Raw genomic sequence first — 72,089 nt, 5'->3', positions numbered from 1 at the left:
AAGGGAAAGGGTAAACCTGATTAAAACCAACCTGCTCCCTTTGCTGATCTATCTGCTCAGTGTGTGCATCTTGCCGGAGCCTCTCTGGACTCAGGTCTACAGTTTGTTCTTCCAACTGTTATGGGGGAATAGACTGAACCTGGTCAAGAGGGAGGTTACTTACCGTACGAGGAGACTAGGAGGGTTCGGTATGGTCAACCCTGTGGTATTCCTTGTGAATACCTTCATTAAGATCAATATTGCAAACCTCTGGAAAGAGAGGGCTCCTCTGTGGGTATTCTCCTGTAGGGGATGGTTTCAGCCTTTCTTCCAGGAATGGGAGACAGGAGGGCAAGTGAAGGATCTATGAACACCGCATGGACATCTCCCGGCTTACGCTACCGTGGTTCTGAAGGTAATTCGCCGGTGGGGTCTGGGAATGTGGGAGGTCAGGACTCTGCCAAGGAAGCTCTCCTTGACAAAAGGGTTCTGTTCACCCATTTTCAGAGGCCTCTGGCGCTCAGGGATTGCCCAAGTCGGGATCTTGGGGTGGGTCTGCATCTTTTGAAATCTATCAGGATCCCGTCGAAGTTTTGGGACTTGGCTTGGCGCTGCTTCCATGGGAAACTGTGTGTGAGGAACAATCTGAAGTGTAGGAGCTCTGAGGACAGGAACTGTCCTCGGGAGCATTGTGGTACCATGCTTGAAAGCATGGACCACTTCCTGCTTCGTTGTCCCTTTAACACAGAGGTGTACAACAGGGTGGGCGCCTCCATTGACTGGCCCTCTTATGCGGAATGGGCCTATGGAGCATTCGGAGACCTGGGTGGTCGGGGCCGCTGCACCTTATTTCTAGTTAGCACAGTGGTTAGGTATCACACGTGGAACGCACGGTGCTTAGTATAGACGCAACGAAAAATCCTCCCAATGGACGATGTGTTTAGGACCATACTCGGTGACCTGGTGAAGGTGAGTTCTCTGGAGTATGAGAGACTGGGCACACGTAGGGCCACTCTCCTCTTGAGGGGCTTTTCTTTTAATGTGCCCTAGTCTGGTCATCTCCTCTCCTGGTGGTGGGCTGCTGCTGACACCATAGATTTTTGTTTTGTTTTGATCAGTAGACAGTGATGTAGGGCTGCAGGCGCCGAACTTGGGCTTTGTCAGTTGTGGTTATTGTATTGTTTGTTATTGTATTGTTTGCTTCTGTATATATTGTATATAAGGATACGGATTTGGGTGTAGGTGTTAGGTTGGGTGGTGGGAAAAGGGGGGAGGTGGGTTCATCTTGTGGGACAATGATTATTTGGGTGAGAAACTGGCACTGCCTGATCTGGCCTATGGACGTTGGACATGGACTGAGGCATGAGACGCAGGACCAGCTCTCAGGTCAGTGCCGGGGTTGGGACTGGTCGGCTCGAGTGTGGGATGTTTTGTTTTGTCTTGTATAGTTAGTATTTATTTTATATTTTTTAAAAAAAAAGTGTATATATATATATATTAGTTTGTATATATATATATATTAGTTTGTATATAATTTTGTCGGCTATTGTTTATTTTACTTACTATATTGTTATTTGTTTGGTAACCGGACCAGATGTCATAGTGTAAGTAGTTGTTTATTCTGTATATATGTATAATATGTGTGTGAGGAGAGAGGGAGGGGCTGGACCAGTTCATTACATTGTTTATTTTGTGGTTATTAATTTTGTTATGTTTCTGTTATTATTATTGTTATGTTTTTCATTTTTATGATAAAAAGATCTACAGGATGTAACTCAGGATCAGTACAGGACCAGTAATATAATGTATGCACACAGTGACTGCACCAGCAGAATAGTGAGTGCAGCTCTGGAGTATAATGCAGGATGTAACTCAGGATCAGTAATGTAATGTATGTACACAGTGACTACACCAGCAGAATAGTGAGTGCAGCTCTGGAGTATAATACAGGATGTAACTCAGGATCAGTAATGTAATGTATGTACACAGTGACTACACCAGCAGAATAGTGAGTGCAGCTCTGGAGTATAATGCAGGATGTAACTCAGGATCAGTAATGTAATGTATGTACACAGTGACTACACCAGCAGAATAGTGAGTGCAGCTCTGGAGTATAATACAGGATGTAACTCAGGATCAGTAATGTAATGTATGTACACAGTGACTGCACCAGCAGAATAGTGAGTGCAGCTCTGGAGTATAATGCAGGATGTAACTCAGGATCAGTAATGTAATGTATGTACACAGTGACTACACCAGCAGAATAGTGAGTGCAGCTCTGGAGTATAATACAGGATGTAACTCAGGATCAGAAATGTAATGTATGTACACAGTGACTGCACCAGCAGAATAGTGAGTGCAGCTCTGGAGTATAATACAGGATGTAACTCAGGATCAGTACAGGATCAGTAATGTAATGTATGTACACAGTGACTGCACCAGAAGAATAGTGAGTGCAGCTCTGGAGTATAATACAGGATGTAACTCAGGATCAGAAATGTAATGTATGTACACAGTGACTGCACCAGCAGAATAGTGAGTGCAGCTCTGGAGTATAATACAGGATGTAACTCAGGATCAGTACAGGATCAGTAATGTAATGTATGTACACAGTGACTGCACCAGCAGAATAGTGAGTGCAGCTCTGGAGTATAATACAGGATGTAACTCATGATCAGTAATGTAATGTATGTACACAGTGACTGCACCAGCAGAATAGTGAGTGCAGCTCTGGAGTATAATACAGGATGTAACTCATGATCAGTAATGTAATGTATGTACACAGTGACTGCACCAGAAGAATAGTGAGTGCAGCTCTGGAGTATAATACAGGATGTAACTCATGATCAGTAATGTAATGTATGTACACAGTGACTGCACCAGCAGAATAGTGAGTGCAGCTCTGGAGTATAATACAGGATGTAACTCAGGATCAGTACCGTATCAGTAATGTAATGTATGTACACAGTGACTGCACCAGCAGAATAGTGAGTGCAGCTCTGGAGTATAATACAGGATGTAACTCATGATCAGTAATGTAATGTATGTACACAGTGACTGCACCAGCAGAATAGTGAGTGCAGCTCTGGAGTATAATACAGGATGTAACTCAGGATCAGTACCGTATCAGTAATGTAATGTATGTACACAGTGACTGCACCAGCAGAATAGTGAGTGCAGCTCAACAGCCTGACTCGCGGAAAACGAAAATTTTGGCCGATCGCCTCGAAAATCGGTACGCCGGGCCCCGTGACAAGGCCCGCGAGGGCAGCATCTCCGCATTTGCGGTGTCTTTTTTTCCCTCGCCGTGGCGTTTCTTTGGGCCGCCGCGGCCGTTCCGTCGCCCCGGCGGTCGCGAGGACTTTGCCTGCCCGACCGCCTAGGCAGGCCGAACGATATGCCGCCTCTCCCGCGCCTCTAGGACCACGCCCACTTTTCATGGAAAAGATGACCCCAAAATCAGTTTAACCGTATTAGCATGACCCAAAATTCAAGAAATGCACACCTTAACCGGATTAGCATATGCGGTCTACCGACCACAGGCAGATGGCGCAGGAGACCACGGAACCCTCAAACACCATTATCTGGGTTAGGAGAAGCAATGCAGCGAACGAGCAGCAGATGGTGCTGCTGTCCATGGACAGTTTTGCCTTTAGTTAGGCCAATGGGGTGGAAAAAAAAGTGCGCTCAAAAATAGAGAAAGTTTACGTTTTTTTGCTGTAATTCGTCCGATGAGCGTGATAACGGACGCTGCGCTGAACGGAGGCGCGGAGGAACGGGCGACGAAATAAGCGCGCCAAAAAAACGATAAAGTTCACGGTTTTTGGCGTAATTCAGCGTGATAACGGATGCTGCGCTGAACGGAGGCGCGGAGGAACGGGCGACGAAATAAGCGCGCCAAAAAAACGATAAAGTTCACGGTTTTTGGCGTAATTCAGCGTGATAACGGACGCTGCGCTGAACGGAGGCGCGTCCGCACGTACGCTTATTTTTATTTTGCGAATTTCATGTGAAAAACGGGGTCAGTGACTTTTTTCCTGCAGATTGAGTTTTAAGTGCGTGTGGTATCATCAGCCCCTCCCCCGGATGATGGCCGCCGCAATAAAAGTACTTAAAAAGACCCTCAAATCGCGTAAAACGGGGATGTTGCACGGCGGGGGCGGGGTCCGGGTGTTTGACTCGGAGCCGGCTGGCTTGTCACTCATGGTGCCATGTACAATATGTGAACGGCCGGTAGGGGACGCGCACGGGCTGCGGGCTCGATGTGGTGGGCCGTGTACAGTGTGAACTGCTTGTGACCCCGTCCGGAGCACAATGTAGAATGGCCGTGGGCGAGGGGGGGCGCCAGCTCTATGTTCCAGCCTGCACTGTTATCTCCTTTCCCCGTCGCTGTGTGAATGGCTGGGGGCGGGAGGACGTGACGCTACTGGGAAGCCAGCTGCCTGGCTGAGGCCGCGGCCGCACAGCATGTTGGGAGATGTAGTCCACGCCCAGGCCAGAAGAGTCAGTGACAGTGCCTGGAGAACTACAGCTCCCAAGAGCCTCCGCGGGAGAACGGAACTCTCCCTTCCTGCCTTCCCGGATTGGCTGAGACTGAACAAAATGGCAGCCGCGGATACCCGCCGGCTGCTGTCATCCTTAACTTAGGTACACTCAACGATCCTATGTCCCAACAGGACTGGGGCAAAGGACCACAACAGGGGGGACACAGGGCCACACAGGACAGGACAGGGCCAGAGGACGAGGCTAGAGGGACGCAGAGGCTCACAGGACAGGAGCAGAGGACGGGGGGTGGTGCCTGCAGCAGAGCCACAGGGGGACACGGGGGACAGCCAGAGACAGGGGGATACGGGGGACAGCCAGAGACAGGGGGACAGCCAGAGACAGGGGGACAGCCAGAGACAGGGGGACAGCCAGAGACAGGGGGACACGGGGGACAGCCAGAGACAGGGGGACACGGGGGACAGCCAGAGACAGGGGGACACGGGGGACAGCCAGAGACACAGGGGGACACGGGGGACAGCCAGAGACACAGGGGGACACGGGGGACAGCCAGAGACAGGGGGACACGGGGGACAGCCAGAGACAGGGGGACAGCCAGAGACAGGGGGACACGGGGGACAGCCAGAGACACAGGGGGACACGGGGGACAGCCAGAGACACAGGGGGACACGGGGGACAGCCAGAGACAGGGGGACACGGGGGACAGCCAGAGACAGGGGGACACGGGGGACAGCCAGAGACAGGGGGACACGGGGGACAGCCAGAGACAGGGAGACACGGGGGACAGCCAGAGACAGGGGGACACGGGGGACAGCCAGAGACACAGGGGGACACGGGGGACAGCCAGAGATACAGGGGGACAGCCAGAGACACAGGGGGACACGGGGGACAGCCAGAGCCACAGGGGGACACGGGGGACAGCCAGAGCCACAGGGGGACACGGGGGACAGCCAGAGCCACAGGGGGACACGGGGGACAGCCAGAGACAGGGGGACACGGGGGACACCCAGAGCCACAGGGGGACACGGGGGACAGCCAGAGACAGGGGGACACGGGGGACAGCCAGAGACACAGGGGGACATGGGGGACAGCCAGAGATACAGGGGGACACGGGGGACAGCCAGAGACATGGGGGACACCCAGAGCCACAGGGGGACATGGGGGACAGCCAGAGATGCAGGGGGACATGGGGGACAGCCAGAGATAGGGGGACACGGGGGACAGCCAGAGACAGGGGGACACGGGGGACAGCCAGAGACACAGGGGGACATGGGGGACAGCCTGAGACACAGGGGGACATGGGGGACAGCCTGAGACACAGGGGGACATGGGGGACAGCCAGAGACACAGGGGGACACGGGGGACAGCCAGAGATACAGGGGGACAGCCAGAGACACAGGGGGACACGGGGGACAGCCAGAGACACAGGGGGACACGGGGGACAGCCAGAGACACAGGGGGACACGGGGGACAGCCAGAGATACAGGGGGACACGGGGGACAGCCAGAGACACGGGGGACAGCCAGAGCCACAGGGGGACATGGGGGACAGCCAGAGATACAGGGGGACATGGGGGACAGCCAGAGACAGGGGGACATGGGGGACAGCCAGAGACACAGGGGGACACTTGGGATAGCCAGAGACACAGGGGGACATGGGGGACAGCCAGAGATAGGGGGACACGGGGGACAGCCAGAGACAGGGGGCACGGGGGACAGCCAGAGACAGGGGGACACGGGGGACAGCCAGAGACACAGGGGGACATGGGGGACAGCCAGAGACAGGGGGACACGGGGGACAGCCAGAGACACATGGGGACATGGGGGACAGCCAGAGACACAGGGGGACATGGGGGACAGCCAGAGATACAGGGGGACAGCCAGAGACAGGGGGACACGGGGGACAGCCAGAGACACAGGGGGACACGGGGGACAGCCAGAGACACAGGGGGACACGGGGGACAGCCAGAGATACAGGGGGACAGCCAGAGACACAGGGGGACACGGGGGACAGCCAGAGACACAGGGGGACACGGGGGACAGCCAGAGACACAGGGGGACACGGGGGACAGCCAGAGATACAGGGGGACAGCCAGAGACACGGGGGACAGCCAGAGACACAGGGGGACACTGGGGACAGCCAGAGATACAGGGGGACATGGGGGACAGCCAGAGATACAGGGGGACATGGGGGACAGCCAGAGATACAGGGGGACATGGGGGACAGCCAGACACAGGGGGACATGGGGGACAGCCAGAGACACAGGGGGACACTGGGGACAGCCAGAGACACAGGGGGACATGGGGGACAGCCAGAGATACAGGGGGACAGCCAGAGACAGGGGGACAGCCAGAGACACAGGGGGACACGGGGGACAGCCAGAGACACAGGGGGACATGGGGGACAGTCAGAGACACAGGGGGACACGGGGGACAGCCAGAGACACAGGGGGACATGGGGGACAGTCAGAGACACAGGGGGACACGGGGGACAGCCAGAGACAGGGGGACATGGGGGACAGACAGGGGGACATGAGGGACAGCCAGAGCCACAGGGGGACACGGGGGACAGCCAGAGACAGGGGGACATGGGGGACAGACAGGGGGACATGAGGGACAGCCAGAGCCACAGGGGGACACTGGGGACAGCCAGAGACACAGGGGGACATGGGGGACAGCCAGAGATACAGGGGGACACGGGGGACAGCCAGAGACAGGGGGACATGGGGGACAGACAGGGGGACATGAGGGACAGCCAGAGCCACAGGGGGACACTGGGGACAGCCAGAGACACAGGGGGACATGGGGGACAGCCAGAGATACAGGGGGACACGGGGGACAGCCAGAGACACAGGGGGACAGTCAGAGACACAGGGGGACACGGGGGACAGCCAGAGACAGGGGGACATGGGGGACAGACAGGGGGACATGAGGGACAGCCAGAGCCACAGGGGGACACTGGGGACAGCCAGAGACACAGGGGGACATGGGGGACAGCCAGAGATACAGGGGGACACTGGGGACAGCCAGAGAGACAGGGGGACACGGGGGACAGCCAGAGACACAGTGGGGCACGGGGGACAGCCAGAGACACAGGGGGACACGGGGGACAGCCAGAGACACAGGGGGACACGGGGGACAGCCAGAGACACAGGGGGACACGGGGGACAGCCAGAGACACAGGGGGACACGGGGGACAGCCAGAGACACAGGGGGACACGGGGGACAGCCAGAGACACAGGGGGACACGGGGGACAGCCAGAGACACAGGGGGACACGGGGGACAGCCAGAGACACAGGGGGACATGGGGGACAGCCAGGGACACGGGGGACAGCCAGAGACACAGGGGGACACGGGGGACAGCCAGAGACAGGGGGACACGGGGGACAGCCAGAGACACAGGGGGACACGGGGGATAGCCAGAGACAGGGGGACATGGGGGACAGCCAGAGACTGGGGGACAGCCAGAGATACAGGGGGACATGGGGGACAGCCAGAGACAGGGGGACATGGGGGACAGCCAGAGACACAGGGGGACATGGGGGACAGCCAGAGACACGGGGACATGGGGGACAGCCAGAGATACAGGGGGACAGCCAGAGACAGGGGGACATGGGGGACAGACAGGGGGACATGGGGGACAGACAGGGGGACGTGGGGGACAGCCAGAGCCACAGGGGGACAATGGGGACAGCCAGAGATACAGGGGGACATGGGGGACAGCCAGAGATACAGGGGGACAGCCAGAGACACAGGGGGACACGGGGGACAGCCAGAGACACAGGGGGACACGGGGGACAGCCAGAGATACAGGGGGACACGGGGGACAGCCAGAGACACAGGGGGACATGGGGGACAGCCAGAGACACAGGGGGACATGGGGGACAGCCAGAGACACAGGGGGACACGGGGGACAGCCAGAGACAGGGGGACACGGGGGACAGCCAGAGACACAGGGGGACATGGGAGACAGCCAGAGACACAGGGGGACATGGAGGACAGCCAGAGACACAGGGGGACATGAGGGACAGCCAGAGACACAGGGGGACATGGGGGACAGCCAGAGACACAGGGGGACATGGGGGACAGCCAGAGACACAGGGGGACATGGGGGACAGCCAGAGACACAGGGGGACATGAGGGACAGCCAGAGACACAGGGGGACATGAGGGACAGCCAGAGACTCAGGGGGACATGGGGGACAGCCAGAGACACAGGGGGACACGGGGGACAGCCAGAGACACAGGGGGACACGGGGGACAGCCAGAGATACAGGGGGACACGGGGGACAGCCAGAGACACGGGGGACAGCCAGAGCCACAGGGGGACATGGGGGACAGCCAGAGATACAGGGGGACATGGGGGACAGCCAGAGACAGGGGGACATGGGGGACAGCCAGAGACACAGGGGGACACTTGGGATAGCCAGAGACACAGGGGGACATGGGGGACAGCCAGAGATAGGGGGACACGGGGGACAGCCAGAGACAGGGGGCACGGGGGACAGCCAGAGACAGGGGGACACGGGGGACAGCCAGAGACACAGGGGGACATGGGGGACAGCCAGAGACAGGGGGACACGGGGGACAGCCAGAGACACATGGGGACATGGGGGACAGCCAGAGACACAGGGGGACATGGGGGACAGCCAGAGATACAGGGGGACAGCCAGAGACAGGGGGACACGGGGGACAGCCAGAGACACAGGGGGACACGGGGGACAGCCAGAGACACAGGGGGACACGGGGGACAGCCAGAGATACAGGGGGACAGCCAGAGACACAGGGGGACACGGGGGACAGCCAGAGACACAGGGGGACACGGGGGACAGCCAGAGACACAGGGGGACACGGGGGACAGCCAGAGATACAGGGGGACAGCCAGAGACACGGGGGACAGCCAGAGACACAGGGGGACACTGGGGACAGCCAGAGATACAGGGGGACATGGGGGACAGCCAGAGATACAGGGGGACATGGGGGACAGCCAGAGATACAGGGGGACATGGGGGACAGCCAGACACAGGGGGACATGGGGGACAGCCAGAGACACAGGGGGACATGGGGGACAGCCAGAGACACAGGGGGACATGGGGGACAGCCAGAGACACAGGGGGACACTGGGGACAGCCAGAGACACAGGGGGACATGGGGGACAGCCAGAGATACAGGGGGACAGCCAGAGACAGGGGGACAGCCAGAGACACAGGGGGACACGGGGGACAGCCAGAGACACAGGGGGACATGGGGGACAGTCAGAGACACAGGGGGACACGGGGGACAGCCAGAGACACAGGGGGACATGGGGGACAGTCAGAGACACAGGGGGACACGGGGGACAGCCAGAGACAGGGGGACATGGGGGACAGACAGGGGGACATGAGGGACAGCCAGAGCCACAGGGGGACACGGGGGACAGCCAGAGACAGGGGGACATGGGGGACAGACAGGGGGACATGAGGGACAGCCAGAGCCACAGGGGGACACTGGGGACAGCCAGAGACACAGGGGGACATGGGGGACAGCCAGAGATACAGGGGGACACGGGGGACAGCCAGAGACACAGGGGGACAGTCAGAGACACAGGGGGACACGGGGGACAGCCAGAGACAGGGGGACATGGGGGACAGACAGGGGGACATGAGGGACAGCCAGAGCCACAGGGGGACACTGGGGACAGCCAGAGACACAGGGGGACATGGGGGACAGCCAGAGATACAGGGGGACACTGGGGACAGCCAGAGAGACAGGGGGACACGGGGGACAGCCAGAGACACAGTGGGGCACGGGGGACAGCCAGAGACACAGGGGGACACGGGGGACAGCCAGAGACACAGGGGGACACGGGGGACAGCCAGAGACACAGGGGGACACGGGGGACAGCCAGAGACACAGGGGGACACGGGGGACAGCCAGAGACACAGGGGGACACGGGGGACAGCCAGAGACACAGGGGGACACGGGGGACAGCCAGAGACACAGGGGGACACGGGGGACAGCCAGAGACACAGGGGGACATGGGGGACAGCCAGAGACACAGGGGGACACGGGGGACAGCCAGAGACACAGGGGGACACGGGGGACAGCCAGAGACAGGGGGACACGGGGGACAGCCAGAGACACAGGGGGACACGGGGGATAGCCAGAGACAGGGGGACATGGGGGACAGCCAGAGACTGGGGGACAGCCAGAGATACAGGGGGACATGGGGGACAGCCAGAGACAGGGGGACATGGGGGACAGCCAGAGACACAGGGGGACATGGGGGACAGCCAGAGACACGGGGACATGGGGGACAGCCAGAGATACAGGGGGACAGCCAGAGACAGGGGGACATGGGGGACAGACAGGGGGACATGGGGGACAGACAGGGGGACGTGGGGGACAGCCAGAGCCACAGGGGGACAATGGGGACAGCCAGAGATACAGGGGGACATGGGGGACAGCCAGAGATACAGGGGGACAGCCAGAGACACAGGGGGACACGGGGGACAGCCAGAGACACAGGGGGACACGGGGGACAGCCAGAGATACAGGGGGACACGGGGGACAGCCAGAGACACAGGGGGACATGGGGGACAGCCAGAGACACAGGGGGACATGGGGGACAGCCAGAGACACAGGGGGACACGGGGGACAGCCAGAGACAGGGGGACACGGGGGACAGCCAGAGACACAGGGGGACATGGGAGACAGCCAGAGACACAGGGGGACATGGAGGACAGCCAGAGACACAGGGGGACATGAGGGACAGCCAGAGACACAGGGGGACATGGGGGACAGCCAGAGACACAGGGGGACATGGGGGACAGCCAGAGACACAGGGGGACATGGGGGACAGCCAGAGACACAGGGGGACATGAGGGACAGCCAGAGACACAGGGGGACATGAGGGACAGCCAGAGACTCAGGGGGACATGGGGGACAGCCATAGCCACATGGGGACAGCCATAGCCACAGGGGGACACGGGGGACAGCCAGAGACAGGGGGACACGGGGGACAGCCAGAGACAGGGGGACACGGGGGACAGCCAGAGACAGGGGGACAGCCAGAGACAGGGGGACAGCCAGAGACAGGGGGACACGGGAGACAGGGGGACACTGGGGACAGCCAGAGACAGGGGGACACTGGGGACAGCCAGAGACACAGGGGGACACTGGGGACAGCCAGAGACACAGGGGGACATGGGGGACAGCCAGAGACACAGGGGGACATGGGGGACAGCCAGAGACACAGGGGGACATGAGGCACAGCCAGAGACACAGGGGGACATGGGGGACAGCCATAGCCACAGGGGGACATGGGGGACAGCCATAGCCACAGGGGGACATGGGGGACAGTCATAGCCACAGAGGGACACGGGGGAAGCCAGAGACAGGGGGACACGGGGGACTGCCAGAGACAGGGGGACAGCCAGAGACAGGGGGACACGGGGGACAGCCAGAGACAGGGGGACAGCCAGAGACAGGGGGACATGGGGGACAGCCATAGCCACAGGGGGACAGGCAGACACTGGGGGACAGCCAGAGACAGGGGGACACGGGGGACAACCAGAGACAGGGGGACACGGGGGACAGCCAGAGACAGGGGGACACGGGGGACAGCCAGAGACGGGGGCACAGGGCCACACAGGACAGGGCCAGAGGACGAGGCTAGAGGGACACAGAGGCACACAGGACAGGAGCAGAGGATGGGGGGTGGTGCCTGCAGCAGAGCCACAGGGGGACATGGGGGACAGCCAGAGACAGGGGGACAGCCAGAGACAGGGGGACAGCCAGAGACAGGGGGACACGGGGGACAGCCAGAGACACAGGGGGACACGGGGGACAGCCAGAGACAGGGGGACAGCCAGAGACAGGGGGACAGCCAGAGACAGGGGGACATGGGGACAACCAGAGACACAGGGGGACATGGGGACAGCCAGAGACACAGGGGGACACGGGAGACAGTCAGAGACACAGGGGGACACGGGGGACAGCCATAGCCACAGGGGGACACGGGGGACAGCCAGAGACTGGGGGACAGCCAGAGACAGAGGGACACGGGGGACAGCCAGAGACAGGGGGACACGGGGGACAGCCAGAGACAGGGGGACACGGGGGACAGCCAGAGACAGGGGGATATGGGCCACAGCCAGAGACAGGGGGACACGGGGGACAGCCAGAGACAGGGGGATATGGGCCACAGCCAGAGACAGGGGGACACGGGGGACAGTCAGAGACAGGGGGACATGGGGGACAGCCAGAGACAGGGGGATATAGGCCACAGGCAGAGACAGGGGGACAGCCAGAGACAGGGGGATATGGGCCACAGGCAGAGACAGGGGGACACGGGGGAGAGCCAGAGACAGGGGGACATGGGGAGCAGGTACAGACAGACACCGCACACGGGGGAAACAGCAGGCACAGGGGGACACAGCTACAGAGGGACACAGCTACAGGAGTACAAAGCCACAGGGTGACAGACACAACCACACCACCGCTCACACACACCACTGCACACCTACACCGCCGCAAGCAGACACCGCCGCACGCCCGCATGTATTGCATTATTCTTAAATCTTCATAAATAAACTACATACATATTCTAGAATACCCGATGCGTTTGAATCGGGCAACCATCTAAGATATATATATATATATATGTGTGCTGTCTTCCTCCTGTGTGCGTTACTCCATATGTATGTGTGTTTCTTTGTGTATGTCCCAACTGGCCAGCTGGGACGCGGCTGCTGGTGGTGGTGTCGTCCCCCCTGGCCAGCTGGGACGCGGCTGCTGGTGGTGGTGTCGTCCCCCCTGGCCAGCTGGGACGCGGCTGCTGGTGGTGGTGTCGTCCCCCCTGGCCAGCTGGGACGCGGCTGCTGGTGGTGGTGTCGTCCCCCCTGGCCAGCTGGGACGCGGCTGCTGGTGGTGGTGTCGTCCCCCCTGGCCAGCTGGGACGCGGCTGCTGGTGGTCTTATATGTATTTATTGTATCATTATATATTTATATTATGGCAAATTAATTTCCCTTTTTTTTTTCTTCAGTTAGATAACGAAGCATTGTGGAGACGCGGCTCACCAGCCTCCATGATAACGCAACCCGGCTATCCTCTTCTTCCTTGGTTTGAGTATATATTTATATGTGTGTATGTGTATGGCGTGAGCCAGCAGAGGCCGTCCTCCTGGCCAGCTGGGACGCGGCTGCTGGTGGTGGTGTCATCCCCCCTGGCCAGCTGAGACGCGGCTGCTGGTGGTGGTGTCGTCCCCCCTGGCCCGCTGAGATGCGGCTGCTGGTGGTGGTGTCGTCCCCCCTGGCCAGCTGGGACGCGGCTGCTGGTGGTGGTGTCTCCCCCCCCTGGCCAGCTGGGACGCGGCTGCTGGTGGTGGTGTCATCCCCCCTGGCCAGCTGGGACGCGGCTGCTGGTGGTGGTGTCGTTCCCCCTGGCCCGCTGGGACGCGGCTGCTGGTGGTGGTGTCCCCCCTGGCCAGCCCCTGGCCAGCTGGGACTTGACTGGTGGTGGTGGTGTCGTCCCCCCTGGCCAGCTGGGACTTGGCTGGTGGTGGTGGTGTCGTCCCCCCTGTCCAGCTGGGACTTGGCTGCTGGTGGTGGTGTCGTCCCCCCTGGTCAGCTGGGACGCGGCTGCTGGTGGTGGTATCCCCCCCCCCCCCCTCCCGGCCAGCTGGGACGCGGCTGCTGGTGGTGGTATCCCACCCCCCCCTCCCGGCCAGCTGGGACGCGGCTGCTAGTGGTGGTGTCCTCCCTGGCCAGCTGGGACGCGGCTGCTGGTGGTGGTGTCGCCCCCCCTGGTCAGCTGGGACAGACATCTGAATGCCCGCACCTCTGACAGTGGGAGTGACCCAGGGTCTAAAAAATGACAAAGTCCCTTCATTTTGAGTAATTCTGGTTAAGTAGTATAACGCAACCCGGCTACCCTCTTCTTCCTTGGTTTGAGTATATATGTATATGTGTGTATGTGTATGGCGTGAGCCAGCAGAGACGGTCTCCCCCCTGGCCGGCTGGGACGCGGCTGCTGGTGGTGGTGTCGTCCCGCCTTGCCAGCTGGGACGCGGCTGCTGGTGGTGGTGTCGCCGCCCCTGGCCAGCTGGGACTTGGCTGCTGGTGGTGGTGTCGCACCCACTGGCCAGCTGGGACGTGGCTGCTAGTGGTGGTGTCGTCCCGCCTGGCCACCTGGGACGCGGCTGCTGGTGGTGGTGTCCCGCCTGGCCAGCTGGGACGCGGCTGCTGGTGGTGGTGTCGTCCCCCCTGGCCAGCTGGGACTTGGCTGCTGGTGGTGGTGTCGCACACACTGGCCAGCTGGGACGTGGCTGCTAGTGGTGGTGTCGTCCCGCCTGGCCACCTGGGACGCGGCTGCTGGTGGTGGTGTCGTCCCGCCTGGCCAGCTGGGACGCGGCTGCTGGTGGTGGTGTCGTCCCGCTGGGACGCGGCTGCTGGTGGTGGTGTCGTCCCCCCTGGCCCGCTGGGACGCTGCTGCTGGTTGTGGTGTCCTCCCCCGTGGCCCGCTGGGACGCGGCTGCTGGTGGTGGTGTCGTCCCCCCTGGCCCGCTGGGACGCGGCTGCTGGTGGTGGTGTCGTCCCCTCTGGCCAGCTGGGACGCGGCTGCTGGTGGTGGTGTCGTCCCGTCTGGCCAGCTGGGACGCTTCTGCTGGTGGTGGTGTCGTCACCTCTGGCCTGCTGGGATGCGGCTGCTGGTGGTGGTGTCGTCCCCCCTGGCCAGCTGAGACGCGACTGCTGGTGGTGGTGTCGCCCCCCCCTGGCCCGCTGGGACGCGGCTGCTGGTGGTGGTGTCGTCCCCCCTGGCCCGCTGGGACGCGGCTGCTGGTGGTGGTGTTGTCCCCCCTGGCCCGCTGGGACGCGGCTGCTGGTGGTGGTGTCGTCCCCGCTGGGACGCGGCTGCTGGTGGTGGTGTCGTCCCCGCTGGGACGCGGCTGCTGGTGGTGGTGTCGTCCCCGCTGGGACGCGGCTGCTGGTGGTGGTGTCGTCCCCCCTGGCCCGCTGGGACGCGGCTGCTGGTGGTGGTGTCGTCCCCCCTGGCCCGCTGGGACGCGGCTGCTGGTTGTGGTGTCCTCCCCCCTGGCCCGCTGGGACGCGGCTGCTGGTGGTGGTGTCGTCCCCCCTGGCCCGCTGGGACGCGGCTGCTGGTGGTGGTGTCGTCCCCTCTGGCCAGCTGGGACGCGGCTGCTGGTGGTGGTGTCGTCCCATCTGGCCAGCTGGGACGCTTCTGCTGGTGGTGGTGTCGTCACCTCTGGCCTGCTGGGACGCGGCTGCTGGTGGTGGTGTCGTCCCCCCTGGCCAGCTGGGACGCGACTGCTGGTGGTGGTGTTGTCCCCCCTGGCCCGCTGGGACGCGGCTGCTGCTGGTGGTGTTGTCCCCCCTGGCCCGCTGGGACGCGGCTGCTGCTGGTGGTGTTGTCCCCGCTGGGACGCGGCTGCTGGTGGTGGTGTCGTCCCCGCTGGGACGCGGCTGCTGGTGGTGGTGTCGTCCCCGCTGGGACGCGGCTGCTGGTGGTGGTGTCGTCCCCGCTGGGACGCGGCTACTGGTGGTGGTGTCGTCCCCGCTGGGACGCGGCTGCTGGTGGTGGTGTCGTCCCCCCTGGCCCGCTGGGACGCGGCTGCTGGTGGTGGTGTCGTCCTCCCTGGGACGCTGCTGCTGGTGGTGGTGTCGTCCCCCCTGGCCCGCTGGGACGCTGCTGCTGGTGGTGGTGTCGTGCCTCCTGGCCCGCTGGGACGCTGCTGCTGGTGGTGGTGTCGTGCCTCCTGGCCCGCTGGGACGCGGCTGCTGGTGGTGGTGTCGTCCCTTCTGGCCCGCTGGGACGCGGCTGCTGGTGGTGGTGTCGTCCCCCCTGGCCAGCTGGGACGCGGCTGCTGGTGGTGGTGTCGTCCCCCCTGGCCAGCTGGGACGCGGCTGCTGGTGGTGGTGTCCCCCTTGGCCAGCTGGGACGCGGCTGCTGGTGGTGGTGTCCCCCCTGGCCAGCTGGGACGCGGCTGCTGGTGGTGGTGTCCCCCCTGGCCAGCTGGGACGCGGCTGCTGGTGGTGTCGTCCCGCCTGGCCAGCTGGGACGCGGCTGCTGGTGGTGGTGTGGCCCCCCCTGACCACCGGGGACAGACACCTGAATGCCCGCACCTCTGACAGTGGGAGTGACCCAGGGTCTAAAAAATGGCAAAGTCCCTTCATTTTGAGTAAATCCGGTTACTTAGCAGAACATGGTGCAGATGTTAACCGGATGTACCCAAAGTTTATTGACCCTAATCCCGTTACTTAGCAGAACATGGTGCAGATGTTAACCGGATGTACCCAAAGTTTATTGACCCTAATCCCGTTACTTAGCAGAACATGGTACAGATGTTAAACGGATGTACCCAAAGTTTATTCACCCTAATCCCTTTACTTAGCAGAACATGGTGCAGATGTTAACCGGATGTACCCAAAGTTTATTGACCCCACTCCGGACACCTGGATGCCCGCACCCCCTATTCCGGACACCTGGATGCCCGCACCTCTGACAGTGGGAGTGACCCAGGGTCTAAAAAACGACAAAGTCCCTTCATTTTGAGTAATTCTGGTTAAGTAGTATAACGCAACCCGGCTACCCTCTTCTTCCTTGGTTTGAGTATATATGTATATGTGTGTATGTGTATGGTGTGAGCCAGCAGAGACCGTCTTCCCCCTGGCCGGCTGGGACGCGGCTGCTGGTGGTGGTGTCGTCCCCCCTGGCCCGCTGGGACGCGGCTGTTGGTGGTGGTGTCGTCCCCCCTGGCCAGCTGGGACGCGGCTGTTGGTGGAGGTGTCCCTCCCCCCCACTCCCTCCCCTGGCCAGCTGGGACACGACTGCTGGGGGTGGTGTCCCCCCCCCCCCCCTCCCTGGCCAGCTGGGACGCGGCTGCTGATGGTGGTGTCGTCCCCCCTGGCCCGCTGGGACGCGGCTGCTGGTGGTGGTGTCGTCCCCCCTGGCCAGCTGGGACGCGGGTGGTGGTGTCGTCCCCTCTGGCCAGCTGGGACGCGGCTGCTGGTGGTGGTGTCTTCCCCCCTGGCCAGCTGGGACGCGGCTGCTGGTGGTGGTGTCTTCCCCCCTGGCCAGCTGGGACGCGGCTGCTGGTGGTGGTGTCGTCCCCCCTGGCCAGCTGGGACTTGGCTGCTGGTGGTGGTGAGAGCAAGCATGTGGGATGTAGGTCAAAAAGCGAACACTGTGGGGACAGATCCAGCACAGGGGGGCAGTGACCCAGTGTCTAAAAAATGACAAACTCCCTTAATTTTGAGTAAATGCGGTTAAGTAGTATCATATAGTGCAGATGTTCACCGGATTGGGGAAGAATGGACTTCGGTTACCGCCTGCGCTATATGCTACAAATTAACTGGATTTACCCAGTTTAGGGAAAATGGACTTTGGGTAAATCCGGTTAACTATGGCCTGTGATTGGCTGAGGCAGTCACATTTTCTGGTCAGTACACCCCAGCAGCAGCCTCTATATACAGCCCAGCAGCAGCAGCCTCTATATACAGCCCAGCAGCAGCCTCTATATACAGCCCAGCAGCAGCCTCTATATACAGCCCAGAAGCAGCCTCTATATACAGCCCAGCAGCAGCAGCCTCTATATACAGCCCAGCAGCAGCAGCCTCTATATACAGCCCAGCAGCAGCAGCCTCTATATACAGCCCAGCAGCAGCAGCCTCTATATACAGCCCAGCAGCAGCAGCCTCTATATACAGCCCAGCAGCAGCAGCCTCTATATACAGCCCAGCAGCAGCAGCCTCTATATACAGCCCAGCAGCAGCAGCCTCTATATACAGCCCAGCAGCAGCAGCCTCTATATACAGCCCAGCAGCAGCAGCCTCTATATACAGCCCAGCAGCAGCCTCTATATACAGCCCAGCAGCAGCAGCCTCTATATACAGCCCAGCAGCAGCAGCCTCTATATACAGCCCAGCAGCAGCAGCCTCTATATACAGCCCAGCAGCAGCAGCCTCTATATACAGCCCAGCAGCAGCAGCCTCTATATACAGCCCAGCAGCAGCAGCCTCTATATACAGCCCAGCAGCAGCCTCTATATACACCCCAGCAGCAGCCTCTATATACACCCCAGCAGCAGCCTCTATATACACCCCAGCAGCAGCCTCTATATACACCCCAGCAGCAGCCTCTATATACACCCCAGCAGCAGCCTCTATATACACCCCAGCAGCAGCCTCTATATACACCCCAGCAGCAGCCTCTATATACAGCCCAGCAGCAGCCTCTATATACAGCCCAGCAGCAGCCTCTATAAACAGCCCAGCAGCAGCCTCTATAAACAGCCCAGCAGCTGCCTCTATATACACCCCAGCAGCAGCTTCTATATACACCCCAGCAGCTTCTATATACACCCCAGCAGCTTCTATATACACCCCAGCAGCCTCTATATACACCCCAGCAGCAGCCTCTATATACACCCCAGCAGCAGCCTCTATATACACCCCAGCAGCTTCTATATACAAGCCCAGCAGCCTCTATATACAGCCCAGCAGCCTTTATATACAGCCCAGCAGCTTCTATATACACCCCAGCAACCTCTATATACAGCCCAGCAGCCTCTATAGACAGCCCAGCAGCAGCCTCTATATACAGCCCAGCAGCTTCTATATACACCCCAGCAGCCTCTATATACAGCCCAGCAGCAGCCTCTATATACAGCCCAGCAGCAGGAGCCTCTATATATACCCCAGCAGCCTCTATATACAGCCCAGCAGCCTCTATATACAGCCCAGCAGCCTCTATATACACACCAGCAGCTTCTATATACAGCCCAGCAACCTCTATATACAGCCCAGCAGCAGGAGCCTCTATATATACCCCAGCAGCCTCTATATACAGCCCAGCAGCCTCTATATACACACCAGCAGCTTCTATATACAGCCCAGCAGCAGGAGCCTCTATATATACAGCCCAGCAGCCTCTATATACACCCCAGCAGCTTCTATATATAGCCCAGCAGCCTCTATATACAGCCCAGCAGCCTCTATATACTGCCCAGCAGCCTCTATATACACTCCAGCAGCCTCTATATACACTCCAGCAGCCTCTATATACACTCCAGCAGCAGCCTCTATATACAGCCCAGCAGCCTCTATATACACCCCAGCAGCCTCTATATACAGCCCAGCAGCAGCCTCTATATACAGCCCAGCAGCAGCTTCTATATACAGCCCAGCAGCTTCTATATACAGCCCAGCAGCCTCTATATACAGCCCAGCAGCCTCTATAGACAGCCCAGCAGCAGCCTCTATAGACAGCCCAGCAGCAGCCTCTATAGACAGCCCAGCAGCAGCCTCTATAGACAGCCCAGCAGCAGCCTCTATAGACAGCCCAGCAGCAGCCTCTATAGACAGCCCAGCAGCAGCCTCTATAGACAGCCCAGCAGCAGCCTCTATAGACAGCCCAGCAGCAGCCTCTATAGACAGCCCAGCAGCAGCCTCTATAGACAGCCCAGCAGCAGCCTCTATAGACAGCCCAGCAGCAGCCTCTATAGACAGCCCAGCAGCAGCCTCTATAGACAGCCCAGCAGCAGCCTCTATAGACAGCCCAGCAGCAGCCTCTATAGACAGCCCAGCAGCCTCTATAGACAGCCCAGCAGCCTCTATAGACAGCCCAGCAGCCTCTATAGACACCCCAGCAGCCTCTATATACACCCCAGCAGCAGCCTCTATATACAGCCCAGCAGCAGCCTCTATATACAGCCCAGCAGCAGCCTCTATATACAGCCCAGCAGCAGGAGCCTCTATATATACCCCAGCAGCCTCTATATACAGCCCAGCAGCCTCTATATACACACCAGCAGCTTCTATATACAGCCCAGCAACCTCTATATACAGCCCAGCAGCAGGAGCCTCTATATATACCCCAGCAGCCTCTATATACAGCCCAGCAGCCTCTATATACACACCAGCAGCTTCTATATACAGCCCAGCAGCAGGAGCCTCTATATATACAGCCCAGCAGCCTCTATATACACCCCAGCAGCTTCTATATATAGCCCAGCAGCCTCTATATACAGCCCAGCAGCCTCTATATACAGCCCAGCAGCCTCTATATACAGCCCAGCAGCCTCTATATACAGCCCAGCAGCTTCTATATATAGCCCAGCAGCCTCTATATACAGCCCAGCAGCAGCCTCTGTATACACCCCAGCAGCAGCCTCTGTATACACCCCAGCAGCAGCCTCTATATACAGCCCAGCAGCCTCTATATACTGCCCAGCAGCCTCTATATACACTCCAGCAGCCTCTATATACACTCCAGCAGCAGCCTCTATATACAGCCCAGCAGCCTCTATATACAGCCCAGCAGCAGCCTCTATATACAGCCCAGCAGCAGCCTCTATATACAGCCCAGCAGCTTCTATATACAGCCCAGCAGCTTCTATATACAGCCCAGCAGCTTCTATATATACAGTCCAGCAGCCTCTATATACAGCCCAGCAGCTTCTATATACAGCCCAGCAGCCTCTATATACACTCCAGCAGCCTCTATATACACTCCAGCAGCAGCCTCTATATACAGCCCAGCAGCCTCTATATACAGCCCAGCAGCAGCCTCTATATACAGCCCAGCAGCAGCCTCTATATACAGCCCAGCAGCTTCTATATATACAGTCCAGCAGCCTCTATATACAGCCCAGCAGCTTCTATATACATCCCAGCAGCCTCTATATACACTCCAGCAGCCTCTATATACACTCCAGCAGCAGCCTCTATATACAGCCCAGCAGCCTCTATATACAGCCCAGCAGCAGCCTCTATATACAGCCCAGCAGCAGCCTCTATATACAGCCCAGCAGCAGCCTCTATATACAGCCCAGCAGCAGCCTCTATATACAGCCCAGCAGCTTCTATATACAGCCCAGCAGCTTCTATATACAGCCCAGCAGCTTCTATATATACAGTCCAGCAGCCTCTATATACAGCCCAGCAGCTTCTATATACAGCCCAGCAGCAGGAGCCTCTATATACACCCCAGAAGCTTCTATATACAGCCCAGCAGCCTCTATATACACCCCAGCAGCCTCTATATACACCCCAGCAGCCTCTATATACACCCCAGCAGCCTCTATATACAGCCCAGCAGCCTCTATATACAGCCCAGCAGCTTCTATATACAGCCCAGCAGCCTCTATATACAGCCCAGCAGCAGCAGCCTCTATATATACTCCAGCAGCCTCTATATATACTCCAGCAGCCTCTATATATACTCCAGCAGCCTCTATATACACCCCAGCAGCTTCTATATACAGCCCAGCAGCCTCTATATACACCCCAGCAGCAGACTCTATATATACTCCAGCAGCCTCTATATATACTCCAGCAGCCTCTATATACACCCCAGCAGCAGACTCTATATACAGCCCAGCAGCCTCTATATATACTCCAGCAGCAGCCTCTATATAGACCCCAGCAGCAGCCTCTATATACAGCCCAGCAACCTCTATATATACTCCAGCAGCCTCTATATATACTCCAGCAGCAGCCTCTATATACAGCCCAGCAGCCTCTATATACAGCCCAGCAGCCTCTATATACAGCCCAGCAGCCTCTATATACAGCCCAGCAGCTTCTATATACACCCCAGCAGCCTCTATATACACCCCAGCAGCCTCTATATACAGCCCAGCAGCCTCTATATACACCCCAGCAGCCTCTATATACACCCCAGCAGCTTCTATATACACCCCAGCAGCTTCTATATACACCCCAGCAGCTTCTATATACACCCCAGCAGCTTCTATATACACCCCAGCAGCCTCTATATACACCCCAGCAGCCTCTATATACACCCCAGCAGCCTCTATATACACCCCAGCAGCCTCTATATATACTGCAGCAGCCTCTATATGCACCCCAGCAGCCTCTATATGCACCCCAGCAGCCTCTATATGCACCCCAGCAGCCTCTATATGCACCCCAGCAGCCTCTATATGCACCCCAGCAGCCTCTATATACAGCCCAGCAGCCTCTATATACAGCCCAGCAGCCTCTATATACAGCCCAGCAGCAGCCTCTATATACACCCCAGCAGCTTCTATATACAAGCCCATCAGCCTCTATATACAGCCCAGCAGCTTCTATATACAGCCCAGCAGCCTCTGTATACAGCCCAGCAGCAGCCTCTATATACACCCCAGCAGCCTCTATATACACCCCAGCAGCCTCTATATACACCCCAGCAGCCTCTATATACACCCCAGCAGCCTCTATATACAGCCCAGCAGCTTCTATATACAGCCCAGCAGCCTCTATATACAGCCCAGCAGCAGCAGCCTCTATATATACTCCAGCAGCCTCTATATATACTCCAGCAGCCTCTATATACACCCCAGCAGCTTCTATATACAGCCCAGCAGCCTCTATATACACCCCAGCAGCAGCCTCTATATATACTCCAGCAGCCTCTATATACACCCCAGCAGCAGACTCTATATACAGCCCAGCAGCCTCTATATATACTCCAGCAGCAGCCTCTATATAGACCCCAGCAGCAGCCTCTATATATACTCCAGCAGCCTCTATATAGACCCCAGCAGCAGCCTCTATATACAGCCCAGCAGCCTCTATATACAGCCCAGCAGCCTCTATATACAGCCCAGCAGCCTCTATATACAGCCCAGCAGCTTCTATATACACCCCAGCAGCTTCTATATACACCCCAGCAGCCTCTATATACAGCCCAGCAGCCTCTATATACAGCCCAGCAGCCTCTATATACAGCCCAGCAGCTTCTATATACAGCCCAGCAGCTTCTATATACACCCCAGCAGCTTCTATATACACCCCAGCAGCTTCTATATACACCCCAGCAGCTTCTATATACACCCCAGCAGCCTCTATATACACCCCAGCAGCCTCTATATACACCCCAGCAGCCTCTATATACACCCCAGCAGCCTCTATATATACTGCAGCAGCCTCTATATATACTGCAGCAGCCTCTATATACACCCCAGCAGCCTCTATATACACCCCAGCAGCCTCTATATACAGCCCAGCAGCAGCCTCTATATACAGCCCAGCAGCAGCCTCTATATACAGCCCAGCAGCAGCCTCTATATACAGCCCAGCAGCAGCCTCTATATACAGCCCAGCAGCAGCCTCTATATACAGCCCAGCAGCAGCCTCTATATACAGCCCAGCAGCAGCCTCTATATACAGCCCAGCAGCAGCCTCTATATACAGCCCAGCAGCAGCCTCTATATACAGCCCAGCAGCAGCCTCTATATACAGCCCAGCAGCAGCCTCTATATACAGCCCAGCAGCTTCTATATACAAGCCCATCAGCCTCTATATACAGCCCAGCAGCTTCTATATACAGCCCAGCAGCCTCTGTATACAGCCCAGCAGCTTCTATATACAGCCCAGCAGCCTCTATATACAGCCCAGCAGCCTCTATATACAGCCCAGCAGCCTCTATATACAGCCCAGCAGCCTCTATATACAGCCCAGCAGCTTCTATATACAGCCCAGCAGCCTCTGTATACAGCCCAGCAGCAGCCTCTATATACACCCCAGCAGCTTCTATATACAGCCCAGCAGCCTCTGTATACAGCCCAGCAGCAGCCTCTATATACACCCCAGCAGCCTCTATATACACCCCAGCAGCCTCTATATATACACTCCAGCAGCCTCTATATATACTCCAGCAGCCTCTATATAGACCCCAGCAGCAGCCTCTATATACAGCCCAGCAGCCTCTATATACACCCCAGCAGCCTCTATATACACCCCAGCAGCCTCTATATACAGCCCAGCAGCCTCTATATACAGCCCAGCAGCCTCTATATACAGCCCAGCAGCCTCTATATACAGCCCAGCAGCCTCTATATACACCCCAGCAGCCTCTATATACAGCCCAGCAGCCTCTATATACAGCCCAGCAGCCTCTATATACAGCCCAGCAGCCTCTATATATACAGCCCAGCAGCCTCTATATACAGCCCAGCAGCCTCTATATACAGCCCAGCAGCAGCCTCTATATACAGCCCAGCAGCCTCTATATATACACCCCAGCAGCCTCTATATACACCCCAGCAGCCTCTATATACACCCCAGCAACCTCTATATACACCCCAGCAGCCTCTATGTACAGCCCAGCAGCCTCTATGTATACACCCCAGCAACCTCTATATACAGCTCAGCAGCCTCTATATACAGCCCAGCAGCCTCTATATACAGCCCAGCAGCTTCTATATACAGCGCAGCAGCTTCTATATACAGCCCAGTAGCCTCTATATACAGCCCAGCAGCCTCTATATACAGCCCAGCAGCCTCTATATATATACCCCAGCAGCCTCTATATACAGCCCAGCAGCCTCTATATACAGCCCAGCAGCCTCTATATACACCCCAGCAGCCTCTATATACAGCCCAGCAGCCTCTATATATACCCCAGCAGCCTCTATATACAGCTCAGCAGCCTCTATATACAGCCCAGCAGCTTCTATATACAGCCCAGCAGCCTCTATATATACACCCCAGCAACCTCTATATACACCCCAGCAGCCTCTATATACAGCTCAGCAGCCTCTATATACACCCCAGCAGCCTCTATATACACCCCAGCAGCCTCTATATACACCCCAGCAGCCTCTATATACAGCCCAGCAGCCTCTATATACAGCCCAGCAGCCTCTATATACAGCTCAGCAGCCTCTATATACAGCTCAGCAGCCTCTATATACAGCTCAGCAGCCTCTATATACAGCCCAGCAGCCTCTATATATACCCCAGCAGCCTCTATATACAGCTCAGCAGCCTCTATATACAGCCCAGCAGCTTCTATGTACAGCCCAGCAGCCTCTATGTACAGCCCAGCAGCCTCTATATACAGCCCAGCAGCTTCTATATACACCCCAGCAGCCTCTATATACAGCCCAGCAGCCTCTATATATACACCCCAGCAACCTCTATATACACCCCAGCAGCCTCTATATACAGCTCAGCAGCCTCTATATACACCCCAACAGCCTCTATATACACCCCAGCAGCCTCTATATACACCCCAGCAGCCTCTATATACACCCCAGCAGCCTCTATATACAGCTCAGCAGCCTCTATATACAGCTCAGCAGCCTCTATATACAGCCCAGCAGCCTGTATATACAGCCCAGCAGCTTCTATATACAGCCCAGCAGCCTCTATATACAGCCCAGCAGCCTCTATATATATACCCCAGCAACCTCTATATACAACTCAGCAGCCTCTATATATACACCCCAGCAGCCTCTATATACAGCTCAGCAGCCTCTATATACACCCCAGCAGCCTACATACATATTCTAGAATACCCGATGCGTTAGAAGCGGGCCACCATCTAATATATATTTATTATATTATTTATTTTTTTCTATTTAGGTAACCAAGCGTTGGAGACTTCAATAACTCCTTTAGATGTTTCTTGGCAAATAAAGGGGATTGAGATTTCCAAATGTGGATGTCCTGTCTGGATGGCATTTGTGCTGGATTGACAGAGTTATGAATAAATGACAAGGCTCATTCATGCAGAATTTCTTTCCTTTGTTTTTACAAAAGTACATATATGAATTTATTTCTTTTTGGTACTAAATGTTTTTGCCCTCTGCCTCATTACTTTTTCCAGTAAATAAAATGTTTTAAATAAAAGTTTGAGATGGTTTTGTTTGCTTCTCTGGTATAGTGGTGGGGTAGTGTTAATAGAAAATATTTCTCCATATTCAGCATCTGAATATATCTATTCCTACTGATAATGCATCTTGGAGGCTGCTGCAACATGCATTATTGTTAGGAAGATGCACGATCCTGGATACCGATGCTGCAATTTGGCATCTAGGATACTGCGTGAAATTCTGGGAAAGGCGCCCACAACTGCAGCAGCGCCACTTGCCTGGCCGTCTCCAGGGCTGTGGAGTCGGTAAGCCAAAGCACTGACTCCGACTCCATGACTCTGACTCCTTCCTACATTGCTGATGTTTAGGTGATACATTTATTCTAGCATCATGTGAACATAAGCCTTTTAATCATTATTGTAACAATCAAGATATGTAGAACATAATAATTTGAAAATATTGCATTGAACTACCGTACCCAATTTATTATATATTTTTGGAGTCTGAGTCGGTCCTTTTTATACCGACTCCACCAAAATTGACTCCGACTTTGACTCCACAGCTCTGGTCTCCGATGCACCATCACTGACACAGATGCAAAGATGACGACATAACCCAGCGAGCATACGCACTTGCGCTGCTGCCATGTTTTTACACTACGGAGGAGAGTGTGGCCACAGAGACAATCAAGAACACTAAGCAATGGGAGGCTATCTACTTACATAATTGGCAATTCGCGCGGTGCACGAATCCCATAAGGCACCGCGGCCATGCCCGGCAGGAAGCACATGAGTGCCCCAAGATGGCACAGGACACCCTGGCTGCACCCGCCACTTCAAACGCTGCTGCAAGCACAGCCAGACACACCGCCAGAGACGCCACCGCTGCCAGAGCCGCCCCTGGGGTCGCCGCTGGATCCACCACCAAATAACCCCATGCCAATGGCAGACCCGCCAGAACACACACACTCATCGGTGCTCTGTGGCTCCGCGCTGGATTCCGCCCGACCGCCGGTCTCTCTCCGCTGCTGTACCCTACATGCAGCGTCCCGTACATTACGGTAAGCTCCGCCCAATCACAGGAAGCAGCCGCCAGCCAATCACAGACCAGCAGGTAACGTCGGCACATGATGTTACAGCCGTCCCTCTGATTGGGTGCCGGATACTCCCTCTGATTGAGCGCCGGATGCTTCCTTTCATTGGTCTGAGCTTACCATAACGTACACGTATGATACGGTAGGTACATGTACGCTACGTCAGCCCAGACCGTCAGCCGCCCAGAATACAGCGACGACCGTGGAGGACCTGGGAGTGTGTGTGAGAGAGCAGACGGGGGGAGAGCACATGAGGCACACAGCTCAAAACACCGAGCACAGGACACCAAAACACAGCACACAGGGAGGCAGAGGGGGAGAAGGAGCAGAGACGGGGGAGACGTCACAGGGCAATTTCACCGCCCTCCCGACGCAATAGCATCTGGCCCATTTCAAGTTCACATACACTGTCCAGCTCATATAAAGGCAGGCCACACGCTACTTAGCAATGACAGCAAAAAATATATATATATATATGAACATGCAGTATAGGTGCATGTTTACCAAGGCCTCAAAAGAGCAAAACCAAAGGGAGAAAAAAGAAAAAAAAATGAGCAAGTAGCTTTAAAAAAGGAAACAATACATGGCACAGAGCATGGAAATAAAGATAGGGTACTTGGTAACATTATGTTGATCGAAATAAATGTGAAAGCCATCCCACTGCGTCAAGGTGACCCATTCGGCTTGGTCCTAAGCTAGTGTCAAATATTAAAACATTACCAGTTGCCGAGTGTCGTATCTATGATAAGGACTTAGCAGGTCCCGGGGACCAATGGTGAACACTAATCAATCTGAGGCTAATCACATATAATGTCCAGCACTGTCAGGGGGGGGGTAATGGGTCATAACCCCTGGAGGTCATTTTGGGCATCAGACACCTGGATGCCCGCACCTCTGACAGTGGAAGTGACCCAGGGTCTAAAAAACGGCAAAGTCCCTTCATTTTGAGTAAATCCGGGTAATTAGCAGAACATGGTACAGATGTTAACCGGATGTACCCAAAGTTTATTCACCCTAATCCGGTTACTGAGCAGCATATGGTGCAGATGTTAACCGGATTTACCCAAAGTTTATTCACCCCCCCATTCTGGACAAATAAAATAAAAATAAATGAAAAGCAAAAACTGAACTGAATGTCCAGCACTGTCAGGGGGGGTAATGGGCCATAACCCCTGGAGGTCATTTCGGGCATCAGACACCTGGATGCCCGCACCTCTGATAGTGGAAGTGACCCAAGCTCTAAAATACAGCAAAGTCCCTTCATTTTGAGTAAATCCGGTTATTTAGCAGCACATGGTGCAGATGTTAACTGGATATAGCCTCATTACAAATTTCCATTGACCGTGCTCCACCTGGTGACGGAAATTTGTTAGTGCATGCATAACCCTAATCCGGTAAAGTAGTAGCATATAATGCAGTCTTAACCGGATGTAACCTCATTACAAATTTATAGTGACCGTGCTCCACCTGGTGACGGAAATTTGTTAGTGCATGCCATTGGTTAAAATATAGCATATAGTCCACTCTTTAACCGGATTTACCCCCTGTTACAAATTGACAGTGTTAGAGCTCCATCTAGTGACGGATGTCCAGTGGTGCAGTCCAAGTGCTAATCTGATTAAGATCATACATTTTCAATGGTCAATTAACAGTTTTTGGGCGAAAAATGTTACGCCATTTTTTTACGCAAAGGCGCATTTTGTCCGCATAAATCTGTTCTAGAACGTTATTTCAGGTCCTAGAGCGAACGGGAGCCTTGTCGCAACGTACGGTCCCCAAGAAAGTAGCGCCAAATCGTCCGCACGACCGCGCAATTGTCCGTTTTATGTCGCAACGCGCCCAAAGGGTCGCCTAACGGGCCCCGCAGCGAACGGGAGCGCATCCCCACCCACAGGTATGGAGAAGAGACCTGAAAACCACGCTTAGCGCCGCGATGCGCGTCCGCCGCAACCCCATTATAAGTATAGGGAAAATAATTATCACTGCACTGTAACGGTTTATAATGGAAGCCTATGGAAATGAGATAATCCGGTTAACAGCCGGGACAGAATTTCGTCCTCGAGACCAGACTCTGTCCACAAAAACCTTAACCAAGCTACTTAGTAGCGCGAGGACCCAGAAATCTGGTCTGTGAGAGCAGCAGCGTCCCAGAGGACCCTGAATCTTGGCATTTGGCTTCGTACCGGAATCCTGTCCCCTATGGCAGCTAACATAGCAGGTCAACCTCCGGAGTATAATACTGGATGTAACTCAGGATCAGAAATGTAATGTATGTACACAGTGACTGCACCAGCAGAATAGTGAGTGCAGCTCTGGAGTATAATACTGGATGTAACTCAGGATCAGTAATGTAATGTATGTACACAGTGACTGCACCAGAAGAATAGTGAGTACAGCTCCGGAGTATAATACTGGATGTAACTCAGGATCAGTAATGTAATGTATGTACACAGCGACTGCACCAGAAGAATAGTGAGTGCAGCTCTGGAGTATAATACAGGATGTAACTCAGGATCAGTAATGTAATGTATGTACACAGCGACTGCACCAGAAGAATAGTGAGTGCAGCTCTGGAGTATAATACAGGATGTAACTCAGGATCAGTACAGGATCAGAAATGTAATGTATGTACACAGTGACTGCACCAGCAGAATAGTGAGTGCAGCTCTGGGTATAATACAGGATGTAACTCAGGATCAGTAATGTAATGTATGTGCACAGTGACTGCACCAGCAGAATAGTGAGTGCAGCTCTGGGTATAATACAGGATGTAACTCAGGATCAGGAATGTAATGTATGTACACAGTGACTGCACCAGCAGAATAGTGAGTGCAGCTCTGGAGTATAATACAAGATGTAACTCAGGATCAGGACAGGATCAGAAATGTAATGTATGTGCACAGTGACTGCACCAGCAGAATAGTGAGTGCAGCTCTGGGTATAATACAGGATGTAACTCAGGATCAGTAATGTAATATATGTACACAGTGACTGCACCAGCAGAATAGTGAGTGCAGCTCTGGAGTATAATACAGGATGTAACTCAGGATCAGTACAGGATCAGTAATGTAATGTATGTACACAGTGACTGCACCAGAAGAATAGTGAGTGCAGCTCTGGAGTATAATACAGGATGTAACTCAGGATCAGTACAGGATCAGTAATGTAATGCATGTACACAGTGACTGCTCCAGCAGAATAGTGAGTGCAGCTCTGGAGTATAATACAGCATGTAACTCAGGATCAGTACAGGATCAGTAATGTAATGCATGTACACAGTGACTGCACCAGCAGAATAGTGAGTGCAGCTCTGGAGTATAATACAGGATGTAACTCAGGGTCAGTAATGTAATATATGTACACAGTGACTGCACCAGCAGAATAGTGAGTGCAGCTCTGGAGTATAATACAGGATGTAACTCAGGATCAGAAATGTAATGTATGTACACAGTGACTGCACCAGAAGAATAGTGAGTGCAGCTCTGGAGTATAATACAGGATGTAACTCAGGATCAGTAATGTAATGTATGTACACAGTGACTGCACCAGAAGAATAGTGAGTGCAGCTCTGGAGTATAATACAGGATGTAACTCAGGATCAGTAATGTAATGTATGTACACAGTGACTGCACCAGAAGAATAGTGAGTGCAGCTCTGGAGTATAATACAGGATGTAACTCAGGATCAGTACAGGATCAGTAATGTAATGTATGTACACAGTGACTGACCAGCAGAATAGTGAGTGCAGCTCTGGAGTATAATACAGGATGTAACTCAGGATCAGTAATGTAATGTATGTACACAGTGACTGCACCAGAAGAATAGTGAGTGCAGCTCTGGAGTATAATACAGGATGTAACTCAGGATCAGTAATGTAATGTATGTACACAGTGACTGCACCAGAAGAATAGTGAGTGCAGCTCTGGAGTATAATACAGGATGTAACTCAGGATCAGTACAGGATCAGTAATGTAATGTATGTACACAGTGACTGACCAGCAGAATAGTGAGTGCAGCTCTGGAGTATAATACAGGATGTAACTCAGGATCAGTAATGTAATGTATGTACACAGTGACTGCACTAGCAGAATAGTGAGTGCAGCTCTGGAGTATAATACAGGATGTAACTCAGGATCAGAAATGTAATGTATGTACACAGTGACTGCACCAGAAGAATAGTGAGTGCAGCTGTGGAGTATAATACAGGATGTAACTCAGGATCAGTAATGTAATGTATGTACACAGTGACTGCACCAGCAGAATAGTGAGTGCAGCTCTGGAGTATAATACAGGATGTAACTCAGGATCAGTAATGTAATGTATGTACACAGTGACTGCACCAGAAGAATAGTGAGTGCAGCTCTGGAGTATAATACAGGATGTAACTCAGGATCAGTAATGTAATGTATGTACACAGTGACTGCACCAGCAGAATAGTGAGTGCAGCTCTGGAGTATAATAGAGGGTGTAACTCAGGATCAGAAATGTAATGTATGTACACAGTGACTGCACCAGAAGAATAGTGAGTGCAGCTCTGGAGTATAATACTGGATGTAACTCAGGATCAGAAATGTAATGTATGTACACAGTGACTGCACCAGAAGAATAGTGAGTGCAGCTCTGGAGTATAATACAGGATATAACTCAGGATCAGTAATGTAATGTATGTACACAGTGACTGCACCAGAAGAATAGTGAGTGCAGCTCTGGAGTATAATACAGGATATAACTCAGGATCAGTAATGTAATGTATGTACACAGTGACTGCACCAGCAGAATAGTGAGTGCAGCTCTGGAGTATAATACTGGATGTAACTCAGGATCAGAAATGTAATGTATGTACACAGTGACTGCACCAGAAGAATAGTGAGTGCAGCTCTGGAGTATAATACAGGATGTAACTCAGGATCAGAAATGTAATGTATGTACACAGTGACTGCACCAGAAGAATAGTGAGTGCAGCTCTGGAGTATAATACTGGATGTAACTCAGGATCAGAAATGTAATGTATGTACACAGTGACTGCACCAGCAGAATAGTGAGTGCAGCTCTGGAGTATAATACAGGATGTAACTCAGGATCAGTAATGTAATGTATGTACACAGTGACTGCACCAGAAGAATAGTGAGTGCAGCTCTGGAGTATAATACAGGATGTAATTCAGGATCAGTAATGTAATGTATGTACACAGTGACTGCACCAGAAGAATAGTGAGTGCAGCTCTGGAGTATAATACAGGATGTAACTCAGGATCAGTAATGTAATGTATGTACACAGTGACTGCACCAGAAGAATAGTGAGTGCAGCTCTGGAGTATAATACAGGATGTAACTCAGGATCAGTACAGAATCAGTAATGTAATGTATGTACACAGTGACTGACCAGCAGAATAGTGAGTGCAGCTCTGGAGTATAATACAGGATGTAACTCAGGATCAGTAATGTAATGTATGTACACAGTGACTGCACCAGCAGAATAGTGAGTGCAGCTCTGGAGTATAATACAGGATGTAACTCAGGATCAGTAATGTAATGTATGTACACAGTGACTGCACCAGAAGAATAGTGAGTGCAGCTCTGGAGTATAATACAGGATGTAACTCAAGATCAGTACAGAATCAGTAATGTAATGTATGTACACAGTGACTGACCAGCAGAATAGTGAGTGCAGCTCTGGAGTATAATACAGGATGTAACTCAGGATCAGTAATGTAATGTATGTACACAGTGACTGCACCAGCAGAATAGTGAGTGCAGCTCTGGAGTATAATACAGGATGTAACTCAGGATCAGTACAGGATCAGTAATGTAATGTATGTACACAGTGACTGCACCAGCAGAATAGTGAGTGCAGCTCTGGGGTATAATACAGGATGTAACTCAGGATCAGTACAGGATCAGTAATGTAATGTATGTACACAGTGACTGCACCAGCAGAATAGTGAGTGCAGCTCTGGAGTATAATACAGGATGTAACTCAGGATCAGTACAGGATCAGTAATGTAATGTATGTTCACAGTGACTGCACCAGCAGAATAGTGAGTGCAGCTCTGGAGTATAATACAGGATGTAACTCAGGATCAGTACAGGATCAGTAATGTAATGTATGTACACAGCGACTGCACCAGCAGAATAGTGAGTGCAGCTCTGGAGTATAATACAGGATGTTACTCAGGATCAGTAATGTAATGTATGTACACAGTGACTGCACCAGCAGAATAGTGAGTGCAGCTCTGGGGTATAATACAGGATGTTACTCAGGATCAGTAATGTAATGTATGTACACAGTGACTGCACCAGCAGAATAGTGAGTGCAGCTCTGGAGTATAATACAGGATGTAACTCATGATCAGTACCGGATCAGTAATGTAATGTATGTACACAGTGACTTCACCAGCAGAATAGTGAGTGCAGCTCTGGAGTATAATACTGGATGTAACTCAGGATCAGAAATGTAATGTATGTACACAGTGACTGCACCAGAAGAATAGTGAGTGCAGCTCTGGAGTATAATACAGGATGTTACTCATGATCAGTACCGGATCAGTAATGTAATGTATGTACACAGTGACTGCACCAGAAGAATAGTGAGTGCAGCTCTGGAGTATAATACTGGATGTAACTCAGGATCAGAAATGTAATGTATGTACACAGTGACTGCACCAGAAGAATAGTGAGTGCAGCTCTGGAGTATAATACAGGATGTTACTCAGGATCAGTAATGTAATGTATGTGCACAGTGACTGCACCAGCAGAATAGTGAGTGCAGCTCTGGAGTATAATACAGGATGTAACTCAGGATCAGTAATGTAATGTATGTACACAGTGACTGCACCAGAAGAATAGTGAGTGCAGCTCTGGAGTATAATACAGGATGTAACTCAGGATCAGAAATGTAATGTATGTACACAGTGACTGCACCAGAAGAATAGTGAGTGCAGCTCTGGAGTATAATACAGGATGTAACTCAGGATCAGTACAGGATCAGAAATGTAATGTATGTGCACAGTGACTGCACCAGCAGAATAGTGAGTGCAGCTCTGGGTATAATACAGGATGTAACTCAGGATCAGTAATGTAATGTATGTACACAGTGACTGCACCAGCAGAATAGTGAGTGCAGCTCTGGAGTATAATACAGGATGTAACTCAGGATCAGTACAGGATCAGTAATGTAATGCATGTACACAGTGACTGCACCAGAAGAATAGTGAGTGCAGCTCTGGAGTATAATACAGGATGTAACTCAGGATCAGAAATGTATGTACACAGTGACTGCACCAGAAGAATAGTGAGTGCAGCTCTGGAGTATAATACAGTATGTAACTCAGGATCAGAAATGTAATGTATGTACACAGCGACTGCACCAGCAGAATAGTGAGTGCAGCTCTGGAGTGTAATACAGGATGTAACTCAGGATCAGTAATGAATGTACACAGTGACTGCACCAGAAGAATAGTGAGTGCAGCTCTGGAGTATAATACTGGATGTAACTCAGGATCAGAAATGTAATGTATGTACACAGTGACTGCACCAGAAGAATAGTGAGTGCAGCTCTGGAGTATAATACAGGATGTAACTCAGGATCAGTAATGTAATGTATGTACACAGTGACTGCACCAGAAGAATAGTGAGTGCAGCTCTGGAGTATAATACAGGATGTAACTCAGGATCAGAAATGTAATGTATGTACACAGTGACTGCACCAGCAGAATAGTGAGTGCAGCTCTGGAGTATAATACAGGATGTAACTCAGGATCAGTACAGGATCAGTAATGTAATGTATGTACACAGTGACTGACCAGCAGAATAGTGAGTGCAGCTCTGAAGTATAATACAGGATGTAACTCAGGATCAGCAATGTAATGTATGTACACAGTGACTGCACCAGCAGAATAGTGAGTGCAGCTCTGGAGTATAATACAGGATGTAACTCAGGATCAGTACAGAATCAGTAATGTAATGTATGTACACAGTGACTGACCAGCAGAATAGTGAGTGCAGCTCTGGAGTATAATACAGGATGTAACTCAGGATCAGTAATGTAATGTATGTACACAGTGACTGCACCAGCAGAATAGTGAGTGCAGCTCTGGAGTATAATACAGGATGTAACTCAGGATCAGTAATGTAATGTATGTACACAGTGACTGCACCAGAAGAATAGTGAGTGCAGCTCTGGAGTATAATACAGGATGTAACTCAAGATCAGTACAGAATCAGTAATGTAATGTATGTACACAGTGACTGACCAGCAGAATAGTGAGTGCAGCTCTGGAGTATAATACAGGATGTAACTCAGGATCAGTAATGTAATGTATGTACACAGTGACTGCACCAGCAGAATAGTGAGTGCAGCTCTGGAGTATAATACAGGATGTAACTCAGGATCAGTACAGGATCAGTAATGTAATGTATGTACACAGTGACTGCACCAGCAGAATAGTGAGTGCAGCTCTGGGGTATAATACAGGATGTAACTCAGGATCAGTACAGGATCAGTAATGTAATGTATGTACACAGTGACTGCACCAGCAGAATAGTGAGTGCAGCTCTGGAGTATAATACAGGATGTAACTCAGGATCAGTACAGGATCAGTAATGTAATGTATGTTCACAGTGACTGCACCAGCAGAATAGTGAGTGCAGCTCTGGAGTATAATACAGGATGTAACTCAGGATCAGTACAGGATCAGTAATGTAATGTATGTACACAGCGACTGCACCAGCAGAATAGTGAGTGCAGCTCTGGAGTATAATACAGGATGTTACTCAGGATCAGTAATGTAATGTATGTACACAGTGACTGCACCAGCAGAATAGTGAGTGCAGCTCTGGGGTATAATACAGGATGTTACTCAGGATCAGTAATGTAATGTATGTACACAGTGACTGCACCAGCAGAATAGTGAGTGCAGCTCTGGAGTATAATACAGGATGTAACTCATGATCAGTACCGGATCAGTAATGTAATGTATGTACACAGTGACTTCACCAGCAGAATAGTGAGTGCAGCTCTGGAGTATAATACTGGATGTAACTCAGGATCAGAAATGTAATGTATGTACACAGTGACTGCACCAGAAGAATAGTGAGTGCAGCTCTGGAGTATAATACAGGATGTTACTCATGATCAGTACCGGATCAGTAATGTAATGTATGTACACAGTGACTGCACCAGAAGAATAGTGAGTGCAGCTCTGGAGTATAATACTGGATGTAACTCAGGATCAGAAATGTAATGTATGTACACAGTGACTGCACCAGAAGAATAGTGAGTGCAGCTCTGGAGTATAATACAGGATGTTACTCAGGATCAGTAATGTAATGTATGTGCACAGTGACTGCACCAGCAGAATAGTGAGTGCAGCTCTGGAGTATAATACAGGATGTAACTCAGGATCAGTAATGTAATGTATGTACACAGTGACTGCACCAGAAGAATAGTGAGTGCAGCTCTGGAGTATAATACAGGATGTAACTCAGGATCAGAAATGTAATGTATGTACACAGTGACTGCACCAGAAGAATAGTGAGTGCAGCTCTGGAGTATAATACAGGATGTAACTCAGGATCAGTACAGGATCAGAAATGTAATGTATGTGCACAGTGACTGCACCAGCAGAATAGTGAGTGCAGCTCTGGGTATAATACAGGATGTAACTCAGGATCAGTAATGTAATGTATGTACACAGTGACTGCACCAGCAGAATAGTGAGTGCAGCTCTGGAGTATAATACAGGATGTAACTCAGGATCAGTACAGGATCAGTAATGTAATGCATGTACACAGTGACTGCACCAGAAGAATAGTGAGTGCAGCTCTGGAGTATAATACAGGATGTAACTCAGGATCAGAAATGTATGTACACAGTGACTGCACCAGAAGAATAGTGAGTGCAGCTCTGGAGTATAATACAGTATGTAACTCAGGATCAGAAATGTAATGTATGTACACAGCGACTGCACCAGCAGAATAGTGAGTGCAGCTCTGGAGTGTAATACAGGATGTAACTCAGGATCAGTAATGAATGTACACAGTGACTGCACCAGAAGAATAGTGAGTGCAGCTCTGGAGTATAATACTGGATGTAACTCAGGATCAGAAATGTAATGTATGTACACAGTGACTGCACCAGAAGAATAGTGAGTGCAGCTCTGGAGTATAATACAGGATGTAACTCAGGATCAGTAATGTAATGTATGTACACAGTGACTGCACCAGAAGAATAGTGAGTGCAGCTCTGGAGTATAATACAGGATGTAACTCAGGATCAGAAATGTAATGTATGTACACAGTGACTGCACCAGCAGAATAGTGAGTGCAGCTCTGGAGTATAATACAGGATGTAACTCAGGATCAGTACAGGATCAGTAATGTAATGTATGTACACAGTGACTGACCAGCAGAATAGTGAGTGCAGCTCTGAAGTATAATACAGGATGTAACTCAGGATCAGCAATGTAATGTATGTACACAGTGACTGCACCAGCAGAATAGTGAGTGCAGCTCTGGAGTATAATACAGGATGTAACTCAGGATCAGTACAGGATCAGTAATGTAATGTATGTACACAGCGACTGCACCAGCAGAATAGTGAGTGCAGCTCTGGAGTATAATACAGGATGTAACTCAGGATCAGTACAGGATCAGTAATGTAATGTATGTACACAGTGACTGCACCAGCAGAATAGTGAGTGCAGCTCTGGAGTATAATACAGGATGTAACTCAGGATCAGTACAGGATCAGTAATGTAATGTATGTACACAGCGACTGCACCAGCAGAATAGTGAGTGCAGCTCTGGAGCATAATACAGGATGTAACTCAGGATCAGTAATGTAATGTATGTACACAGTGACTGCACCAGCAGAATAGTGAGTGCAGCTCTGGAGTATAATACAGGATGTAACTCAGGATCAGTACAGGATCAGTAATGTAATGCATGTACACAGTGACTGCACCAGCAGAATAGTGAGTGCAGCTCTGGAGTATAATACAGGATGTAACTCAGCATCAGTACAGGATCAGTAATGTAATGTATGTACACAGTGACTGCACCAGCAGAATAGTGAGTGCAGCTCTGGGGTATAATACAGGATGTAACTTAGGATCAGTACAGGATCAGTAATGTAATGTATGTACACAGTGAATGCACCAGCAGAATAGTGAGTGCAGCCCTGGAGTATAATACAGGATGTAACTCAGGATCAGTACAGGATCAGTAATGTAATGTATGTACACAGTGACTGCACCACCAGAATAGTGAGTGCAGCTCTGGAGTATAATACAGGATGTAACTCAGGATCAGTACAGGATCAGTAATGTAATGCATGTACACAGTGACTGCACCAGCAGAATAGTGAGTGCAGCTCTGGAGTATAATACAGGATGTAACTCAGGATCAGTACAGGATCAGTAATGTAATGTATGTACACAGTGACTGCACCAGCAGAATAGTGAGTGCAGCTCTGGAGCATAATACAGGATGTAACTCAGGATCAGTAATGTAATGTATGTACACAGTGACTACACCAGCAGAATAGTGAGTGCAGCTCTGGAGTATAATACAGGATGTAACTCAGGATCAGTACCGGATCAGTAATGTAATGTATGTACACAGTGACTGCACCAGCAGAATAGTGAGTGCAGCTCTGGAGTATAATACAGGATGTAACTCAGGATCAGTACAGGATCAGAAATGTAATGTATGTGCACAGTGACTGCACCAGCAGAATAGTGAGTGCAGCTCTGGGTATAATACAGGATGTAACTCAGGATCAGTAATGTAATGTATGTACACAGTGACTGCACCAGCAGAATAGTGAGTGCAGCTCTGGAGTATAATACAGGATGTAACTCAGGATCAGTACAGGATCAGAAATGTAATGTATGTGCACAGTGACTGCACCAGCAGAATAGTGAGTGCAGCTCTGGAGTATAATACAGGATGTAACTCAGGATCAGTAATGTAATGTATGTACACAGTGACTGCACCAGAAGAATAGTGAGTGCAGCTCTGGAGTATAATACAGGATGTAACTCAGGATCAGTACAGGATCAGTAATGTAATGCATGTACACAGTGACTGCTCCAGCAGAATAGTGAGTGCAGCTCTGGAGTATAATACAGGATGTAACTCAGGATCAGTACAGGATCAGTAATGTTATGCATGTACACAGTGACTGCACCAGCAGAATAGTGAGTGCAGCTCTGGAGTATAATACAGGATGTAACTCAGGGTCAGTAATGTAATATATGTACACAGTGACTGCACCAGCAGAATAGTGAGTGCAGCTCTGGAGTATAATAGAGGATGTAACTCAGGATCAGTACAGGATCAGTAATGTAATGTATGTAAACTGTGACTGAACCAGCAGAATAGTGAGTGCAGCTCTGGAGTATAATACAGGATGTAACTCAGGATCAGTACAGGATCAGTAATGTAATGCATGTACACAGTGACTGCACCAGCAGAATAGTGAGTGCAGCTCTGGAGTATAATACAGGATGTATCTCAGGATCAGTAATGTAAAGTATGTACACAGTGACTGCACCAGCAGAATAGTGAGTGCAGCTCTGGAGTATAATACAGGATGTAACTCAGGATCAGTACAGGATCAGTAATGTAATGTATGTACACAGTGACTGCACCAGAAGAATAGTGAGTGCAGCTCTGGAGTATAATACAGGATGTAACTCAGGATCAGTACAGGATCAGTAATGTAATGCATGTACACCGTGACTGCACCAGCAGAATAGTGAGTGCAGCTCTGGAGTATAATACAGGATGTAACTCATGATCAGTAATGTAATGTATGTACACAGTGACTGCACCAGCAGAATAGTGAGTGCAGCTCTGGAGTATAATACAGGATGTAACTCAGGATCAGTAATGTAATGTATGTTCACAGTGACTACACCAGCAGAATAGTGAGTGCAGCTCTGGAGTATAATACAGGATGTAACTCAGGATCAGTACAGGATCAGAAATGTAATGTATGTGCACAGTGACTGCACCAGCAGAATAGTGAGTGCAGCTCTGGAGTATAATACAGGATGTAACTCAGGATCAGTACAGGATCAGTAATGTAATGTATGTACACAGTGACTGCACCAGCAGAATAGTGAGTGCAGCTCTGGGGTATAATACAGGATGTAACTCAGGATCAGTACAGGATCAGTAATGTAATGTATGTACACAGTGACTGCACCAGCAGAATAGTGAGTGCAGCTCTGGAGCATAATACAGGATGTAACTCAGGATCAGTAATGTAATGTATGTACACAGTGACTACACCAGCAGAATAGTGAGTGCAGCTCTGGAGTATAATACAGGATGTAACTCAGGATCAGTACCGGATCAGTAATGTAATGTATGGACACAGTGACTGCACCAGCAGAATAGTGAGTGCAGCTCTGGAGTATAATACAGGATGTAACTCAGGATCAGAAATGTATGTACACAGTGACTGCACCAGAAGAATAGTGAGTGCAGCTCTGGAGTATAATACAGTATGTAACTCAGGATCAGAAATGTAATGTATGTACACAGCGACTGCACCAGCAGAATAGTGAGTGCAGCTCTGGAGTGTAATACAGGATGTAACTCAGGATCAGTAATGAATGTACACAGTGACTGCACCAGAAGAATAGTGAGTGCAGCTCTGGAGTATAATACTGGATGTAACTCAGGATCAGAAATGTAATGTATGTACACAGTGACTGCACCAGAAGAATAGTGAGTGCAGCTCTGGAGTATAATACAGGATGTAACTCAGGATCAGTAATGTAATGTATGTACACAGTGACTGCACCAGAAGAATAGTGAGTGCAGCTCTGGAGTATAATACAGGATGTAACTCAGGATCAGAAATGTAATGTATGTACACAGTGACTGCACCAGCAGAATAGTGAGTGCAGCTCTGGAGTATAATACAGGATGTAACTCAGGATCAGTACAGGATCAGTAATGTAATGTATGTACACAGTGACTGACCAGCAGAATAGTGAGTGCAGCTCTGAAGTATAATACAGGATGTAACTCAGGATCAGCAATGTAATGTATGTACACAGTGACTGCACCAGCAGAATAGTGAGTGCAGCTCTGGAGTATAATACAGGATGTAACTCAGGATCAGTACAGGATCAGTAATGTAATGTATGTACACAGCGACTGCACCAGCAGAATAGTGAGTGCAGCTCTGGAGTATAATACAGGATGTAACTCAGGATCAGTACAGGATCAGTAATGTAATGTATGTACACAGTGACTGCACCAGCAGAATAGTGAGTGCAGCTCTGGAGTATAATACAGGATGTAACTCAGGATCAGTACAGGATCAGTAATGTAATGTATGTACACAGTGACTGCACCAGAAGAATAGTGAGTGCAGCTCTGGAGTATAATACAGGATGTAACTCAGGATCAGTACAGGATCAGTAATGTAATGCATGTACACCGTGACTGCACCAGCAGAATAGTGAGTGCAGCTCTGGAGTATAATACAGGATGTAACTCATGATCAGTAATGTAATGTATGTACACAGTGACTGCACCAGCAGAATAGTGAGTGCAGCTCTGGAGTATAATACAGGATGTAACTCAGGATCAGTAATGTAATGTATGTTCACAGTGACTACACCAGCAGAATAGTGAGTGCAGCTCTGGAGTATAATACAGGATGTAACTCAGGATGAGTACAGGATCAGAAATGTAATGTATGTGCACAGTGACTGCACCAGCAGAATAGTGAGTGCAGCTCTGGAGTATAATACAGGATGTAACTCAGGATCAGTACAGGATCAGTAATGTAATGTATGTACACAGTGACTGCACCAGCAGAATAGTGAGTGCAGCTCTGGGGTATAATACAGGATGTAACTCAGGATCAGTACAGGATCAGTAATGTAATGTATGTACACAGTGACTGCACCAGCAGAATAGTGAGTGCAGCTCTGGAGCATAATACAGGATGTAACTCAGGATCAGTAATGTAATGTATGTACACAGTGACTACACCAGCAGAATAGTGAGTGCAGCTCTGGAGTATAATACAGGATGTAACTCAGGATCAGTACCGGATCAGTAATGTAATGTATGGACACAGTGACTGCACCAGCAGAATAGTGAGTGCAGCTCTGGAGTATAATACAGGATGTAACTCAGGATCAGAAATGTATGTACACAGTGACTGCACCAGAAGAATAGTGAGTGCAGCTCTGGAGTATAATACAGTATGTAACTCAGGATCAGAAATGTAATGTATGTACACAGCGACTGCACCAGCAGAATAGTGAGTGCAGCTCTGGAGTGTAATACAGGATGTAACTCAGGATCAGTAATGAATGTACACAGTGACTGCACCAGAAGAATAGTGAGTGCAGCTCTGGAGTATAATACTGGATGTAACTCAGGATCAGAAATGTAATGTATGTACACAGTGACTGCACCAGAAGAATAGTGAGTGCAGCTCTGGAGTATAATACAGGATGTAACTCAGGATCAGTAATGTAATGTATGTACACAGTGACTGCACCAGAAGAATAGTGAGTGCAGCTCTGGAGTATAATACAGGATGTAACTCAGGATCAGAAATGTAATGTATGTACACAGTGACTGCACCAGCAGAATAGTGAGTGCAGCTCTGGAGTATAATACAGGATGTAACTCAGGATCAGTACAGGATCAGTAATGTAATGTATGTACACAGTGACTGACCAGCAGAATAGTGAGTGCAGCTCTGAAGTATAATACAGGATGTAACTCAGGATCAGCAATGTAATGTATGTACACAGTGACTGCACCAGCAGAATAGTGAGTGCAGCTCTGGAGTATAATACAGGATGTAACTCAGGATCAGTACAGGATCAGTAATGTAATGTATGTACACAGCGACTGCACCAGCAGAATAGTGAGTGCAGCTCTGGAGTATAATACAGGATGTAACTCAGGATCAGTACAGGATCAGTAATGTAATGTATGTACACAGTGACTGCACCAGCAGAATAGTGAGTGCAGCTCTGGAGTATAATACAGGATGTAACTCAGGATCAGTACAGGATCAGTAATGTAATGTATGTACACAGCGACTGCACCAGCAGAATAGTGAGTGCAGCTCTGGAGCATAATACAGGATGTAACTCAGGATCAGTAATGTAATGTATGTACACAGTGACTGCACCAGCAGAATAGTGAGTGCAGCTCTGGAGTATAATACAGGATGTAACTCAGGATCAGTACAGGATCAGTAATGTAATGCATGTACACAGTGACTGCACCAGCAGAATAGTGAGTGCAGCTCTGGAGTATAATACAGGATGTAACTCAGCATCAGTACAGGATCAGTAATGTAATGTATGTACACAGTGACTGCACCAGCAGAATAGTGAGTGCAGCTCTGGGGTATAATACAGGATGTAACTTAGGATCAGTACAGGATCAGTAATGTAATGTATGTACACAGTGAATGCACCAGCAGAATAGTGAGTGCAGCCCTGGAGTATAATACAGGATGTAACTCAGGATCAGTACAGGATCAGTAATGTAATGTATGTACACAGTGACTGCACCACCAGAATAGTGAGTGCAGCTCTGGAGTATAATACAGGATGTAACTCAGGATCAGTACAGGATCAGTAATGTAATGTATGTACACAGTGACTGCACCAGCAGAATAGTGAGTGCAGCTCTGGAGCATAATACAGGATGTAACTCAGGATCAGTAATGTAATGTATGTACACAGTGACTACACCAGCAGAATAGTGAGTGCAGCTCTGGAGTATAATACAGGATGTAACTCAGGATCAGTACCGGATCAGTAATGTAATGTATGTACACAGTGACTGCACCAGCAGAATAGTGAGTGCAGCTCTGGAGTATAATACAGGATGTAACTCAGGATCAGTACAGGATCAGAAATGTAATGTATGTGCACAGTGACTGCACCAGCAGAATAGTGAGTGCAGCTCTGGGTATAATACAGGATGTAACTCAGGATCAGTAATGTAATGTATGTACACAGTGACTGCACCAGCAGAATAGTGAGTGCAGCTCTGGAGTATAATACAGGATGTAACTCAGGATCAGTACAGGATCAGAAATGTAATGTATGTGCACAGTGACTGCACCAGCAGAATAGTGAGTGCAGCTCTGGAGTATAATACAGGATGTAACTCAGGATCAGTAATGTAATGTATGTACACAGTGACTGCACCAGAAGAATAGTGAGTGCAGCTCTGGAGTATAATACAGGATGTAACTCAGGATCAGTACAGGATCAGTAATGTAATGCATGTACACAGTGACTGCTCCAGCAGAATAGTGAGTGCAGCTCTGGAGTATAATACAGGATGTAACTCAGGATCAATACAGGATCAGTAATGTTATGCATGTACACAGTGACTGCACCAGCAGAATAGTGAGTGCAGCTCTGGAGTATAATACAGGATGTAACTCAGGGTCAGTAATGTAATATATGTACACAGTGACTGCACCAGCAGAATAGTGAGTGCAGCTCTGGAGTATAATAGAGGATGTAACTCAGGATCAGTACAGGATCAGTAATGTAATGTATGTAAACTGTGACTGAACCAGCAGAATAGTGAGTGCAGCTCTGGAGTATAATACAGGATGTAACTCAGGATCAGTACAGGATCAGTAATGTAATGCATGTACACAGTGACTGCACCAGCAGAATAGTGAGTGCAGCTCTGGAGTATAATACAGGATGTATCTCAGGATCAGTAATGTAAAGTATGTACACAGTGACTGCACCAGCAGAATAGTGAGTGCAGCTCTGGAGTATAATACAGGATGTAACTCAGGATCAGTACAGGATCAGTAATGTAATGTATGTACACAGTGACTGCACCAGAAGAATAGTGAGTGCAGCTCTGGAGTATAATACAGGATGTAACTCAGGATCAGTACAGGATCAGTAATGTAATGCATGTACACCGTGACTGCACCAGCAGAATAGTGAGTGCAGCTCTGGAGTATAATACAGGATGTAACTCATGATCAGTAATGTAATGTATGTACACAGTGACTGCACCAGCAGAATAGTGAGTGCAGCTCTGGAGTATAATACAGGATGTAACTCAGGATCAGTAATGTAATGTATGTTCACAGTGACTACACCAGCAGAATAGTGAGTGCAGCTCTGGAGTATAATACAGGATGTAACTCAGGATCAGTACAGGATCAGTAATGTAATGTATGTACACAGTGACTGCACCAGCAGAATAGTGAGTGCAGCTCTGGAGTATAATACAGGATGTAACTCATGATCAGTAATGTAATGTATGTACACAGTGACTGCACCAGCAGAATAGTGAGTGCAGCTCTGGAGTATAATACAGGATGTAACTCAGGATCAGTACCGTATCAGTAATGTAATGTATGTACACAGTGACTGCACCAGCAGAATAGTGAGTGCAGCTCAACAGCCTGACTCGCGGAAAACGAAAATTTTGGCCGATCGCCTCGAAAATCGGTACGCCGGGCCCCCTGACAAGGCCCGCGAGGGCAGCATCTCCGCATTTGCGGTGTCTTTTTTTCCCTCGCCGTGGCGTTTCTTTGGGCCGCCGCGGCCGTTCCGTCGCCCCGGCGGTCGCGAGGACTTTGCCTGCCCGACCGCCTAGGCAGGCCGAACGATATGCCGCCTCTCCCGCGCCTCTAGGACCACGCCCACTTTTCATGGAAAAGATGACCCCAAAATCAGTTTAACCGTATTAGCATGACCCAAAATTCAAGAAATGCACACCTTAACCGGATTAGCATATGCGGTCTACCGACCACAGGCAGATGGCGCAGGAGACCACGGAACCCTCAAACACCATTATCTGGGTTAGGAGAAGCAATGCAGCGAACGAGCAGCAGATGGTGCTGCTGTCCATGGACAGTTTTGCCTTTAGTTAGGCCAATGGGGTGGAAAAAAAAGTGCGCTCAAAAATAGAGAAAGTTTACGTTTTTTTGCTGTAATTCGTCCGATGAGCGTGATAACGGACGCTGCGCTGAACGGAGGCGCGGAGGAACGGGCGACGAAATAAGCGCGCCAAAAAAACGATAAAGTTCACGGTTTTTGGCGTAATTCAGCGTGATAACGGATGCTGCGCTGAACGGAGGCGCGGAGGAACGGGCGACGAAATAAGCGCGCCAAAAAAACGATAAAGTTCACGGTTTTTGGCGTAATTCAGCGTGATAACGGACGCTGCGCTGAACGGAGGCGCGTCCGCACGTACGCTTATTTTTATTTTGCGAATTTCATGTGAAAAACGGGGTCAGTGACTTTTTTCCTGCAGATTGAGTTTTAAGTGCGTGTGGTATCATCAGCCCCTCCCCCGGATGATGGCCGCCGCAATAAAAGTACTTAAAAAGACCCTCAAATCGCGTAAAACGGGGATGTTGCACGGCGGGGGCGGGGTCCGGGTGTTTGACTCGGAGCCGGCTGGCTTGTCACTCATGGTGCCATGTACAATATGTGAACGGCCGGTAGGGGACGCGCACGGGCTGCGGGCTCGATGTGGTGGGCCGTGTACAGTGTGAACTGCTTGTGACCCCGTCCGGAGCACAATGTAGAATGGCCGTGGGCGAGGGGGGGCGCCAGCTCTATGTTCCAGCCTGCACTGTTATCTCCTTTCCCCGTCGCTGTGTGAATGGCTGGGGGCGGGAGGACGTGACGCTACTGGGAAGCCAGCTGCCTGGCTGAGGCCGCAGCCGCACATCATGTTGGGAGATGTAGTCCACGCCCAGGCCAGAAGAGTCAGTGACAGTGCCTGGAGAACTACAGCTCCCAAGAGCCTCCGCGGGAGAACGGAACTCTCCCTTCCTGCCTTCCCGGATTGGCTGAGACTGAACAAAATGGCAGCCGCGGATACCCGCCGGCTGCTGTCATCCTTAACTTAGGTACACTCAACGATCCTATGTCCCAACAGGACTGGGGCAAAGGACCACAACAGGGGGGACACAGGGCCACACAGGACAGGACAGGGCCAGAGGACGAGGCTAGAGGGACGCAGAGGCTCACAGGACAGGAGCAGAGGACGGGGGGTGGTGCCTGCAGCAGAGCCACAGGGGGACACGGGGGACAGCCAGAGACAGGGGGATACAGGGGACAGCCAGAGACAGGGGGACAGCCAGAGACAGGGGGACAGCCAGAGACAGGGGGACACGGGGGACAGCCAGAGACAGGGGGACACGGGGGACAGCCAGAGACAGGGGGACACGGGGGACAGCCAGAGACACAGGGGGACACGGGGGACAGCCAGAGACACAGGGGGACACGGGGGACAGCCAGAGACAGGGGGACACGGGGGACAGCCAGAGACAGGGGGACAGCCAGAGACAGGGGGACACGGGGGACAGCCAGAGACACAGGGGGACACGGGGGACAGCCAGAGACAGGGGGACACGGGGGACAGCCAGAGACAGGGGGACACGGGGGACAGCCAGAGACAGGGGGACACGGGGGACAGCCAGAGACAGGGAGACACGGGGGACAGCCAGAGACAGGGGGACACGGGGGACAGCCAGAGACACAGGGGGACACGGGGGACAGCCAGAGATACAGGGGGACAGCCAGAGACACAGGGGGACACGGGGGACAGCCAGAGCCACAGGGGGACACGGGGGACAGCCAGAGCCACAGGGGGACACGGGGGACAGCCAGAGCCACAGGGGGACACGGGGGACAGCCAGAGACAGGGGGACACGGGGGACACCCAGAGCCACAGGGGGACACGGGGGACAGCCAGAGACAGGGGGACACGGGGGACAGCCAGAGACACAGGGGGACATGGGGGACAGCCAGAGATACAGGGGGACACGGGGGACAGCCAGAGACATGGGGGACACCCAGAGCCACAGGGGGACATGGGGGACAGCCAGAGATGCAGGGGGACATGGGGGACAGCCAGAGATAGGGGGACACGGGGGACAGCCAGAGACAGGGGGACACGGGGGACAGCCAGAGACAGGGGGACACGGGGGACAGCCAGAGACACAGGGGGACATGGGGGACAGCCTGAGACACAGGGGGACATGGGGGACAGCCTGAGACACAGGGGGACATGGGGGACAGCCAGAGACACAGGGGGACACGGGGGACAGCCAGAGATACAGGGGGACAGCCAGAGACACAGGGGGACACGGGGGACAGCCAGAGACACAGGGGGACACGGGGGACAGCCAGAGACACAGGGGGACACGGGGGACAGCCAGAGATACAGGGGGACACGGGGGACAGCCAGAGACACGGGGGACAGCCAGAGCCACAGGGGGACATGGGGGACAGCCAGAGATACAGGGGGACATGGGGGACAGCCAGAGACAGGGGGACATGGGGGACAGCCAGAGACACAGGGGGACACTTGGGATAGCCAGAGACACAGGGGGACATGGGGGACAGCCAGAGATAGGGGGACACGGGGGACAGCCAGAGACAGGGGGCACGGGGGACAGCCAGAGACAGGGGGACACGGGGGACAGCCAGAGACACAGGGGGACATGGGGGACAGCCAGAGACAGGGGGACACGGGGGACAGCCAGAGACACATGGGGACATGGGGGACAGCCAGAGACACAGGGGGACATGGGGGACAGCCAGAGATACAGGGGGACAGCCAGAGACAGGGGGACACGGGGGACAGCCAGAGACACAGGGGGACACGGGGGACAGCCAGAGACACAGGGGGACACGGGGGACAGCCAGAGATACAGGGGGACAGCCAGAGACACAGGGGGACACGGGGGACAGCCAGAGACACAGGGGGACACGGGGGACAGCCAGAGACACAGGGGGACACGGGGGACAGCCAGAGATACAGGGGGACAGCCAGAGACACGGGGGACAGCCAGAGACACAGGGGGACACTGGGGACAGCCAGAGATACAGGGGGACATGGGGGACAGCCAGAGATACAGGGGGACATGGGGGACAGCCAGAGATACAGGGGGACATGGGGGACAGCCAGACACAGGGGGACATGGGGGACAGCCAGAGACACAGGGGGACACTGGGGACAGCCAGAGACACAGGGGGACATGGGGGACAGCCAGAGATACAGGGGGACAGCCAGAGACAGGGGGACAGCCAGAGACACAGGGGGACACGGGGGACAGCCAGAGACACAGGGGGACATGGGGGACAGTCAGAGACACAGGGGGACACGGGGGACAGCCAGAGACACAGGGGGACATGGGGGACAGTCAGAGACACAGGGGGACACGGGGGACAGCCAGAGACAGGGGGACATGGGGGACAGACAGGGGGACATGAGGGACAGCCAGAGCCACAGGGGGACACGGGGGACAGCCAGAGACAGGGGGACATGGGGGACAGACAGGGGGACATGAGGGACAGCCAGAGCCACAGGGGGACACTGGGGACAGCCAGAGACACAGGGGGACATGGGGGACAGCCAGAGATACAGGGGGACACGGGGGACAGCCAGAGACACAGGGGGACAGTCAGAGACACAGGGGGACACGGGGGACAGCCAGAGACAGGGGGACATGGGGGACAGACAGGGGGACATGAGGGACAGCCAGAGCCACAGGGGGACACTGGGGACAGCCAGAGACACAGGGGGACATGGGGGACAGCCAGAGATACAGGGGGACACTGGGGACAGCCAGAGAGACAGGGGGACACGGGGGACAGCCAGAGACACAGTGGGGCACGGGGGACAGCCAGAGACACAGGGGGACACGGGGGACAGCCAGAGACACAGGGGGACACGGGGGACAGCCAGAGACACAGGGGGACACGGGGGACAGCCAGAGACACAGGGGGACACGGGGGACAGCCAGAGACACAGGGGGACACGGGGGACAGCCAGAGACACAGGGGGACACGGGGGACAGCCAGAGACACAGGGGGACACGGGGGACAGCCAGAGACACAGGGGGACACGGGGGACAGCCAGAGACACAGGGGGACATGGGGGACAGCCAGAGACACAGGGGGACACGGGGGACAGCCAGAGACACAGGGGGACACGGGGGACAGCCAGAGACAGGGGGACACGGGGGACAGCCAGAGACACAGGGGGACACGGGGGATAGCCAGAGACAGGGGGACATGGGGGACAGCCAGAGACTGGGGGACAGCCAGAGATACAGGGGGACATGGGGGACAGCCAGAGACAGGGGGACATGGGGGACAGCCAGAGACACAGGGGGACATGGGGGACAGCCAGAGACACGGGGACATGGGGGACAGCCAGAGATACAGGGGGACAGCCAGAGACAGGGGGACATGGGGGACAGACAGGGGGACATGGGGGACAGACAGGGGGACGTGGGGGACAGCCAGAGCCACAGGGGGACAATGGGGACAGCCAGAGATACAGGGGGACATGGGGGACAGCCAGAGATACAGGGGGACAGCCAGAGACACAGGGGGACACGGGGGACAGCCAGAGACACAGGGGGACACGGGGGACAGCCAGAGATACAGGGGGACACGGGGGACAGCCAGAGACACAGGGGGACATGGGGGACAGCCAGAGACACAGGGGGACATGGGGGACAGCCAGAGACACAGGGGGACACGGGGGACAGCCAGAGACAGGGGGACACGGGGGACAGCCAGAGACACAGGGGGACATGGGAGACAGCCAGAGACACAGGGGGACATGGAGGACAGCCAGAGACACAGGGGGACATGAGGGACAGCCAGAGACACAGGGGGACATGGGGGACAGCCAGAGACACAGGGGGACATGGGGGACAGCCAGAGACACAGGGGGACATGGGGGACAGCCAGAGACACAGGGGGACATGGGGGACAGCCAGAGACACAGGGGGACATGAGGGACAGCCAGAGACACAGGGGGACATGAGGGACAGCCAGAGACTCAGGGGGACATGGGGGACAGCCATAGCCACATGGGGACAGCCATAGCCACAGGGGGACACGGGGGACAGCCAGAGACAGGGGGACACGGGGGACAGCCAGAGACAGGGGGACACGGGGGACAGCCAGAGACAGGGGGACAGCCAGAGACAGGGGGACACGGGAGACAGGGGGACACTGGGGACAGCCAGAGACAGGGGGACACTGGGGACAGCCAGAGACACAGGGGGACACTGGGGACAGCCAGAGACACAGGGGGACATGGGGGACAGCCAGAGACACAGGGGGACATGGGGGACAGCCAGAGACACAGGGGGACATGAGGCACAGCCAGAGACACAGGGGGACATGGGGGACAGCCATAGCCACAGGGGGACATGGGGGACAGCCATAGCCACAGGGGGACATGGGGGACAGTCATAGCCACAGAGGGACACGGGGGAAGCCAGAGACAGGGGGACACGGGGGACTGCCAGAGACAGGGGGACAGCCAGAGACAGGGGGACACGGGGGACAGCCAGAGACAGGGGGACAGCCAGAGACAGGGGGACATGGGGGACAGCCATAGCCACAGGGGGACAGGCAGACACTGGGGGACAGCCAGAGACAGGGGGACACGGGGGACAACCAGAGACAGGGGGACACGGGGGACAGCCAGAGACAGGGGGACACGGGGGACAGCCAGAGACGGGGGCACAGGGCCACACAGGACAGGGCCAGAGGACGAGGCTAGAGGGCACAGAGGCACACAGGACAGGAGCAGAGGATGGGGGGTGGTGCCTGCAGCAGAGCCACAGGGGGACATGGGGGACAGCCATAGCCACAGGGGGACAGGCAGACACTGGGGGACAGCCAGAGACAGGGGGACACGGGGGACAACCAGAGACAGGGGGACACGGGGGACAGCCAGAGACAGGGGGACACGGGGGACAGCCAGAGACGGGGGCACAGGGCCACACAGGACAGGGCCAGAGGACGAGGCTAGAGGGCACAGAGGCACACAGGACAGGAGCAGAGGATGGGGGGTGGTGCCTGCAGCAGAGCCACAGGGGGACATGGGGGACAGCCAGAGACAGGGGGACAGCCAGAGACAGGGGGACAGCCAGAGACAGGGGGACACGGGGGACAGCCAGAGACACAGGGGGACACGGGGGACAGCCAGAGACAGGGGGACAGCCAGAGACAGGGGGACAGCCAGAGACAGGGGGACATGGGGACAACCAGAGACACAGGGGGACATGGGGACAGCCAGAGACACAGGGGGACACGGGAGACAGTCAGAGACACAGGGGGACACGGGGGACAGCCATAGCCACAGGGGGACACGGGGGACAGCCAGAGACTGGGGGACAGCCAGAGACAGAGGGACACGGGGGACAGCCAGAGACAGGGGGACACGGGGGACAGCCAGAGACAGGGGGATATGGGCCACAGCCAGAGACAGGGGGACACGGGGGACAGCCAGAGACAGGGGGATATGGGCCACAGCCAGAGACAGGGGGACACGGGGGACAGTCAGAGACAGGGGGACATGGGGGACAGCCAGAGACAGGGGGATATAGGCCACAGGCAGAGACAGGGGGACAGCCAGAGACAGGGGGATATGGGCCACAGGCAGAGACAGGGGGACACGGGGGAGAGCCAGAGACAGGGGGACATGGGGAGCAGGTACAGACAGACACCGCACACGGGGGAAACAGCAGGCACAGGGGGACACAGCTACAGAGGGACACAGCTACAGGAGTACAAAGCCACAGGGTGACAGACACAACCACACCACCGCTCACACACACCACTGCACACCTACACCGCCGCAAGCAGACACCGCCGCACGCCCGCATGTATTGCATTATTCTTAAATCTTCATAAATAAACTACATACATATTCTAGAATACCCGATGCGTTTGAATCGGGCAACCATCTAAGATATATATATATATATATGTGTGCTGTCTTCCTCCTGTGTGCGTTACTCCATATGTATGTGTGTTTCTTTGTGTATGTCCCAACTGGCCAGCTGGGACGCGGCTGCTGGTGGTGGTGTCGTCCCCCCTGGCCAGCTGGGACGCGGCTGCTGGTGGTGGTGTCGTCCCCCCTGGCCAGCTGGGACGCGGCTGCTGGTGGTGGTGTCGTCCCCCCTGGCCAGCTGGGACGCGGCTGCTGGTGGTGGTGTCGTCCCCCCTGGCCAGCTGGGACGCGGCTGCTGGTGGTCTTATATGTATTTATTGTATCATTATATATTTATATTATGGCAAATTAATTTCCCTTTTTTTTTTCTTCAGTTAGATAACGAAGCATTGTGGAGACGCGGCTCACCAGCCTCCATGATAACGCAACCCGGCTATCCTCTTCTTCCTTGGTTTGAGTATATATTTATATGTGTGTATGTGTATGGCGTGAGCCAGCAGAGGCCGTCCTCCTGGCCAGCTGGGACGCGGCTGCTGGTGGTGGTGTCATCCCCCCTGGCCAGCTGAGACGCGGCTGCTGGTGGTGGTGTCGTCCCCCCTGGCCCGCTGAGATGCGGCTGCTGGTGGTGGTGTCGTCCCCCCTGGCCAGCTGGGACGCGGCTGCTGGTGGTGGTGTCTCCCCCCCCTGGCCAGCTGGGACGCGGCTGCTGGTGGTGGTGTCATCCCCCCTGGCCAGCTGGGACGCGGCTGCTGGTGGTGGTGTCGTTCCCCCTGGCCCGCTGGGACGCGGCTGCTGGTGGTGGTGTCCCCCCTGGCCAGCCCCTGGCCAGCTGGGACTTGACTGGTGGTGGTGGTGTCGTCCCCCCTGGCCAGCTGGGACTTGGCTGGTGGTGGTGGTGTCGTCCCCCCTGTCCAGCTGGGACTTGGCTGCTGGTGGTGGTGTCGTCCCCCCTGGTCAGCTGGGACGCGGCTGCTGGTGGTGGTATCCCCCCCCCCCCCCCCTCCCGGCCAGCTGGGACGCGGCTGCTGGTGGTGGTATCCCACCCCCCCCTCCCGGCCAGCTGGGACGCGGCTGCTAGTGGTGGTGTCCTCCCTGGCCAGCTGGGACGCGGCTGCTGGTGGTGGTGTCGCCCCCCCTGGTCAGCTGGGACAGACATCTGAATGCCCGCACCTCTGACAGTGGGAGTGACCCAGGGTCTAAAAAATGACAAAGTCCCTTCATTTTGAGTAATTCTGGTTAAGTAGTATAACGCAACCCGGCTACCCTCTTCTTCCTTGGTTTGAGTATATATGTATATGTGTGTATGTGTATGGCGTGAGCCAGCAGAGACGGTCTCCCCCCTGGCCGGCTGGGACGCGGCTGCTGGTGGTGGTGTCGTCCCGCCTTGCCAGCTGGGACGCGGCTGCTGGTGGTGGTGTCGCCGCCCCTGGCCAGCTGGGACTTGGCTGCTGGTGGTGGTGTCGCACCCACTGGCCAGCTGGGACGTGGCTGCTAGTGGTGGTGTCGTCCCGCCTGGCCACCTGGGACGCGGCTGCTGGTGGTGGTGTCCCGCCTGGCCAGCTGGGACGCGGCTGCTGGTGGTGGTGTCGTCCCCCCTGGCCAGCTGGGACTTGGCTGCTGGTGGTGGTGTCGCACACACTGGCCAGCTGGGACGTGGCTGCTAGTGGTGGTGTCGTCCCGCCTGGCCACCTGGGACGCGGCTGCTGGTGGTGGTGTCGTCCCGCCTGGCCAGCTGGGACGCGGCTGCTGGTGGTGGTGTCGTCCCGCTGGGACGCGGCTGCTGGTGGTGGTGTCGTCCCCCCTGGCCCGCTGGGACGCTGCTGCTGGTTGTGGTGTCCTCCCCCGTGGCCCGCTGGGACGCGGCTGCTGGTGGTGGTGTCGTCCCCCCTGGCCCGCTGGGACGCGGCTGCTGGTGGTGGTGTCGTCCCCTCTGGCCAGCTGGGACGCGGCTGCTGGTGGTGGTGTCGTCCCGTCTGGCCAGCTGGGACGCTTCTGCTGGTGGTGGTGTCGTCACCTCTGGCCTGCTGGGATGCGGCTGCTGGTGGTGGTGTCGTCCCCCCTGGCCAGCTGAGACGCGACTGCTGGTGGTGGTGTCGCCCCCCCCTGGCCCGCTGGGACGCGGCTGCTGGTGGTGGTGTCGTCCCCCCTGGCCCGCTGGGACGCGGCTGCTGGTGGTGGTGTTGTCCCCCCTGGCCCGCTGGGACGCGGCTGCTGGTGGTGGTGTCGTCCCCGCTGGGACGCGGCTGCTGGTGGTGGTGTCGTCCCCGCTGGGACGCGGCTGCTGGTGGTGGTGTCGTCCCCGCTGGGACGCGGCTGCTGGTGGTGGTGTCGTCCCCCCTGGCCCGCTGGGACGCGGCTGCTGGTGGTGGTGTCGTCCCCCCTGGCCCGCTGGGACGCGGCTGCTGGTTGTGGTGTCCTCCCCCCTGGCCCGCTGGGACGCGGCTGCTGGTGGTGGTGTCGTCCCCGCTGGGACGCGGCTGCTGGTGGTGGTGTCGTCCCCTCTGGCCAGCTGGGACGCGGCTGCTGGTGGTGGTGTCGTCCCATCTGGCCAGCTGGGACGCTTCTGCTGGTGGTGGTGTCGTCACCTCTGGCCTGCTGGGACGCGGCTGCTGGTGGTGGTGTCGTCCCCCCTGGCCAGCTGGGACGCGACTGCTGGTGGTGGTGTTGTCCCCCCTGGCCCGCTGGGACGCGGCTGCTGCTGGTGGTGTTGTCCCCCCTGGCCCGCTGGGACGCGGCTGCTGCTGGTGGTGTTGTCCCCGCTGGGACGCGGCTGCTGGTGGTGGTGTCGTCCCCGCTGGGACGCGGCTGCTGGTGGTGGTGTCGTCCCCGCTGGGACGCGGCTGCTGGTGGTGGTGTCGTCCCCGCTGGGACGCGGCTACTGGTGGTGGTGTCGTCCCCGCTGGGACGCGGCTGCTGGTGGTGGTGTCGTCCCCCCTGGCCCGCTGGGACGCGGCTGCTGGTGGTGGTGTCGTCCTCCCTGGGACGCTGCTGCTGGTGGTGGTGTCGTCCCCCCTGGCCCGCTGGGACGCTGCTGCTGGTGGTGGTGTCGTGCCTCCTGGCCCGCTGGGACGCTGCTGCTGGTGGTGGTGTCGTGCCTCCTGGCCCGCTGGGACGCGGCTGCTGGTGGTGGTGTCGTCCCTTCTGGCCCGCTGGGACGCGGCTGCTGGTGGTGGTGTCGTCCCCCCTGGCCAGCTGGGACGCGGCTGCTGGTGGTGGTGTCGTCCCCCCTGGCCAGCTGGGACGCGGCTGCTGGTGGTGGTGTCCCCCTTGGCCAGCTGGGACGCGGCTGCTGGTGGTGGTGTCCCCCCTGGCCAGCTGGGACGCGGCTGCTGGTGGTGGTGTCCCCCCTGGCCAGCTGGGACGCGGCTGCTGGTGGTGTCGTCCCGCCTGGCCAGCTGGGACGCGGCTGCTGGTGGTGGTGTGGCCCCCCCTGACCACCGGGGACAGACACCTGAATGCCCGCACCTCTGACAGTGGGAGTGACCCAGGGTCTAAAAAATGGCAAAGTCCCTTCATTTTGAGTAAATCCGGTTACTTAGCAGAACATGGTGCAGATGTTAACCGGATGTACCCAAAGTTTATTGACCCTAATCCCGTTACTTAGCAGAACATGGTGCAGATGTTAACCGGATGTACCCAAAGTTTATTGACCCTAATCCCGTTACTTAGCAGAACATGGTACAGATGTTAAACGGATGTACCCAAAGTTTATTCACCCTAATCCCTTTACTTAGCAGAACATGGTGCAGATGTTAACCGGATGTACCCAAAGTTTATTGACCCCACTCCGGACACTTGGATGCCCGCACCCCCTATTCCGGACACCTGGATGCCCGCACCTCTGACAGTGGGAGTGACCCAGGGTCTAAAAAACGACAAAGTCCCTTCATTTTGAGTAATTCTGGTTAAGTAGTATAACGCAACCCGGCTACCCTCTTCTTCCTTGGTTTGAGTATATATGTATATGTGTGTATGTGTATGGTGTGAGCCAGCAGAGACCGTCTTCCCCCTGGCCGGCTGGGACGCGGCTGCTGGTGGTGGTGTCGTCCCCCCTGGCCCGCTGGGACGCGGCTGTTGGTGGTGGTGTCGTCCCCCCTGGCCAGCTGGGACGCGGCTGTTGGTGGAGGTGTCCCTCCCCCCCACTCCCTCCCCTGGCCAGCTGGGACACGACTGCTGGGGGTGGTGTCCCCCCCCCCCCCCTCCCTGGCCAGCTGGGACGCGGCTGCTGATGGTGGTGTCGTCCCCCCTGGCCCGCTGGGACGCGGCTGCTGGTGGTGGTGTCGTCCCCCCTGGCCAGCTGGGACGCGGGTGGTGGTGTCGTCCCCTCTGGCCAGCTGGGACGCGGCTGCTGGTGGTGGTGTCTTCCCCCCTGGCCAGCTGGGACGCGGCTGCTGGTGGTGGTGTCTTCCCCCCTGGCCAGCTGGGACGCGGCTGCTGGTGGTGGTGTCGTCCCCCCTGGCCAGCTGGGACTTGGCTGCTGGTGGTGGTGAGAGCAAGCATGTGGGATGTAGGTCAAAAAGCGAACACTGTGGGGACAGATCCAGCACAGGGGGGCAGTGACCCAGTGTCTAAAAAATGACAAACTCCCTTAATTTTGAGTAAATGCGGTTAAGTAGTATCATATAGTGCAGATGTTCACCGGATTGGGGAAGAATGGACTTCGGTTACCGCCTGCGCTATATGCTACAAATTAACTGGATTTACCCAGTTTAGGGAAAATGGACTTTGGGTAAATCCGGTTAACTATGGCCTGTGATTGGCTGAGGCAGTCACATTTTCTGGTCAGTACACCCCAGCAGCAGCCTCTATATACAGCCCAGCAGCAGCAGCCTCTATATACAGCCCAGCAGCAGCCTCTATATACAGCCCAGCAGCAGCCTCTATATACAGCCCAGAAGCAGCCTCTATATACAGCCCAGCAGCAGCAGCCTCTATATACAGCCCAGCAGCAGCAGCCTCTATATACAGCCCAGCAGCAGCAGCCTCTATATACAGCCCAGCAGCAGCAGCCTCTATATACAGCCCAGCAGCAGCAGCCTCTATATACAGCCCAGCAGCAGCAGCCTCTATATACAGCCCAGCAGCAGCAGCCTCTATATACAGCCCAGCAGCAGCAGCCTCTATATACAGCCCAGCAGCAGCAGCCTCTATATACAGCCCAGCAGCAGCAGCCTCTATATACAGCCCAGCAGCAGCAGCCTCTATATACAGCCCAGCAGCAGCAGCCTCTATATACAGCCCAGCAGCAGCAGCCTCTATATACAGCCCAGCAGCAGCAGCCTCTATATACAGCCCAGCAGCAGCAGCCTCTATATACAGCCCAGCAGCAGCAGCCTCTATATACAGCCCAGCAGCAGCAGCCTCTATATACAGCCCAGCAGCAGCAGCCTCTATATACAGCCCAGCAGCAGCCTCTATATACACCCCAGCAGCAGCCTCTATATACACCCCAGCAGCAGCCTCTATATACACCCCAGCAGCAGCCTCTATATACACCCCAGCAGCAGCCTCTATATACACCCCAGCAGCAGCCTCTATATACACCCCAGCAGCAGCCTCTATATACACCCCAGCAGCAGCCTCTATATACACCCCAGCAGCAGCCTCTATATACAGCCCAGCAGCAGCCTCTATATACAGCCCAGCAGCAGCCTCTATAAACAGCCCAGCAGCAGCCTCTATAAACAGCCCAGCAGCTGCCTCTATATACACCCCAGCAGCAGCTTCTATATACACCCCAGCAGCTTCTATATACACCCCAGCAGCTTCTATATACACCCCAGCAGCCTCTATATACACCCCAGCAGCAGCCTCTATATACACCCCAGCAGCAGCCTCTATATACACCCCAGCAGCTTCTATATACAAGCCCAGCAGCCTCTATATACAGCCCAGCAGCCTTTATATACAGCCCAGCAGCTTCTATATACACCCCAGCAACCTCTATATACAGCCCAGCAGCCTCTATAGACAGCCCAGCAGCAGCCTCTATATACAGCCCAGCAGCTTCTATATACACCCCAGCAGCCTCTATATACAGCCCAGCAGCAGCCTCTATATACAGCCCAGCAGCAGGAGCCTCTATATATACCCCAGCAGCCTCTATATACAGCCCAGCAGCCTCTATATACAGCCCAGCAGCCTCTATATACAGCCCAGCAGCCTCTATATACACACCAGCAGCTTCTATATACAGCCCAGCAACCTCTATATACAGCCCAGCAGCAGGAGCCTCTATATATACCCCAGCAGCCTCTATATACAGCCCAGCAGCCTCTATATACACACCAGCAGCTTCTATATACAGCCCAGCAGCAGGAGCCTCTATATATACAGCCCAGCAGCCTCTATATACACCCCAGCAGCTTCTATATATAGCCCAGCAGCCTCTATATACAGCCCAGCAGCCTCTATATACTGCCCAGCAGCCTCTATATACACTCCAGCAGCCTCTATATACACTCCAGCAGCCTCTATATACACTCCAGCAGCAGCCTCTATATACAGCCCAGCAGCCTCTATATACACCCCAGCAGCCTCTATATACAGCCCAGCAGCAGCCTCTATATACAGCCCAGCAGCAGCTTCTATATACAGCCCAGCAGCTTCTATATACAGCCCAGCAGCCTCTATATACAGCCCAGCAGCCTCTATATACAGCCCAGCAGCAGCCTCTATAGACAGCCCAGCAGCAGCCTCTATAGACAGCCCAGCAGCAGCCTCTATAGACAGCCCAGCAGCAGCCTCTATAGACAGCCCAGCAGCAGCCTCTATAGACAGCCCAGCAGCAGCCTCTATAGACAGCCCAGCAGCAGCCTCTATAGACAGCCCAGCAGCAGCCTCTATAGACAGCCCAGCAGCAGCCTCTATAGACAGCCCAGCAGCAGCCTCTATAGACAGCCCAGCAGCAGCCTCTATAGACAGCCCAGCAGCAGCCTCTATAGACAGCCCAGCAGCAGCCTCTATAGACAGCCCAGCAGCAGCCTCTATAGACAGCCCAGCAGCCTCTATAGACAGCCCAGCAGCCTCTATAGACAGCCCAGCAGCCTCTATATACAGCCCAGCAGCAGCCTCTATATACAGCCCAGCAGCAGCCTCTATATACAGCCCAGCAGCAGCCTCTATATACAGCCCAGCAGCAGGAGCCTCTATATATACCCCAGCAGCCTCTATATACAGCCCAGCAGCCTCTATATACACACCAGCAGCTTCTATATACAGCCCAGCAACCTCTATATACAGCCCAGCAGCAGGAGCCTCTATATATACCCCAGCAGCCTCTATATACAGCCCAGCAGCCTCTATATACACACCAGCAGCTTCTATATACAGCCCAGCAGCAGGAGCCTCTATATATACAGCCCAGCAGCCTCTATATACACCCCAGCAGCTTCTATATATAGCCCAGCAGCCTCTATATACAGCCCAGCAGCCTCTATATACAGCCCAGCAGCCTCTATATACAGCCCAGCAGCCTCTATATACAGCCCAGCAGCTTCTATATATAGCCCAGCAGCCTCTATATACAGCCCAGCAGCAGCCTCTGTATACACCCCAGCAGCAGCCTCTGTATACACCCCAGCAGCAGCCTCTATATACAGCCCAGCAGCCTCTATATACTGCCCAGCAGCCTCTATATACACTCCAGCAGCCTCTATATACACTCCAGCAGCAGCCTCTATATACAGCCCAGCAGCCTCTATATACAGCCCAGCAGCAGCCTCTATATACAGCCCAGCAGCAGCCTCTATATACAGCCCAGCAGCTTCTATATACAGCCCAGCAGCTTCTATATACAGCCCAGCAGCTTCTATATATACAGTCCAGCAGCCTCTATATACAGCCCAGCAGCTTCTATATACAGCCCAGCAGCCTCTATATACACTCCAGCAGCCTCTATATACACTCCAGCAGCAGCCTCTATATACAGCCCAGCAGCCTCTATATACAGCCCAGCAGCAGCCTCTATATACAGCCCAGCAGCAGCCTCTATATACAGCCCAGCAGCTTCTATATATACAGTCCAGCAGCCTCTATATACAGCCCAGCAGCTTCTATATACATCCCAGCAGCCTCTATATACACTCCAGCAGCCTCTATATACACTCCAGCAGCAGCCTCTATATACAGCCCAGCAGCCTCTATATACAGCCCAGCAGCAGCCTCTATATACAGCCCAGCAGCAGCCTCTATATACAGCCCAGCAGCAGCCTCTATATACAGCCCAGCAGCAGCCTCTATATACAGCCCAGCAGCTTCTATATACAGCCCAGCAGCTTCTATATACAGCCCAGCAGCTTCTATATACAGCCCAGCAGCTTCTATATATACAGTCCAGCAGCCTCTATATACAGCCCAGCAGCTTCTATATACAGCCCAGCAGCAGGAGCCTCTATATACACCCCAGAAGCTTCTATATACAGCCCAGCAGCCTCTATATACACCCCAGCAGCCTCTATATACACCCCAGCAGCCTCTATATACAGCCCAGCAGCCTCTATATACAGCCCAGCAGCTTCTATATACAGCCCAGCAGCCTCTATATACAGCCCAGCAGCAGCAGCCTCTATATATACTCCAGCAGCCTCTATATATACTCCAGCAGCCTCTATATATACTCCAGCAGCCTCTATATACACCCCAGCAGCTTCTATATACAGCCCAGCAGCCTCTATATACACCCCAGCAGCAGACTCTATATATACTCCAGCAGCCTCTATATATACTCCAGCAGCCTCTATATACACCCCAGCAGCAGACTCTATATACAGCCCAGCAGCCTCTATATATACTCCAGCAGCAGCCTCTATATAGACCCCAGCAGCAGCCTCTATATACAGCCCAGCAACCTCTATATATACTCCAGCAGCCTCTATATATACTCCAGCAGCAGCCTCTATATACAGCCCAGCAGCCTCTATATACAGCCCAGCAGCCTCTATATACAGCCCAGCAGCCTCTATATACAGCCCAGCAGCTTCTATATACACCCCAGCAGCCTCTATATACACCCCAGCAGCCTCTATATACACCCCAGCAGCCTCTATATACACCCCAGCAGCCTCTATATACACCCCAGCAGCTTCTATATACACCCCAGCAGCTTCTATATACACCCCAGCAGCTTCTATATACACCCCAGCAGCTTCTATATACACCCCAGCAGCCTCTATATACACCCCAGCAGCCTCTATATACACCCCAGCAGCCTCTATATACACCCCAGCAGCCTCTATATACACCCCAGCAGCCTCTATATACACCCCAGCAGCCTCTATATATACTGCAGCAGCCTCTATATGCACCCCAGCAGCCTCTATATGCACCCCAGCAGCCTCTATATGCACCCCAGCAGCCTCTATATGCACCCCAGCAGCCTCTATATACAGCCCAGCAGCCTCTATATACAGCCCAGCAGCCTCTATATACAGCCCAGCAGCCTCTATATACAGCCCAGCAGCAGCCTCTATATACACCCCAGCAGCTTCTATATACAAGCCCATCAGCCTCTATATACAGCCCAGCAGCTTCTATATACAGCCCAGCAGCCTCTGTATACAGCCCAGCAGCAGCCTCTATATACACCCCAGCAGCCTCTATATACACCCCAGCAGCCTCTATATACACCCCAGCAGCCTCTATATACAGCCCAGCAGCTTCTATATACAGCCCAGCAGCCTCTATATACAGCCCAGCAGCAGCAGCCTCTATATATACTCCAGCAGCCTCTATATATACTCCAGCAGCCTCTATATACACCCCAGCAGCTTCTATATACAGCCCAGCAGCCTCTATATACACCCCAGCAGCAGCCTCTATATATACTCCAGCAGCCTCTATATACACCCCAGCAGCAGACTCTATATACAGCCCAGCAGCCTCTATATATACTCCAGCAGCAGCCTCTATATAGACCCCAGCAGCAGCCTCTATATATACTCCAGCAGCCTCTATATAGACCCCAGCAGCAGCCTCTATATACAGCCCAGCAGCCTCTATATACAGCCCAGCAGCCTCTATATACAGCCCAGCAGCCTCTATATACAGCCCAGCAGCTTCTATATACACCCCAGCAGCTTCTATATACACCCCAGCAGCCTCTATATACAGCCCAGCAGCCTCTATATACAGCCCAGCAGCCTCTATATACAGCCCAGCAGCTTCTATATACAGCCCAGCAGCTTCTATATACACCCCAGCAGCTTCTATATACACCCCAGCAGCTTCTATATACACCCCAGCAGCTTCTATATACACCCCAGCAGCCTCTATATACACCCCAGCAGCCTCTATATACACCCCAGCAGCCTCTATATACACCCCAGCAGCCTCTATATATACTGCAGCAGCCTCTATATATACTGCAGCAGCCTCTATATACACCCCAGCAGCCTCTATATACACCCCAGCAGCCTCTATATACAGCCCAGCAGCAGCCTCTATATACAGCCCAGCAGCAGCCTCTATATACAGCCCAGCAGCAGCCTCTATATACAGCCCAGCAGCAGCCTCTATATACAGCCCAGCAGCAGCCTCTATATACAGCCCAGCAGCAGCCTCTATATACAGCCCAGCAGCAGCCTCTATATACAGCCCAGCAGCAGCCTCTATATACAGCCCAGCAGCAGCCTCTATATACAGCCCAGCAGCAGCCTCTATATACAGCCCAGCAGCTTCTATATACAAGCCCATCAGCCTCTATATACAGCCCAGCAGCTTCTATATACAGCCCAGCAGCCTCTGTATACAGCCCAGCAGCTTCTATATACAGCCCAGCAGCCTCTATATACAGCCCAGCAGCCTCTATATACAGCCCAGCAGCCTCTATATACAGCCCAGCAGCTTCTATATACAGCCCAGCAGCCTCTGTATACAGCCCAGCAGCAGCCTCTATATACACCCCAGCAGCTTCTATATACAGCCCAGCAGCCTCTGTATACAGCCCAGCAGCAGCCTCTATATACACCCCAGCAGCCTCTATATACACCCCAGCAGCCTCTATATATACACTCCAGCAGCCTCTATATATACTCCAGCAGCCTCTATATAGACCCCAGCAGCAGCCTCTATATACAGCCCAGCAGCCTCTATATACACCCCAGCAGCCTCTATATACACCCCAGCAGCCTCTATATACAGCCCAGCAGCCTCTATATACAGCCCAGCAGCCTCTATATACAGCCCAGCAGCCTCTATATACAGCCCAGCAGCCTCTATATACACCCCAGCAGCCTCTATATACAGCCCAGCAGCCTCTATATACAGCCCAGCAGCCTCTATATACAGCCCAGCAGCCTCTATATATACAGCCCAGCAGCCTCTATATACAGCCCAGCAGCCTCTATATACAGCCCAGCAGCAGCCTCTATATACAGCCCAGCAGCCTCTATATATACACCCCAGCAGCCTCTATATACACCCCAGCAGCCTCTATATACACCCCAGCAACCTCTATATACACCCCAGCAGCCTCTATGTACAGCCCAGCAGCCTCTATGTATACACCCCAGCAACCTCTATATACAGCTCAGCAGCCTCTATATACAGCCCAGCAGCCTCTATATACAGCCCAGCAGCTTCTATATACAGCGCAGCAGCTTCTATATACAGCCCAGTAGCCTCTATATACAGCCCAGCAGCCTCTATATACAGCCCAGCAGCCTCTATATATATACCCCAGCAGCCTCTATATACAGCCCAGCAGCCTCTATATACAGCCCAGCAGCCTCTATATACACCCCAGCAGCCTCTATATACAGCCCAGCAGCCTCTATATATACCCCAGCAGCCTCTATATACAGCTCAGCAGCCTCTATATACAGCCCAGCAGCTTCTATATACAGCCCAGCAGCCTCTATATATACACCCCAGCAACCTCTATATACACCCCAGCAGCCTCTATATACAGCTCAGCAGCCTCTATATACACCCCAGCAGCCTCTATATACACCCCAGCAGCCTCTATATACAGCCCAGCAGCCTCTATATACAGCCCAGCAGCCTCTATATACAGCTCAGCAGCCTCTATATACAGCTCAGCAGCCTCTATATACAGCTCAGCAGCCTCTATATACAGCCCAGCAGCCTCTATATATACCCCAGCAGCCTCTATATACAGCTCAGCAGCCTCTATATACAGCCCAGCAGCTTCTATGTACAGCCCAGCAGCCTCTATGTACAGCCCAGCAGCCTCTATATACAGCCCAGCAGCTTCTATATACACCCCAGCAGCCTCTATATACAGCCCAGCAGCCTCTATATATACACCCCAGCAACCTCTATAGACACCCCAGCAGCCTCTATATACAGCTCAGCAGCCTCTATATACACCCCAGCAGCCTCTATATACAGCCCAGCAGCCTCTATATACAGCCCAGCAGCCTCTATATACAGCCCAGCAGCCTCTATATACAGCCCAGCAGCAGCCTCTATATACACCCCAGAAGCTTCTATATACAGCCCAGCAGCAGCCTCTATATACAGCCCAGCAGCAGCCTCTATATACAGCCCAGCAGCAGCCTCTATATACAGCCCAGCAGCAGCCTCTATATACAGCCCAGCAGCAGCCTCTATATACAGCCCAGCAGCAGCCTCTATATACAGCCCAGCAGCAGCCTCTATATACAGCCCAGCAGCAGCCTCTATATACAGCCCAGCAGCAGCCTCTATATACAGCCCAGCAGCAGCCTCTATATACAGCCCAGCAGCAGCCTCTATATACAGCCCAGCAGCTTCTATATACAAGCCCATCAGCCTCTATATACAGCCCAGCAGCTTCTATATACAGCCCAGCAGCCTCTGTATACAGCCCAGCAGCTTCTATATACAGCCCAGCAGCCTCTATATACAGCCCAGCAGCCTCTATATACAGCCCAGCAGCCTCTATATACAGCCCAGCAGCTTCTATATACAGCCCAGCAGCCTCTGTATACAGCCCAGCAGCAGCCTCTATATACACCCCAGCAGCTTCTATATACAGCCCAGCAGCCTCTGTATACAGCCCAGCAGCAGCCTCTATATACACCCCAGCAGCCTCTATATACACCCCAGCAGCCTCTATATATACACTCCAGCAGCCTCTATATATACTCCAGCAGCCTCTATATAGACCCCAGCAGCAGCCTCTATATAGACCCCAGCAGCAGCCTCTATATACAGCCCAGCAGCCTCTATATACACCCCAGCAGCCTCTATATACAGCCCAGCAGCCTCTATATACAGCCCAGCAGCCTCTATATACAGCCCAGCAGCCTCTATATACAGCCCAGCAGCCTCTATATACAGCCCAGCAGCCTCTATATACACCCCAGCAGCCTCTATATACAGCCCAGCAGCCTCTATATACAGCCCAGCAGCCTCTATATACAGCCCAGCAGCCTCTATATATACAGCCCAGCAGCCTCTATATACAGCCCAGCAGCCTCTATATACAGCCCAGCAGCAGCCTCTATATACAGCCCAGCAGCCTCTATATATACACCCCAGCAGCCTCTATATACACCCCAGCAGCCTCTATATACACCCCAGCAACCTCTATATACACCCCAGCAGCCTCTATGTACAGCCCAGCAGCCTCTATGTATACACCCCAGCAACCTCTATATACAGCTCAGCAGCCTCTATATACAGCCCAGCAGCCTCTATATACAGCCCAGCAGCTTCTATATACAGCGCAGCAGCTTCTATATACAGCCCAGTAGCCTCTATATACAGCCCAGCAGCCTCTATATACAGCCCAGCAGCCTCTATATATATACCCCAGCAGCCTCTATATACAGCCCAGCAGCCTCTATATACAGCCCAGCAGCCTCTATATACACCCCAGCAGCCTCTATATACAGCCCAGCAGCCTCTATATATACCCCAGCAGCCTCTATATACAGCTCAGCAGCCTCTATATACAGCCCAGCAGCTTCTATATACAGCCCAGCAGCCTCTATATATACACCCCAGCAACCTCTATATACACCCCAGCAGCCTCTATATACAGCTCAGCAGCCTCTATATACACCCCAGCAGCCTCTATATACACCCCAGCAGCCTCTATATACACCCCAGCAGCCTCTATATACAGCCCAGCAGCCTCTATATACAGCCCAGCAGCCTCTATATACAGCTCAGCAGCCTCTATATACAGCTCAGCAGCCTCTATATACAGCTCAGCAGCCTCTATATACAGCCCAGCAGCCTCTATATATACCCCAGCAGCCTCTATATACAGCTCAGCAGCCTCTATATACAGCCCAGCAGCTTCTATGTACAGCCCAGCAGCCTCTATGTACAGCCCAGCAGCCTCTATATACAGCCCAGCAGCTTCTATATACACCCCAGCAGCCTCTATATACAGCCCAGCAGCCTCTATATATACACCCCAGCAACCTCTATATACACCCCAGCAGCCTCTATATACAGCTCAGCAGCCTCTATATACACCCCAACAGCCTCTATATACACCCCAGCAGCCTCTATATACACCCCAGCAGCCTCTATATACACCCCAGCAGCCTCTATATACAGCTCAGCAGCCTCTATATACAGCTCAGCAGCCTCTATATACAGCCCAGCAGCCTGTATATACAGCCCAGCAGCTTCTATATACAGCCCAGCAGCCTCTATATACAGCCCAGCAGCCTCTATATATATACCCCAGCAACCTCTATATACAGCTCAGCAGCCTCTATATATACACCCCAGCAGCCTCTATATACAGCTCAGCAGCCTCTATATACACCCCAGCAGCCTACATACATATTCTAGAATACCCGATGCGTTAGAAGCGGGCCACCATCTAATATATATTTATTATATTATTTATTTTTTTCTATTTAGGTAACCAAGCGTTGGAGACTTCAATAACTCCTTTAGATGTTTCTTGGCAAATAAAGGGGATTGAGATTTCCAAATGTGGATGTCCTGTCTGGATGGCATTTGTGCTGGATTGACAGAGTTATGAATAAATGACAAGGCTCATTCATGCAGAATTTCTTTCCTTTGTTTTTACAAAAGTACATATATGAATTTATTTCTTTTTTGTACTAAATGTTTTTGCCCTCTGCCTCATTACTTTTTCCAGTAAATAAAATGTTTTAAATAAAAGTTTGAGATGGTTTTGTTTGCTTCTCTGGTATAGTGGTGGGGTAGTGTTAATAGAAAATATTTCTCCATATTCAGCATCTGAATATATCTATTCCTACTGATAATGCATCTTGGAGGCTGCTGCAACATGCATTATTGTTAGGAAGATGCACGATCCTGGATACCGATGCTGCAATTTGGCATCTAGGATACTGCGTGAAATTCTGGGAAAGGCGCCCACAACTGCAGCAGCGCCACTTGCCTGGCCGTCTCCAGGGCTGTGGAGTCGGTAAGCCAAAGCACTGACTCCGACTCCATGACTCTGACTCCTTCCTACATTGCTGATGTTTAGGTGATACATTTATTCTAGCATCATGTGAACATAAGCCTTTTAATCATTATTGTAACAATCAAGATATGTAGAACATAATAATTTGAAAATATTGCATTGAACTACCGTACCCAATTTATTATATATTTTTGGAGTCTGAGTCGGTCCTTTTTATACCGACTCCACCAAAATTGACTCCGACTTTGACTCCACAGCTCTGGTCTCCGATGCACCATCACTGACACAGATGCAAAGATGACGACATAACCCAGCGAGCATACGCACTTGCGCTGCTGCCATGTTTTTACACTACGGAGGAGAGTGTGGCCCACAGAGACAATCAAGAACACTAAGCAATGGGAGGCTATCTACTTACATAATTGGCAATTCGCGCGGTGCACGAATCCCATAAGGCACCGCGGCCATGCCCGGCAGGAAGCACATGAGTGCCCCAAGATGGCACAGGACACCCTGGCTGCACCCGCCACTTCAAACGCTGCTGCAAGCACAGCCAGACACACCGCCAGAGACGCCACCGCTGCCAGAGCCGCCCCTGGGGTCGCCGCTGGATCCACCACCAAATAACCCCATGCCACTGGCAGACCCGCCAGAACACACACACTCATCGGTGCTCTGTGGCTCCGCGCTGGATTCCGCCCGACCGCCGGTCTCTCTCCGCTGCTGTACCCTACATGCAGCGTCCCGTACATTACGGTAAGCTCCGCCCAATCACAGGAAGCAGCCGCCAGCCAATCACAGACCAGCAGGTAACGTCGGCACGTGATGTTACAGCCGTCCCTCTGATTGGGTGCCGGATACTCCCTCTGATTGAGCGCCGGATGCTTCCTTTCATTGGTCTGAGCTTACCATAACGTACACGTATGATACGGTAGGTACATGTACGCTACGTCAGCCCAGACCGTCAGCCGCCCAGAATACAGCGACGACCGTGGAGGACCTGGGAGTGTGTGTGAGAGAGCAGACGGGGGGAGAGCACATGAGGCACACAGCTCAAAACACCGAGCACAGGACACCAAAACACAGCACACAGGGAGGCAGAGGGGGAGAAGGAGCAGAGACGGGGGAGACGTCACAGGGCAATTTCACCGCCCTCCCGACGCAATAGCATCTGGCCCATTTCAAGTTCACATACACTGTCCAGCTCATATAAAGGCAGGCCACACGCTACTTAGCAATGACAGCAAAAAATATATATATATATATGAACATGCAGTATAGGTGCATGTTTACCAAGGCCTCAAAAGAGCAAAACCAAAGGGAGAAAAAAGAAAAAAAAATGAGCAAGTAGCTTTAAAAAAGGAAACAATACATGGCACAGAGCATGGAAATAAAGATAGGGTACTTGGTGACATTATGTTGATCGAAATAAATGTGAAAGCCATCCCACTGCGTCAAGGTGACCCATTCGGCTTGGTCCTAAGCTAGTGTCAAATATTAAAACATTACCAGTTGCCGAGTGTCGTATCTATGATAAGGACTTAGCAGGTCCCGGGGACCAATGGTGAACACTAATCAATCTGAGGCTAATCACATATAATGTCCAGCACTGTCAGGGGGGGGTAATGGGTCATAACCCCTGGAGGTCATTTTGGGCATCAGACACCTGGATGCCCGCACCTCTGACAGTGGAAGTGACCCAGGGTCTAAAAAACGGCAAAGTCCCTTCATTTTGAGTAAATCCGGGTAATTAGCAGAACATGGTGCAGATGTTAACCGGATTTACCCAAAGTTTATTCACCCTAATCCGGTTACTGAGCAGCATATGGTGCAGATGTTAACCGGATTTACCCAAAGTTTATTCACCCTAATCCGGTTACTGAGCAGCATATGGTACAGATGTTAACCGGATTTACCCAAAGTTTATTCACCCCCCCATTCTGGACAAATAAAATAAAAATAAATGAAAAGCAAAAACTGAACTGAATGTCCAGCACTGTCAGGGGGGGTAATGGGCCATAACCCCTGGAGGTCATTTCGGGCATCAGACACCTGGATGCCCGCACCTCTGATAGTGGAAGTGACCCAAGCTCTAAAATACAGCAAAGTCCCTTCATTTTGAGTAAATCCGGTTATTTAGCAGCACATGGTGCACATGTTAACTGGATATAGCCTCATTACAAATTTCCATTGACCGTGCTCCACCTGGTGACGGAAATTTGTTAGTGCATGCATAACCCTAATCCGGTAAAGTAGTAGCATATAATGCAGTCTTAACCGGATGTAACCTCATTACAAATTTATAGTGACCGTGCTCCACCTGGTGACGGAAATTTGTTAGTGCATGCCATTGGTTAAAATTTAGCATATAGTCCACTCTTTAACCGGATTTACCCCCTGTTACAAATTGACAGTGTTAGAGCTCCATCTAGTGACGGATGTCCAGTGGTGCAGTCCAAGTGCTAATCTGATTAAGATCATACATTTTCAATGGTCAATTAACAGTTTTTGGGCGAAAAATGTTACGCCATTTTTTTACGCAAAGGCGCATTTTGTCCGCATAAATCTGTTCTAGAACGTTATTTCAGGTCCTAGAGCGAACGGGAGCCTTGTCGCAACGTACGGTCCCCAAGAAAGTAGCGCCAAATCGTCCGCACGACCGCGCAATTGTCCGTTTTATGTCGCAACGCGCCCAAAGGGTCGCCTAACGGGCCCCGCAGCGAACGGGAGCGCATCCCCACCCACAGGTATGGAGAAGAGACCTGAAAACCACGCTTAGCGCCGCGATGCGCGTCCGCCGCAACCCCATTATAAGTATAGGGAAAATAATTATCACTGCACTGTAACGGTTTATAATGGAAGCCTATGGAAATGAGATAATCCGGTTAACAGCCGGGACAGAATTTCGTCCTCGAGACCAGACTCTGTCCACAAAAACCTTAACCAAGCTACTTAGTAGCGCGAGGACCCAGAAATCTGGTCTGTGAGAGCAGCAGCGTCCCAGAGGACCCTGAATCTTGGCATTTGGCTTCGTACCGGAATCCTGTCCCCTATGGCAGCTAACATAGCAGGTCAACCTCCGGAGTATAATACTGGATGTAACTCAGGATCAGTAATGTAATGTATGTACACAGCGACTGCACCAGAAGAATAGTGAGTGCAGCTCTGGAGTATAATACTGGATGTAACTCAGGATCAGTAATGTAATGTATGTACACAGTGACTGCACCAGAAGAATAGTGAGTACAGCTCCGGAGTATAATACTGGATGTAACTCAGGATCAGTAATGTAATGTATGTACACAGCGACTGCACCAGAAGAATAGTGAGTGCAGCTCTGGAGTATAATACAGGATGTAACTCAGGATCAGTAATGTAATGTATGTACACAGCGACTGCACCAGAAGAATAGTGAGTGCAGCTCTGGAGTATAATACAGGATGTAACTCAGGATCAGTACAGGATCAGAAATGTAATGTATGTACACAGTGACTGCACCAGCAGAATAGTGAGTGCAGCTCTGGAGTATAATACTGGATGTAACTCAGGATCAGTAATGTAATGTATGTACACAGCGACTGCACCAGAAGAATAGTGAGTGCAGCTCTGGAGTATAATACTGGATGTAACTCAGGATCAGAAATGTAATGTATGTACACAGTGACTGCACCAGCAGAATAGTGAGTGCAGCTCTGGAGTATAATACTGGATGTAACTCAGGATCAGTAATGTAATGTATGTACACAGTGACTGCACCAGAAGAATAGTGAGTACAGC

The 72,089-nt window shown here is 53.3% G+C and overlaps 2 long non-coding RNA genes across 2 annotated transcripts; both read left to right on the top strand.

Moving 5' to 3' along the window:
• The first annotated feature begins 4,535 nt into the window (after nucleotides 1-4,535).
• On the top strand, nucleotides 4,536-26,015 carry LOC141198557 (uncharacterized). The gene is made up of 3 exons (XR_012270489.1): nucleotides 4,536-4,626; nucleotides 13,508-13,584; nucleotides 25,857-26,015. It is a non-coding gene; the product is annotated as an uncharacterized lncRNA (long non-coding RNA).
• A 20,974-nt stretch (nucleotides 26,016-46,989) lies between these two features.
• Nucleotides 46,990-68,044, top strand: LOC141198556 (uncharacterized). Its single transcript, XR_012270488.1, has 3 exons — nucleotides 46,990-47,087; nucleotides 53,323-53,399; nucleotides 67,778-68,044. It is a non-coding gene; the product is annotated as an uncharacterized lncRNA (long non-coding RNA).
• Nucleotides 68,045-72,089: the final 4,045 nt, after the last annotated feature.

This window comes from Phyllobates terribilis, unplaced genomic scaffold, assembly GCF_046119375.1.
Source record: "Phyllobates terribilis strain yellow unplaced genomic scaffold, ASM4611937v1 Scaffold_97__1_contigs__length_5976380, whole genome shotgun sequence".
Lineage (NCBI taxonomy): Eukaryota > Metazoa > Chordata > Amphibia > Anura > Dendrobatidae > Phyllobates > Phyllobates terribilis.
The sequence above is the reverse complement of the archived record's forward strand: the minus strand, read 5'-3'. Positions and strand labels throughout refer to the sequence as shown.